The 72,089-nt window shown below is 40.5% G+C and overlaps 2 protein-coding genes across 3 annotated transcripts; both read left to right on the top strand.

The window, feature by feature from the left end:
• Positions 1–28,854: 28,854 nt before the first annotated feature.
• Positions 28,855–47,161, top strand: LOC133093240 (pancreatic triacylglycerol lipase). Of its 2 annotated transcripts, none has more exons than XM_061193006.1 (12): positions 28,855–28,900; positions 30,143–30,297; positions 30,904–31,026; positions 32,947–33,081; positions 35,134–35,245; positions 36,494–36,613; positions 36,730–36,849; positions 37,368–37,486; positions 39,629–39,758; positions 40,862–40,970; positions 42,107–42,271; positions 47,098–47,161. In XM_061193006.1, exons 1-12 carry the CDS (start codon positions 28,855–28,857, stop codon positions 47,159–47,161), a joined length of 1,398 nt encoding a protein of 465 aa, XP_061048989.1. The 2 variants fall into 2 exon arrangements, with proteins under 2 accessions (XP_061048989.1, XP_061048982.1); XM_061192999.1 differs by having other exon boundaries at positions 30,143–30,312.
• A 7,831-nt stretch (positions 47,162–54,992) lies between these two features.
• On the top strand, positions 54,993–69,174 carry PNLIPRP1 (pancreatic lipase related protein 1). The gene is given in 12 exon segments (XM_061193013.1): positions 54,993–55,041; positions 55,580–55,734; positions 56,213–56,338; positions 57,976–58,110; positions 58,940–59,048; positions 60,485–60,604; positions 60,712–60,831; positions 62,318–62,436; positions 63,357–63,486; positions 65,387–65,495; positions 66,216–66,383; positions 69,111–69,174. Coding segments are annotated over 12 exon segments (1,404 nt in total).
• The last annotated feature ends 2,915 nt before the right edge of the window (positions 69,175–72,089 follow it).

The following is a 72,089-nucleotide window of genomic DNA, read 5'->3' as shown; positions in this document are numbered from 1 at the left end:
AAATCAGATGTGACCTCAGAATCCTTCTCACTCCAATGCTCCAAGCAGTCACTACCAGTTAATTATTGTTGATACACAAATCAAAATCGATTTGTCATCCTGGGCTCAAGGTGTGACTCTTATCCCTTGTGCCCTTTGGGTAGGCAGAAAAGTATAATCTGTTTGCACTTACTTCTTAACATGCATAGGGTTCTGAGAGTAGAAGATGATAAAGTGGGAGAAATCAAGAACACTTCACCTATTGAGGCTGATGATGGTGGATGTACTAACTCCTTCAACAGGTATGTACAGAGTTGACCATGTCCAGGTACCCAGCTGGGCAAAATACAGACACAGTCCTATCCCTGTGGAGTTTTCTGTTCCACCCTTCACAGGGGGGGATCTGTCAAGGGGCGAGCATGTGGTTTGGCAGTTTCAGAGGAATAAAGAGATGAAACAACTTTGTTCACATGCCTTTGATAAATACGCAATGTAACACTTGCTATGATTTCCACGGAAATCTGGTTCCCTTCTTAACAACTGTAGCATGTACTGTAAACATCCAACAAGTCCTTTAGCCCTCAGCAGCCATTTTACTTAACAAGAGCAGTTCTCAGATTCCCACATCATTTGTGGGTTTATTCGTCAACTGAACTTGTTAATTTGCCTAAGTTGTTGTTACTCTTGTGTTTGATATATCCCCAATTTTACGAAAAAGGATCAATGGCTCAAAAGTTATTCATTGAGATGGAAAATCAGAGATGAAAATAGTAACAAATACCATAGTACAGAATAATATAACAAACGCAAAACCAGCTCTGAGTCAAATGAATCTGGAAGGATGAGAGGAACTAACTGAATAGCAAAACATCTTCCATTTTCCTTCAGGGCTCCAGTATATAAATATTTCTCCAAAAGTAGCATAAAGTTTTTGACACTCTCATTTCATTTTTAAGCAGAACATAGTGACCTCTTTGTTAAGTATATTGAGTATTTTTTAAAACAAGCAGAACATCATACCTTCCAGTATGAGGTTTATTAATAGCGGATGAGATCAAGAACACAAAGGCATTTTTCAAGCTCACGTTCCTTGTAGCAAAAACAGGTACAAGTCACAGAATCACAGAGGAGTTTACAAAACCCGGTTCAAGGTCAGAGACAGACACTTTTGAGAGAGCACAGAATAAATTGGTGAAATTCCTTTATCAGATGAAATTGTTGGACTTTCATAGCATTATAGGGGAGGAAAAATATATTTTTCCTCTACCCTTTACATTGTTGACTGGGACCCCTGTAATAAAAGACATTAACAAGAGAAAAGCATACAAATTTATTTAATATAAGGTTTATGTGACACAGGAGCCTTCCTAAGGAAATGAGGACTTGAAGAAACAGTTAAGCTTGAGTGGTTTTATGCTAGGTTTGATGAGGAGTGGAAAGTCATGGGAAGATGTGATGGGGCAAAGACTATGAGCTAGGGGGCTTCCCTGGTGGTGCAGTGGTTGAGAGTCTGCCTGCCAATGCAGGGGACACGGGTTCGAGCCCTGGTCTGGGAAGATCCCACATGCCACGGAGCAACTAGGCCCGTGAGCCACAACTACTGAGCCTGCGCGTCTGGAGCCTGTGCTCTGCAACAAGAGAGGCCGCGACAGTGAGAGGCCCGCACACTGCAATGAAGAGTGGCCCCCGCTTGCCACAACTAGAGAAAGCCCTCGCACAGAAACGGAGACCCAACACAGCCAAAAATAAATTAATTAATTAAAAAAAAAAAAGACTATGAGCTAAGTGTAATAAACTGGGGGAAATTATCAAGGCCTGTTCATTCACATTCCTCTCTGAGTCCCTTCCTCTGGGTAGAGGGAGGGCACCTCTCACATAGGGTGCTCCAGGGAAGGGCAGAAAGTCCTTCCTGTACATGCCATTTCTCAAATTCCTTCAGTTTAAAATGTTCAATATGCCAAGGTGTCATATTTTGGGGTAGCATGTCCTGAACCCCATCAGTACAAATAGCATACCACCCCATGGAATTGCTATCACTGTGTGTACCCTAGGCGTATAGCTGTAGAAAACCAGACATGTAAAGCCGTGCGAGGGGAGATGTTTGATGGCTTTTCCTCCTCCCGCTGAAAGTCCATGCTGCAGGGGGAAGGACTTCCATACAGTAAACGACAGGTTAGTGAGCCATAAGATAAATTGGAAAAGGTGTACTAGGATCAGTACAGACAGCAAAAAGGCTGTGACTACACAACTGAGAGGCACCAGAAGTCCAGTTAATGCATGCCTGGCTTCGCAAAGAACAGACGGTCAACAAAACGCCTTCTGATCCTGACACGGTGTTGAAAAAAGTGGTGACATTTTGGATATGATCGTGTTATGGCCGTGGAACGTGTGTTTAGCTTGCTGTGTGCAGAGAAATGAGCTTAAATTCCGAGGGGAAGTGTGTTCACATGAAGGAGATCAAAGCACTTTCAATACACATTTTCAATGCCCCAATGATATCTACTCCACAATTTCAAGTGAGGTACCTCAGTAATATATTCATTCATTTTTATTCAAGAAGTGAGAGCCTGAACCTCTCACTTCTTGAATAAAATACATGTTTTAATGCTGAGGATACAATTTTGGAATTTCTAAGAAGAGCAAACTGTGGTGAAAAACTAGTCGATCTCCAAGATTTTAATATTTACTGTCACTTGATAATTTTCCCCTCCACTTCCTGCACCTCTATTCCTGCAGCCAAATAGGCATAGTTTTAAGAAAAAAGAAGAAACCTCCTTAATATCCTCCTTTAAGGTGTTTAGAATGCTGGATTCTCAGATATTCTTCATTCTCTCTGTAAAACACACCGACTGGTATCTACAGCACAGTGACTCAATGTGTGCCTATACTTATGTGTGATCTCAAAGATATTTGCCAATTGTACTTGTTAGTATAGGTATCCGGTTTAATTAAGCATTGTGCCATCATCATTATAAATGATTATACCATATCATTCCATATCATTTTAACTGATGATATTAAAGCGCACACCAGAATCTCATGAGGAGCTTTAAAAATCCCAACATCTAGACCACTCTCTAGCCCAATTTACATCAGCATCCCTGGGGTGGGTCCCAGGCATCAGCATTTTCTTTAAAGATCTTCAAATGATTCCAATGTGCAGCCAAGGTTGAGAAACAAAGATTGATCACAAGGCTATCTTAATTAGGGAACAAAAGAAAAATTTCAGCACAAATTATTAGCTTGGTGGGTTTTTTCCCCCTCTTTTTTTATCACAGCTCACAACAACAAGGCTCTCTTCACTGGTTCTGAAGAATTTTAACTCTTTCCTTTTTTGATCCCTTTTACTGAGTAGTGGCATTTGACAAGTCTTGTGATTACCATTTGGGAGCTCTAGGATGTAACCAAGCTTTATATAACTGCCGATGAAGTTCGAGATATTGTGAAAGAAGGCCTCTTCCCTCTACCCACCCCCTGTCCCCAGTAAGTCCTACATGCATAGGCATATTCAGACACCTTAATAGCCTGCTAAGCAGACAGAGAATACTTTAAAAGAGGTTGAGAAAAAATAGCACAGTGGGGCTGGGCTGGAGAAGAGCACTGAAGGGCAAGATTTCATGCCCAGGAGGGAACTACTGTACAGATACCCACGTAATGCTAGTGTAGCAGTGAGGATCATTGGTGAGGGAGGCTCCCCAGTGTCGCCAGGTGTGGGGGAAGCAGGAGACGATGCCTCTTCCGGAGAAGAACGGAGGAGAGAGGAGAGGTTAAAGACTGTCAGCCCTGTATCCCCAGGCCCTTTGTGGAATTCCACTGCTCTGATGAGTATCATTCTCGAAATCCAGTCACTGCCACCTCTCTAGAATCCATGTGGGAAGCCATGGGAACAACTGTTGATCTTTCTGCAAGTCCTTGTTTCTCATACTTTCAAACTCATGCTCATGAATTTATTCGACAAATATTTGCCTCAGGTAAGAGCCTGTGTGTCTGAAAAACAGCACAGGATACAGTTTGGTCAGAGCCCAGAGCACAAGGGAGGAAGTGAGAGGACATAACGTCAGGGAGCAGAGAGACCAGCCTTATAAGACGTGGTAAGGAATTTGGAATTCATTCATTTCAAGAAAGTTGGGGAACGAGTGGAAGATTTTGAGCATTTCTGTAAGTTAAGTCCATAATAGAATCATTTTATCCTTAACTTTTGCAGAGCTGTTGGCTAAAGATGTGTCCAGTTTTTGTGAATAGGTTCGCTATTAACAGACTAATATCAGCCTGGTGACTTTGGTAATCTTATGTTTTTTTCTTAAATTCTTGCTGGGTGTTTTATTTAATGAGTTGATCTTCCTGAAGAATGACATCCTTGCAACTTCTCTGCAAGTAAATGTCTTCTTTCCTTTTCTAAATGCTTTGGTTTCTGAGTCATTCTTTCATCCACCCCACGGGCCTTAGTGACATCCCTGCGCTCAGAAAGGAGAGCAGAGTCACGAGAACTGCCTTTCCTCCTGCCAGCAGCTGTGACTGTTGGGGACCTGAGCTGAGCAAGGGTGCTCATGGTTGGGCTGTCTCAAGATGTGATGTGTGACTGGAGGACAGGTTTTGGTGGCAAATCCATGCAGCCCACCTGTGCTATCTGACGGCCCTCTGTTACTGGCCCACTGGGCAACTTCAGCCTCACGGAAATGGTGTCTGAGGACCCAGGCAGCACTGGGTATTTGGGTTTTTGGGTTTTTTTCTGCGCCGCGATTTTGGGTTTCACTTGACGTCAGGCTGCCTGGGAATCACAATTCCCACAGACATGATAAGAAACAAGGGTTGTATTCAAGTGCTCTACCAAATCATGAATTTTAATTTAGGGACAGCAAATGGAGAGGGATTTTTTTTTTTTTCTCTCATACAGAATAGCTCCTTTCAAGATACTAGGGATATGGACAAATATCATTTCTTCAGAAATACTCATAACTCTGGCCCAAACCATTAAGGATGTTTGCAGCCCCATAGGAGATTTTTTTTTTACTTGAATTTTAATGGATTTTAGGGGGAAATCATTGAATAATGAAGTACTGAAATATTCTAAACTATTTTTCTACTGGGAAATAAATGGCACTCTAGAGACCTGAATAAATCATTACAGCTAGTAAAATTTCCTGATATTGCCTCCAGTAAATTTGCACCAGAAAAAATGAATTTGCATAGATTTATGCAGTCAAATATGGTCAGTCCATATAAAAGAATGCTGTTACTCCAGCATTTGGGCCACGTAAATTTAGACTATTCATTATGTAACCATAACCGCAGTGGATGCCCTTTGTAGCTTTCCCAAGACTGGAGGATAGAAGGCTTACATTGCTAGTAATACTTATTACTGCCAGTAAGAGAGGGCTCTGCAGGATTCGTTCCAGGAGATTTGACTCAAAAGTCTGTGTCTTCAGTCATTGCGGGCTTTTGGTTTTTTGCTTGTCAAAATGATATCTCATTTTAATTTGCATCTCTCATTATTATACTTCATTATTACATTTTATATATTTTGTTTTTTATATGTAATTTTCACTTTTCATTATTATATTTATATGTATTTTTAATTTCTGAACATCCTGTTTATGTGCTTTGCCCATTTTATCTGTGTGGTTTGTCTTCTCCTTATCAGTTTATAAAAACTCTTTGTATATCAGGGATATTAATTTTTTGTCTGACCTATATATTGCACTTATTTTCCCCAGGTTGTGGTTTTTATTTTGTCTTTGTTTTTATTCTGTGGAGATGTTTTTAACTTTTAGGCACTGTCAGATTTGGTGTAAGGAATGAGGTTAGGATTGACTTTAATTTTTTTTTCAAATGGTTCATTAATTAATCATAATGTTCCACTGGTTTAATGACACCTTTAAATTAGATTATATATATTTTATATATATATATATTATATATATATATATTTCTATATATATTTCTATATATATAATATATATATTTTATATATATATATATATATATATATATATATATATATATATGTTTCTATAGATGCTAAGGTCTAATGCTACTTTCTCTACTCTGTTCTATTCATTTGTCTATTTTAGTTTCTCCGCCTTGGCACTATTGACATTTGGGGGCCAGATTATTCTTTACTTGGTGCCAAATTACTGGCCGGGGTGGGAGTGAGGGGCTGTCCTGGGCACTATAGGATTTTTAGCAGCGTCCCTGACCTCTATCCACCCAATGCCAGTAGCACCCCATCCCTGAGTTGTAACGATCAAAAATGTCACCAGATGTTGCCAAACGTCTTTGAGGGGCAAAGTTGCTCCAGCTTGAGGACCCTGGTCTATTTCTACCCCAGTACCTCATTATTCTAATAAATATGGCTTTATAGTATATTTTAGTATCAGCTTAGGCAAGTTACCCTCGTCTTGTCAGAATTTCCATGTTTAGACTTCTAGAACTTAGAATCATTTGGCAAATTAAGAAAAAAAATCCTGATATGAATAATTATAAATCAGTAAAGTTGTTACATTAAAAAAAATTCTGTCAGGATTTTATTGGGTTTGCATTAATTCAAATATAATCTGATAAGAACTGACATCCTTCATTACATGCAGCCATCCTCTTCACATGTGTCCACTGAATTGGGCATTTTTCTGATCCCTTAGTAGAGTCCTTTGATTTTCTTTGTAAAAGGTAGAGTGGCACTCTTGCCTAGTGGTTAAGATCATGAACTTTGGTTCAAATCCTGACTCTGCTGTGTTCTGTGAATGACCTTGGGAAGCTATTTAAACCCTTCCACAGCTCAGGTCTTTCAACTACAAAATGAGTATAGTAATAACACATAACCACAGTTTACTTTGAGGATTAAGTGACAGCATAAAAAATCCCTCACCCTCAATAGGTATTTGCTATTAGTTACTCTTGGGATTCCTAGATATTTAGTCTCTTATTGTTTTTGTGAGTAGACTCTCTTTTGTGATATGAATTGTTTCCGCAGAAAGGAATCTGTTGAATTTTGCATATAACGTTTATAACTGACCACTTTACAGAATTCTCTTATTGTTTTCAATGGTTTTTTCATAAATATAGTGATAGCATCTGGAAATAAGGGAATATTGCCCCCTCCTTCCCAGTTGGTGTATTACTTGTTACTGAATTGTTGCATTATTTAACACCTTCGGAACAACTTAAATTATAATAAATAACGAGCATCTGGTGTAAATGAAAATGCTTCTAGTCTTTCATCATTAAGCATTGGTTCCTGAGAAGTATTATTGTTATGTTAAGGAAGTAGCTTTCTATCCTTACTTTCTAAAGTGTTTTTTAAATGAGGTGTTGTTAATTAACAGGTATAAAGTTTCAGTTATGCAAGATGAATAAGTTCAAAAGATCTGTTGTATAACATTTTGCCTATAGAAAACCATCTGTATTATGCACTTAAAAAATATGTTAAGAGGGTAGATCTCATATAAAGTGTTCTTACCACAATAAAATAAAAATTTAATTAAAAGAATAAATGTTGAGTAAAAGGGTAGACAGATCAATGGAACAAAAGACAAAGACCCAAACAAATATGGAAATGATACATTATGAAACTGGCGTCTGCAGGCCAGTAGGAAGATTGGATTTTTCAACAAATAGTGCTTGGACAATTGGTTACACACATGAAGTTGGCCCCCCCTACCTCATACTATACATTCTAAAAAATCTATTCCAGGTGGATTAAGACTTAAATATAAAAGGAAGAACTATAAAACAAGTAGAAGACAGTATCAGATATCTAACTTCTGAGTTAAAAAGGATAACTGACAAAGAAAATAATATATATTTAATTACACTAAAATTAAGAACTTCTGTTCATGAAAAGAAAACATAAAGTAAAAATCCCACAATCAGAAGGATATAGTGCAACATTTGTAACGAACAAGATATTTTTATCCAGAATATGTAAGGAATGCTTACAAATACAACAGAAAAAAATAACCAAATAAAAAATGGTCAAGAGGCACTTACAGAGGAAAAAACCCAAATAGCCAAAGAAAAGACACTTAATAACATTGATAATCAAGGAAACACTGACTGAAACCACGAGGTGGTTTTACTGCCAACAGATTGGCAAAACTATGAAAGTCTGATAATACCCAGTTATTGTGAGATGTGGAGCAACCAGAACAGTGCTGATGGAAACGTAAATTGGAACAATCTCTTTGGAAATAATTTGACACTATCCAATAAAGACTAAGAACAAAAGACCCTACAACCTTTCAAGTCCAGCCCCAGATCTGAAAACACACAATCACAAGGTCGTGTATAAGAATGTTCACAGAGACAATTTTTGTAACACTAAAACCAAATACAATCCAAATATCAATAAACAGAAAAATGGATAAATTAATGGTGGTGTAATCATACAGTATAATACTATACAGTGGCAAAAACTGAACCAAAGCTACATGTAACGTGGATGAACTTCAAAGACACACTGTTGAATGAAAAAACCAATCACAGAAGAATGCATACATAATGATTGCATTTATAGAAAGTCAAAGATATGCAAAACTAAACAGTATATTTGTAGGCATATAAACACATATTGTGTTTCAAACACACACAGTATTTTTTTAAAAAGCAGGAGAGTGATAAACAAGTTTAGATTCATGGCCACTTCTGATCAAGGGGGAAAGGATGGAATGGAGGAGGGTCATGCAGGGGATTTGTCCTATTCCTTCAGTTGGGTGCTGGATACAAGGGTGTTTCCTCATATACGCGCTCAACAAATACTTATTCAGAGCTCTCAGTGTGTCAGGGGAAATGACAGTGAACAGAACAGACATTCTGTTCTTTGGAGCTAACTTCTGGTGCTTAAAGATAGACAACAAACATGATTAATAAACAGTATACGTTATTTAGTGATAGATGCTAAGAATTTTAAAAATGAAGTACAGAAGGAGATGAGGAAGTGTTGACTGGGGTGAGTTGAAATTGTATATAGAGTGGCCAGGGAAGGCTGGCTGTGGAGGTGGCATTGGGGTGAAGCCCTGAGGAAGTGCGGCTCAGCCGGAGAGCTGCAGGCAGAGGAAGGACTGAGGCCTGAGATGGGAGAAGTCAGCCCTCCAGGAACAGCAAGAAGTCAGGTGGCTGGAGCCAAGTGGGGGAGGGGTGAGTAGGAGGCAAGGTAGGAGGTGCCAGGTGGGAGTGGATCTCAAGGAAGATTTTGGTTTTACTCTGAGGGAGACGTGACACCATTGGGAGGTTTTGAGCAAAGGATTAACAGTCACTTTATCATGATTCTTTACGCCATACACATATTTTACAAGTATTCTTTTGTGACAATTCAATGTTAATTTTTAAAGCTATTTAAGAACTAAAGTAAGTCCCTCTCCCTCTCCCCCTCCCCTTCTCTCTGCTTCATTCCCATGGATTTATGGAATGGGAGATGGGTGAACGTGCAATTCAAACGCTGTAATTAGTAAATAATCTTTGAACACAGTTATAAATAGCAAAGGCTGTTGTTATTAGGGAGTCGATGGTATGTTTTCTAAGTAGCGAGCTGGAGAAGCTGTGCAGAACTCACCTTTGTGACAAGCCCAGTCTCTGGCTGTGACAGAAAGGTTAGCTTGATGTTCACATGACCAAATGCCTTGAAGAATTAGGACTCTGATTCTGAGAAGTTTCTGTTCTCTGATGTTTTAACCCAGTTCTGAGATAATGAGAGCTCATTAAAATCCCCGTGCAAGATTTTACAGGCAGCTGGTGTGACTAGGCCTATTGTACAAGATAATTCGCTCTTCCTCTATCCATAACTAATCTGATTTTATCAGAACTAGTTCTTTTCTCTGTGTGTGTCATTACAGGCAGGTCACTTACCAAACTTCTTGATCATTCATTATACACAAAGGTCTCTGCCCTTTTATTCGTCTTGCTTTCTTTTTTCTGTACCTGCTGTGTTATCTGGGCACGGAGTCATCTTTTTTAGGGACACATATTCAGGACGCAAAGGCACTGAGTATCAGGAAGCTCTGCTGCTGGCCTCACAGAGTGCATATGAGCCGGCAGGCCAGACAGATGCTGTACACGTACGTCTCCAGTTCTCCTCACCAGAAGATCTTTTCTGACTATTTTTTTCCCTGACGGAATTTTCCAAATCGAATCTCAGCTTACTCTCTCATAATTTTATCGGGTGGTCTATAACTCATTCTTCCTTTATGCTTTAACCACAGCTCCTTCATTTAGGTCACTTTTTCTTCTGCATTATTGTCGAGAGGTAAATTAGCCAGGCATACGTTATTCTAAGTCAAAATACACCCATTTTTCTAGAATGACGGAATTATTTGGTTGGGTTAGCAGTGAAGAATTATCTTTAATTTTCCGTTTCTGAATTTTCTGTGGGTTAGACAAGCTGTTCATAGAAAAAATACGAGGGCAGGTAATTTTTAGTGTTTGTTTGGCAGCCTTCCCTAACAGGCTCTGTGGTAACAAAGTTCTTTTCAACCATAAGTATATATATATATATATATATATATATATATATATATATATATATATATATTCAGAATTGTGGAATAAAAATGAACCGCATTGAAATAGTGACTCATTTAAACATTGATTACTCAGATGTAAAGATAAATTTAATGTATACACTTATGACCTTCCCTCAATTGTTAATGATATAAATTTTCAATGGTTAACATAGGAAACATATCTTTGGAAACTTTGCTCTTTTTTTGTTCTTTTTCCATGGAATTACAGGCAAAAGGAAACATTTATCCATAAAAGGGCATTTATATTCTAGCATGATATATGGAACCTCCTGAAACTGCCTGGTGAATTGGGAAAATTTGTCCTACTTAGTCAGATATTACAAATGCTTTTTTAAATATGTAAAACTTATTTCATACCTATCTATCTATATTTAAATTAAATTTAAATATATCGTGGCTCCGAGTTTTCTGTGCCATATCAGCTTAAAAATATCACTGTTAAATATCTTTGAGAGTTTTTTTAGGTATAATTTACATAAAGTAAAATGTATGATACGGCTTAAATGTATGGCTTGATGCATTCTTATGTATACTGTGTAACCTCTACCCAGATCAAGATGTAAAACATTTCCATCACCCTAGAGAGTTCTCTTCTGGCCCTGTCCAGTCAGCCTCCCCTGCTCAGAGGTAGCCACCTCTCTGACTTTATCACAATATGATAGTTTTTCCTGTTTGTGACCTTCATATAATAGGAATCATACAATATTACTACAAATGTTTTTAAGTTTTTAAAAATTGAATTATTAAATAGAATTACCATATGATCCAGCAATTCCACTTCTGGATATAGACCCAAAGAAATTGAAAGCAAGCCCTTGAACAGATATTTGTACACCCGTGTTCATAGCAGCAATATTCAGAATAGTCAAAAGGTGGAAACAACCCAAGTGACCATCCATGGATGAATGGATAAGCAAAATGTGGTACATACATATAATGGAATATTACTCGGCGCTAAAAAGGAAGGAAAGTCTAACACAAGTTACAACATGGATGAAACTTGAGAACATGGCTCTAAGTGAAATAAATCGGTTACCAAAGGACAAATACTGTATGATTCCACTTAAATGAGGTACCCAGCGTAGTCAAACTCATAGACACAGAAAGTAGAATGGCAGTTGCCAGGGACCGTGGGGAGGGGAGAGTATGGAGTTATTCTTTCATGGGCACGGAGTTTCAGTTTAGCAAAGTGAAAAGAGTTCGGGAGATGGATGGTGCTGATGACAGCACAGCAATGTGAATGTATTTAATGCCTGAACTATACACTTCAGAATGGTTAAGATGGTAAATTTTATGTGATGTGTGTTTTACCACAATTTTTAAATTAAATTATTTCAGTTATTTTTCCATTCTTGAAAGCTAGAGTCAACAATTATTTGGACTTTTTTGTAGATGCTGCTGTTGGGTGCAATGGCAAGTAAACACAAATACTGTGTTAAAGGAGATGTCTTATGAAAGCTTTTGTAAAGTGCTAAAACCTATGCTTTCAAATTACTAAATGGGTAAATGTTTGGATATGCTAAATATTTTTTCTTCAAAATCTGTATTTATAAAATACCTTTAGAATCTTGAAAGAAATCCGCACATTGTTTCGTTTATAAGTGCACATGAATCCAGGATACCCCCAGCTCCAGCCAGAGAAGGAAAAATTCACACATGAAAAGGAAAGACTTCTAACCAAGATGGGACCATTATGCTCTCAGTTTAAAGCCTAAACCAAGAAAAATCGAAAACCAGTATTACTTCTCCCTCTGAATTAATGGTCCTGGCTACCAGCAATGAGTGGGAAAAAAAGAGTCGGAAAGTATGCTGACCTGAGAAATGCCAGGGATAAGACACTTCCTTGCTTAGAAAAGAGCATTATTGCTGCTGATGTTGAAGTCAATTGTTGAAACATTTGTTTCGATGTTTGGATGTGAGCTTCTGGGAGGGAGGATAGAGGGAAAAGAAATACCTACTACAATGTGTGTGTGTGTGTGTGTGTGTGTGTGTGTGTGTTAAGAACACTTAACATGAGATCTACCCTCTTAACAAATTTTTAAGTGCACAATACCGTATTGTTGACTCTAGGTACAATGTTATACAGTAGATGTCTAGAGCTTATTCATTTTGCTTAACTGAAATTCTATGCCTTTTGATTAGTAACTCTCCATTTCCCTTTTCCAGCAACTGGCAACCACCATTCCACTCTCTGTTTCTATGAGTTTAACTATTTTCAATACCTCATATAAGTGGAATCATGCAGTATTTGTCCTTCTGCAACTTTATTTCATTTAGCTCAGTCCTCAAGGTTCATCCACATTGTCACGTATTACAGAATTTCCTTCTTTTTAGAGGCTAAATAATATTTCATTATGTGTATATGCTACATCTTCTTTATCCATTCTTCTGACAATAGATACAACTCAATATCATGAAAACTAATAACTCACTTTAAAAATGGGCTAAGGACTTGAATAGCCCTTTCTCCAAAGAAGACATAAAAATGGCCAACAAGTGCATGAAAAAATGCTCAGTGTCACTAATCATCAGGGAAATACAAATCAAAATCACAATAGGATATCACCTCACACCTATCAGATTGGCTATTATCAAAAGAACAAAAGACAACAAGTGTTACTGAGGATATGGAGAATTTGGAACCCTTGTACAATGTTAGTGGGAATGCAAAATGGTAAAGCTGCTACGGAAAACTATATGGAGGTTCCTCAAAAAATTCAAAATAGAACTACCATGCAATCCAGCGATTTCATTTCTGGTTAATTATCTGAAAGAATTGAAATCAAGAACTCAAAAAGATATTAACATTCTCATGTTCATTGCAACAATTCACAATAGCCAAGATGTGGAAACAAACTTAATTTTAACTCATCAAGTACCATTTGGCAGAGAGAGGTCCTCAAATAACATTCTGGATAAACTTGAAGCTCATTCTGGAATGCTCTCCACAGAATTCTCCATGAGGAGCCATTCTGGAATCCTCCTCTGGGGAAGATACTAACATCTGCTCCTCTAACGATAACAAAAGCAAACTTCAAGATTACTTATTATTTTCTTATTTAATGCCTATGTATTGTATCTAATTAAAATAAAGTTAAACTTACAATGCTTTTTTATTTATGATGCAGTAATTCTACTTTTCCACCAGAAAGTATGGTTTATTCTTGCCAAAGATATGTGTTCCCAAATATTCATAGCATACTGTAATAGCTGAAAACCAGAGACAACTCATTGTCTGCCAATAATAAAGTGGCTAAATAAATTGTGGTATGTTCATGCAATGAAATAACACACAATGTTAAGAAAGAAGGAACTACTGATACATTCAACAATATGAATTATTCTCACAGACATAATATTGAGTGAAAACTGTCAGACACAAAAGAATACATACCATATGATTCCACTTATACGAAGCTCAAAAACAGACAAAACTAATAAGCAAAGGTGATATAGGTCATGATAGGACCCTTGGGAGTAATTTCTGACTCGAAGGGGTCCTAAGGAAGTCTTCTGGGTGCTGGAATATTCCATATCTTGATCTGAGTGATGGTTACATGGGTGTATACAAGCATAAAAATTAATCAAGTGGTTCACTTAATGTATGTGTACTTTGTTCTACATAAGCTCTTAATTTTTAAAACGTTAGATTTTAAAGTCTAGATAGCTTCAAATAGTGAAATTGTATGTTTGGAGATCTTTAGAATCAGTAAGCCCAAGTCATTTATGTAATTTAATTTTAATTAATATATTACATTGGTATTATTTTTGTTCTTCCATGTAATAAATATATCCTTTTATATTTGCTTTTTTCTATGAAATGAGGATTTTAGTAGCATTTCCTCATAGGGCTATTTTTTAATCAACTTTGTTATAAATTTTGTTATTTAAAATAAACTGCACTCATTTAAAATGTACGATTTGATGAGTTCTGACAATTACATAAGCCGATAAACCACCACCAAAATCAAGATATACTCCCCGAAAGTTCCTTCTTGCCCCTTTACAGTCCATTCTTCCCTCTAACCTGGCTCCAAGCAACCACTAATTTTTTCGTGTGTGCAAAAATGATTCACTTATATTTTCTAGAATTTTAAATAAATGGAATCAGGCAGTACATATTCTTTTGTTTCTGGCTTCTTTCACTCAGTGTGATGATTTTGAGATTCATCCATGTTCTTGCATGTATCAGTAGGCCACTCCTTTATATTGATGAGTATTATTCCATTGTATGGACATGCCACATTTTGTTAATCCATTTGTCTGTTGATGGACATTGGGTTTTCCCTGGTTTGGCTATTGGGAAGAAAGATGCTATGAACTTTCATATATAAGTCTTCATGTGGACACGTTTTCATTTTTCTTGGGTAAATACCTAGGAATAGAATGACTGGGTCATTTGGTAAGTGTATGTTTAACTTTAAGAAACCCAGAAATATTTTTTCCTAAGTGGTTATATCTTATTACATACCTACTAGCATTGTATTTTCCAGTTTCTCCATATTCTTGTCAATGCTTAGTATTGTCAGTCTTTTAAATTTTAGCCAATCTGATAGGTATAGTGGTATCTTATTGTGATCTTAATTTGCATTTCCCTGGTTATGCTAATATGTTCAATGGTATAAAGGAAACTGTGTCATAAGGAATGAACACAGAGAAAATCTCAAAAGAGAAATAAAAACTATAAAAAAGAATCAATTGGAAATTCCAACATGAAAACATAAAATATATGAAATTAAAAATTCCACAGATGGGCTTCATAGAAGATTGATAATGATAGAAGAACTTGAATATAGATCAGTAGAAATTATACAATCTTAAGAACAGAGAAAAAGATTGAAAAAATAATAAAGAATAGAGCCTCAAGGGCCTGTGGAACAATATCAAAAAGTCTAACGTACTTTTATAATTTGAGCCCTAGAAGAAAAGAGACAGGTGGTACAGAACAAATATTAGAAAAAAAATTTTGAAATTTGTTGAAAGATGTAAATTTGCAGATTCAGCAAGCTTAGCAAACTCCAGGAAGGATAAATGCAAAGAAAACCACACCTGGGCACAATATAATCAAAATGCTGAAAACTGAAGATAAACTCTTGAGATCAGCCAGGGAAAAACAACATATTACACATGATTTAAATAGCTGCTCACTTCTCATCAGAAATCTAAAGGCCAGAAGAAAATAGAATGTCTTTAAAGTGCTAAAGGAAAAAACCCATCAAGCCATATATATACATCCAGCAAAATATCCTTCAACAATGAAGTGAGAAGAAAACAAAAACACTAACTCAAAAAGATACATGCATCCCTATGTTTATAGCAGCATTATTTACAATAACAAAGATATGGAAGCAACCTAAGTGTCCATTGATGGATGAGTGGATAAAGAAGATGTGATATATATATATATATATATATATATATATATATACATACACACACACACAAGGAGGCACGCACATACACAAACACACACACAAAATGGAACAAATGGAATACTACTCAGCCATAAAAAATAATGAAATCTCGCCATTTGCAATAACATAGATGGACCTTGAGGGCATTATGCTAAGTGAAATACATCAGACAGAGAAAGACAAATACTGTTTGATCTCACTTACATGTGGAATCTAAAAACAAAACAAAACAAAGCAACAGCAAAAAAAACCCCAAGCTCGTAGATACAGAGACCAGATTGGTGGTTGCCAGAGGTGAGGGTGGGGGTGGGGACAGGTGATATGGGTTAAGGAGGTCAAAAGGTACAAACTTCCAGCTATAAAATAAATAATTCATGGGATGTAATGTACAGCCTTGTGATTATAGTTATAGTCATATATTGCATATTTGAAAGTTGCTTAGAGAGTAGATCTTAAAAGTTTTCATCACAAGAAAAAAAATTGTTAACTATGTATGGGAATGGATGTTAACTGGACTTATTGTGGTGATCATTTTGCAATATACACAAATATTGAATCATTACGTTGTACATCTGAAACCAATAAGATGTTATATGTCAATTATACCTTAATTTTTAAAAAAGATTTTAAAAACAGCTCAAAGAACCCATGCACTTGAAGGGGGCCCTGAAATTTAAGCTCCATTGGTAAATCTGGCTTGGGATGATTCCTGCTGGTATTCTGATTGCAGAAAAGTTTGTTTCTCCTTTTTCAAAGACATAATACCAATCCTTAAAATATAAGCCTTCTGTCTCGTCTGTCTTGCCTAGGGCTTAATAACCATACTTCTGTTCCTCATTCTATTCCTATTTCTGTTCCTAATTGCTATTTCTCAATTTGGGTTAACTTGAGAGCTAACAGAAATAGAAGTTTCCTGGGAAAGTCCTTTACAATGTGAAAGTCCTCTGCTCTCAACAACCATTCTTTTGTAGCCTGACTCTTACTGTACGCCATAATTTTAGGCAAGAATAGTATCTTTACACTGAATTTTTTTTTAACCTAGAGGACTCTTCCATCTGCATCCAGAGTACTTTCCTCAGTAGTCTGAAGCCTCTCTTGTTAGGAGGTCTTTATTCCTCTTCCTGTCATCCCTAATCCACACATTAGCTACTTTTCTGAGTTATTGCAATTTCATCCCTTCATGTTCCTGCTTATAAATAACTGGCATAATAGGAAGATTGTGGAATTTCAAGTCAGAGGATCTGGATTTAAGTCCTGACTTTACCTCCTGGCTATGTTGTCTTGAGTAAGTCGCTTAGTACCCTGTCCTCAATAGCTTGTCATAAAATGGGGATAAAGTTATTGTGAGAGAAAATCATATGGGAAAGCAGTTGCAAAAGAAAACAATGTATTTTAAAAACAAGAATGAAGTGAAATGAAGCCATTTTCAGATCAAAGAAAACAAAGCGAATGCACGTCCACTGAACTACAAGCTATTCCAAAGACAGAAACTTGGAATGAAACACATTGGAAATGGTAAATATGTGGGCAAATGAAAAAGGTCATCTTTCCACCCATAATTTTTTTTAATCTGTTACTTGAGTTTAACATCGTCCTGTGGGATGTGTCATGTTATATACATGTAATAGATACGACAACTATAGCATAAAGGACAGTGAAGGGTGGAAAATGGACCTACACACTTGCAAAGTTGTTAACGTTTATGTGAAGTGGTACAATATTAACTCTAAGTAGACTGTGAAAAATTAGAGATATATGTCTCCCTAGAGCAACTACTAAAAACCAATAGAGAAATTAAAATAAGACAGTAGAAATTAAAATCGATGAATTTATATAATCAGAAATAACCACAGCAACACCTGAGGGGAAGCCTGGGACATAATTTAAGGCCATAGGTGTGTGGCAGGAGGAGCACAGTTCCACCTGTAGTGATGAAACCCGCAATATTACCTCATGCTAAGCCCCAGAGTCAGGGGGTTCAGGGACTTTTCCCAGTACTTGAGAATCAGAAGGATTTACTCCAGATAGATAGACAGACAGACAGATAGATAGACATACAGATAGATAGATAGATAGATAGATAGATAGATAGATAGATAGATAGATAGATAGATAGATAGGTAGATAGATAGGTAGACAGATAGATAGGGATGTTGATAGAGGTGGAGAATACTGTTACATTAGAGAATAGTGGGGAAAGCATGGAACTGACCGGGGCTTGGAGTCTGGTCCAAACTGTGCAGTAACTGATGCTGTGGCCCTGGGCAAATTATTTCCCCTCTTTGAGCCTTGGTGTCTCCAATTTTGGTGAAATTGAACATGTTAAAAATTATTTCTAAGATTTCTTCCTTTACTAAAAATAGTATTTGGAATGAGGTTAGGGTATTTCTAAAGTAATTATTTTTAAGTTTTTTTTTTTTTTTTTTAAGGTTTCCATCCAGCACTAACACAGTCGGATTTTATTTTTTATTTTGTTTATGACATTGTCCTCTAATCATAGACTTGCCACCTTATATAGCTCTGGTTGAATATCTGTATGTTTTCATTTGAAATAACTTTCCACTGATATACATTAATGGTAGAGATTAAAAAGTCTTTTGATTCTTTTTTAATCTCTTAATCATGAAAAAAACCCAAAAACCCTTTTTTCACTTCCCTTCAATATATATATTTAGTTGAGGGGCCCTCTAGTGGAAGAATCTTGCATATAGCACTACAATAGTTAGCCTGCTTACAGATTTAATAGCCCATGATACTATGTTTTATACATTAAAAAATAAAATATCTATGCCTATGTTACAGTAAAATTCTCAAAATTCAGTTTCTCACTCAGAGTAAACTTCTGGTGAATTCAATATTAAAATATATGAGACTACATATATAGGATTGTAATGTTTAAATTCTTTCTGTCCCATTGTTTGTTGTCATTAACCCTGTGCATGAGAATGTATAAGATAGAAGTGATATTATGTTATTCCCCAAAATGTGTTCAAAGAGAAGACACTTGTTTCCTGAATCATTTACTACTTTTCTAGAGAGTTCCTACTGCATTTTTCAGGTGAAAGAAATAAATACGACTGTGTTGACAGGAGAGAAAGTACACTAAAGACATAAACTTGGGTCCCACAGAGTGTTGGTGGGAGCTGACATGCATCTTTTGTGGGTGTTGGGCAGATAACTGTGGACCAGGTAACATTGCAAAGTAGTTTCCCAAGGCATTTCCTCTTTTTCTCACATGGTCAAAAGGAAAATCACAAACACTTCTAATTACAAAATGGGCCATGTCAAAAAAACAAACGAAGAAAACCTGACCTGTTACCAGGTTCCACAGGCTCCACTCTCAGGAGTTTGTTCCAAAGCAATTGTATAAGTGTGATCATCTATACACAGTCTCCCCTGAATTCAACAGAAAACTACTGTGAATGGCAATGATTTTTAAACTTCATTCAGAAGCCAGCCTGACCTCATTTGCAATCAATTCTGCTTAAAAGATATAAATATATCTAAAACAATTTAATTAATTAGTCTGGTCTCTAAGCTGAATTTCATCCGTTATTAGTTTCAGTTTTAACAAATTGATATAAATCATCCAAAATATCAAATTGGTTGTGTTATAGGGAACCTCAAGAAACAAATGAAAAGCTGAACTAACTTAGCAGAAAGAGGTATGAAAACCTACTTAGACTTGAATTTCATGGGATTAAGTAACTACTTCATTATTAGTTTTTAAAGCAATTTCCTGAATTAGTTTCTAATAGCCAGATCCTAAAATGACTCATCATTAAATTTAGCTTTCTTTTCACAGTAGAGGGGCAAGATAATGATCCATGACAACTATTGATACCTTAAGAATTAGATGTACTTTTATTTTCTTTATAAAAATAAAGAAAAAAATCATGGCTAAGGAATATTTGGAATGCTTTCATATCTTCCCTCGAGTGGACCTAAATCCCCTTGTTCCTCTGTAGATGTTACTGTCAGATTATCTTGGCAAATCAAGGTGCCAGAAGTTCCCACTGCATACACTATTTTATTATTGACTCATTTTGGCACATTCTGAAGCATTTTACTCTCCAAAAGTGGGCACTTGTCTTCTGAGGTTCCCATCACTGGAGACCCCTGGGCTCCCAGCCTCCTGGGGAAGCTGAAAGGAGAACAGATGTGGCCACCAGGCAAATCACAGCCTGTCCATCCTGCAGCTATGGGTAAGAACGCAACACATTTAAGAGGGAACTTCAAATAGTTACATGTTAGCCTGTGAGAGTGGTTTCCAAGTGTTTTCAGTCCTGGACCACATGATTAGAAATCCAGTGTCCAAGGGTAGGTGGTAAGCATGATCTTTTTTTATTGATGCTAACCTTGGAGTTGGCAGAGCATGTGTTTCCCATATAAATTTTACCCCAGGTCAGGTGCTTTAAAGACCTCATTCAGGGGGTTCATTTGCTATATTTGTATTGATAGATGCAGTTCCCAACATCTCCAAATGGATAAACTCCTTGACCCCAGTTTCCAAGGGTGATCAGCTCTTATTCTTTAGTTGGCAACTTAGTAACCTCACCTTCTCCCTTTTAGAGTATGTCAGGTTTTGGAATGAGCCAAATTGGGGCCATCCAGATTCGTGTTTCTCAAATTTGAATGTGCCACAAAATCTCCTGCAGACCCTGTTAAAATGCAGATTCCGACTCAGCAGATTCAGGTGGCTTTTGCATTCCTAACTAATTAGCTCCCAGGTGACGCTGACCCTGCTGGCCCATGGACCACACTTTGAGTAGCAGGAATCCAGATTTCTAACAAATAAAGGGAAAGAGATATCATATGTAAAAAGAATTCTCTCCTACACTCTGCAGATGGAGACCGAGTCTGGGGACTGTAAAACCATTATGTGTATAAAGAGATTTCCCTGGGAAAGTATTATGTTTTGTCAATCTTGCTAAATAGTTGATATTACGTAGTTCTTTATCTTTATACAAAAGAACTTCAAATATTATTCCGAAAACTTCCAGTATTCTGTGAGGATTCTACTAGGGTAGGGAAAGATAAGAAAACTGTTGGAGAAATTATATTTGTAATAAACATTGAGCTAATCCTGATTATCCATTAATGAGTTAGACTCATCTAAAGGAATCAATCTTTTTTCTAAATTTTTTCACACATTTATCTATGATCTAACTATTCAAAACAGCTCTTGGGAACTAAAAAATGAATTATAAGGTACAAATTTTCCTTCATGACTATAATTTGTCTCTCAATGTGATTCTGATCCAATTGACAGTAATCTATCCCATTGGTATATCCTGATCAGGATACTAACTAGGAAAAAAAATTGTCTTTAATGTGTAATCAAGTCTGATTTCATAAGAGAATTTATGGTGTGTAAACACTTAAGAAGTGGCTATTCTAGTAGCATTCTCAGCTCAGAGAGCTTTGCAAGATATCTTTGCCCTTCCTGCAATGTTTAATTGAGAAAAGTATTTGTCATGACATAGCAATGACTAGGGAATGATATCACCCATAAAAAATAGGATGTTATTTCTAGTAATTTTTATGACTTATACAATTTTCTCGTACATTTAAGAACTACTTTATATAACTGCTTATCCAGGAAAGGATATTTAAGAGAAAATGGAATTTAACTTTAAACTATATTTAATATAACTTCAGTTATCCAAATTACTGCCTCATCTGAAGTATTTGCTTTTCAGCTACATGTTCAGTACTCTCTAGACAAAGTTATAGTCATCATATAAACAAAAAAAATGTAATTGGCTTAATTATCTGTTATTGTGTTGACTGTGATTTTCCTTATGTACTATTAATTACTTGCCAATTATTTCTTATAATCAAGTTTAAAAAATACATATACTTATTAAACTCAGACTTGGTGAATATGTATCATTCCACAATTAAAATATCAAATTATGTGTTAAGCATGTGGTATTAATCGGAGGTAAGATCTATTGGCCTAGAGGAGGGAAAGATATTGAGTTTAATTAGAAAAATAAAAGAGATTGTTAGTAAATTCTGCAAAGTCTTATTTTTTTTTAATTTTTGAATTTTATTTTATTTATTTTTTTATACAGCAGGTTCTTATTAGTCCTCAATTTTATACACATCAGTGTATACATGTCAATCCCAATCGCCCAATTCATCACACCACCTGCAAAGCCTTATAGAAGCACAAATAAAATAGGAAAAGTTCATCAGAATAACAATAATAATAAGAGTATCAATTGTCTACTGTGTACGAGGCCCTATTCTATGTGCTTTCCCTCATTTATTCCTCACAGGAACCCAATGAGGTAAGTTCTATAGCATTCCTATTTTATAGATGAGGAAACTGAGATACAAAGAGCTTAGGCTAAGCTAAAATCATTGGATTTCAGCAGTTTTACTATGATGTGCCTCTGTGTGATTTTCATTGGATTTATCCTGCTTGGGGACTGTTGAGTTTCTTGTATGTATAGGTTCATTTATAAAAATCAATATTAGACATTTTCAGCCATTATTTCTTCAAATATTTTATTTAACATCTTCCCCAGGATTACAATTGTGTGTGTGTTAAACAGCTTGTTATTTTCCCACCAGTCACTGAGGTTATATTCAATTTTTCAACCTTTTCTTCTCTGTGTACTTAAGTGGGATAATTTCTATTGCCATGGCTCAGTTTACTGATTTTTTCTTCTGTAGTGTACAATCTTTTATCACATCCACTCTTAATAATTTCTATTCCTAACTCATATATCCATGTTTTCCTTTGGATCTTGAATATATTTATGATAGCTATTTTAAAATTCTTATTTGCTAATTTTATTATCTCTGTCAGTTCTGGATCTCTTTCTATTAACTGATAAGTCATATTTTCCCACTTCTTTGCATGCCTAGTAATTTATCATTAGATGCTGGGCATTTATAATTTTACAGTACTGAGTATATCATTGTGTTCTAATAAAGAGACATACAAGTTTAATTTTTCTTTTTTAGTTGGATGGGGCACTCAGTTAATTTACTTGTAGATCAGTTTAATCTTATTGAGGTTTGTTGTTATGTTTTTTTAAGCTAGATTGGGATTGACCTTTATTCTTGGGCTATGTTAGTGCTCCTCCTAAGGCATGGCCTTTTGAGGGGTATCTACTGAATGCCTTGGTCATTCAATGAAATCTCTTACTCTGTTAGGCTGGATGTTTCCCAATTGTGTGTGAGCTCCAGGATTTGTTCAGATTATAAATTCCCTCAAATAGTTGGTCTTTCCCTAACAGTTGTTTTTTTAATCAGCCTCATAGATCTTACTCTTTGCAAACACAGCTTAGTATTTATCCAAAGATTCAAGCGGACACCCATGCCAATTTCTGAAAACTCTCCATCTTCATAGCTTCCTGCTCTCCAGTACTTTGCTCTGCAAATTCTAACTACTTTAGCCTCTGCTATCTCCTCAGCAAAATGAGTCTGCCTTGCTCTAATAGGAATCTCCCTCCTTGTGCTGGGGTCCAGGAAATGCCAGAGTGATTGAAGGTCTCACCTCATTTGTTTTCCTTTTTTTTCCATTTATTACAGTCTTGTACTACCCATTGTTCAGTCTTTGCAAATCATTTATGTATATATATTTTCCAACCTTTTAATTATTTATGGTAAAAGGGCAAGTCTGATACCAGTTGCTCCATCCTGACTAGAAGTAGAAATCCTTCAGCTTATAATTTTTTAAGTGGACTTTGCTACTTGCCTTACAAGGTTGGTTATAAAATGCACATGGTGAGACAGGCTCTGGCTTTGCCTGCCCCTCTGTAAGGTTCTTCAGGTCATTTCTAATTGTCTGATCCCCAAAGCATCTTAGGTATAAAAAAAAATTGGTACAAATTATTAGTTTAATATTTTTCTTTCTTTCTTTTTTCTTTTTCCTTTGCTTGCTATCTCTCTTTTGTCCCTCTTTCACCATAGCTCTCAGTATCCAAGCTGTGATCTCTGGGTCTGTTGAATTTTGCATCTCTCTACCTATTTGCTGTCTCTTCCTGCTCAATGACTTCTGGAAAATCTTGTTATTCCATTCTTTAAGTACCCTGTAGTTGGATCCCATTAAACTCTCTTGAGAGCTCATGTCTTGAAAGGAGTTCAAAGTGGCTGGAAAATGGGCCAAATGGGTATGCAAGAAGGTTAAAAACCTCAGAGAAGGTAACCATATCTGTAAAGCTTTACTTGTGATAAGAAGAGTTAATTTGATCTAGAATTGTGCTATCCGATATGACAGGTGCTAGCCACATGTGGTCCCTTGAAATGTGCCACATGTTGAAATGATAATATTTTGGGTATTTTAGATTAAATAAATTATTAAAATATATTTCACCTATTTCTTTTTACTTTTTAAAATGTGACTTACAGTATATTCCTATTAGGCTGTGCTGATCTAGAAAGCACAGGGCTGGGGTTTTAAAAACAGTAGTGGCCAGTCTGCATTTTAAACCTGACTGTCAGGCAGTGTGTAGAGGATAGACACTGTCCTGAGGGCAAGAAAAGCAGTTAGAAGTCTACTGTGATGGCCCAGGAAAGAAATGATTATCATATTTAATATCACAAAAGTTGTATTTCCATTTGAAAAAAAACTGCCATTTGCTGCATTAGTAGTAAGGGAACAAAATACAAATAAAACAAGATATCTAAAAAATATGTGTGGCTTTGTTTTGGAAAGCAGATAACCAGTCATACATATATATATACATACACATTTAACATCTCCTACGGTACCCATTCTTGACCATTTTTAGATCAACTGTAACACAGCCTTGGAGAACATGGCCTTTTGTGGATTTACACAAGTCATCTGGAGCTGGAGGAAAGAATTTGTCCCCAAGGCTTAGCTCTCCTGCTTACCAACAGTGTGATCCTGGAAATGTTGCTTAAACTCTCTGAGTCTCACTATCCTCCTAAGAAAAATAGCTAAAGCTTCCACAGGTTCTGCAGGACATTAAGTGCATACTTTATAAGTATGTAAAACTGAATAATTAATGCTATAAAATTTTAAGTATGCTTGTCTTTTTCACAAAGTAAACCATCTTCATACATAACAGAGGAGGGTTGACTATAATTTCAGTCCCTGAGTCTGGGTGAACTGAAATCCCTCATGTTTGTTTTGTTTTGTTTTAATAAGCACACTCAGCTATAAAGTGGTTTTTCTTTTTTTTTTTTAATTAATTAATTAATTTATTTTTTGGCTGCATTGGGTCTTCACTGCTGCGTGCGGGCTTTCTCTAGTTGCGGCGAGCGGGGGCTACTCTTCGTTGCGGTGCGCAGGCTTCTCATTGCGGTGGCTTCTCTTGTTGCGGAGCACGGGCTCTAGGCACGTGGGCTTCAGTAGTTGTGGCTCGCGGGCTCAGTAGTTGTGGCGCACGGGCTTAGTTGCTCCGCGGCATGTGGGATCTTCCCGGACCAGGGCTCAAACCCGTGTCCCCTGCATTGGCAGGTGGATTCTTAACCACTGCGCCACCAGGGAAGCCCCAGAAACAGCTCACATTTGGCAGGACGGTTGCTCTGGAAGGTGTGAGGCCACGATAACCCTCAGATGAGTGCAGTCTCCTACTGCTCCGGGAAGTCCGGCATTCTCAGGCAGGCGGATTCTCCCTCCCATTGAAGGCCCTGGCTGTGGGCTGAGCAGGATGAGGGAGGACACGACAGGCTCTCTGAGGTTAAGTAAATGAGACCCCGTTTGGCTAACACGCCAGTTATCTGGCCACACAGGTGTCCCAGGGTCTTTCTTTCTCTCACATGGAGTTTGGTATCACAAGGTTGCCGGAATCAGAGCCTAGACATATGTCAATATTTAACTCCTCTGCAAACATGGCTACTGGATTAGAAATGTCTACGTTTATCTTTTTATTTTTAAATGTCCAAGGTTTCAGAGTCAAAACTGAATCAATGTTATGTAGTGCTCTGATGAATCCAGGAGACATAGAATTATTTTTCAATGAAAACCCACTTTCAATGCCATGCAATAGCTGGAGAAGGACTGCCATGGCTCTGTCAACCTTCACAGGGCCCACCCTCTAGCCCGCAATCCCGAGATGTGAGGAGTAACAAAAGCTAGTGGAGAGCAGAGTTTTGGTGGTAGCCCCAATCCACCTGCCTGTGGGGCTTGAGAGTTTCCTAGGTACCCAGCACACTGAACTGCTCTAACTACAAGTAAGTTGCATGTGGGGGCCCAGGCAACACTGGGTGAATTCTCACTAAACCTTGAAGTATCATATGGCCTCAGGTTATTTGTGAAACAATGGTCACTATCAGGGTCTGAACTGAAAAATACCCAGTAAAATTAAAATTCTACAAAAATAGAGTGAAGAATTGGGCAATTACTTTTTATAATTTGGGAAGTGGCAGGAAAGGGGATTTTTTAAGCCAAGAATTGGAAAATAACCTGGCAAAGTATTAATGTTTTGCATAATGTTTGCATCCAAATCTCATGGTAAAATTTGCAACCCAGGATTCAATGTTTGGTACCTGAACTGTTCTTGGAAGTAGGAGAAGTCATTGTACAATAAAATAATCTTTGTTGGTTGAGGTAATGCTAGTTGATGTAACCCTGAAATATCAGTGGCTTAACATAATAGGAATTTATTTCTTGCTTATGTAAAGTTCAGAATGGGTGTTTGTGATTGATGGGTGGCTTTCATCTAAGCAGGGAACCCAGGCTCCTTCCAGCTTGTGGTTCCACCAGCTTCAACACATGGCCTTCAAAGTCACTGTTCTTGTCTGCATCAAGCCACAGAAAGGAAGGCACATGGCAGATCATGTGCGAGTTTTTTATGAACAGGACTAGAACTGATGTGCATGTGTGCGCTCACATCTCATTGGCCAGTTGATCATGTGGCACATCATCCTGCAAGACAGATTGGGTAATAGAGTTTAGTTCTATTCCCTGTAGGAAGAGGTCAGCAATCTCTCCTATACACACTATAAACAGACATAGATAGCATGTTAGTGATCTAAATGAAACAATATAGTTCATAAAATTTTACAACCCAACTAAAGGGTTCAGCGAGATTGAATTTAGGGGAAGTCATTCATCTAGAATTGACATGATAGACTGCTGATTACATACAATTCCTTTCTTAGCTTTTATAACAGTTTGGGAAATTGACTCTTCCCAAAACACTATAAAATTTGAACTTATTTTAGTTTACTAAAAAAAAAAATTCCCCATGAACTCTAGTCTCTGTTTCAGAACTTAGTGACTTTTGGTCCTAATTCTACAACCTACATTGAACAAAGGTCTCCTTAACTATGGATTAAATTTTGTACTATCTAAAATGCCAACTTAGAAATTTTGTGTGAATTATTTGGTAATTCACACAGAATGTATTTTATTTTATAGTAAACTCCAGGGTGCACATTGGCTCCTTTTTTTTGGTTTGTTTATTTTGCTTGTTTTCAGTTAAAAATCACAGTTCTTTACTGTGAGATTGTGTAGGCAGTTGTTCCTATAGAAATTATTCAAACTATATTGCTTTTTATATTCATTTCCTCATTCGTTTGTTTGTTCATTCATGGGGGATGTGTTCAGGGCCTGCTTCATGCCAACATGGCTAGATGCTGAGGTAAGACAAGGCCTGGAGAATTCCAGCCTTCTCAGAGTTTATGATCCACACCTGATTGTGATGGGTGTCAAATGAGGCTAGATCTGAAGGGAGGTGTTTCTAGAGGAGAGAGGGAAACCAACCTAACCAGCTCTGGAGAAGAGTCCCTAAGGATAGGATTAAATGCTGAGACATGAAGGATTCAGTGGGACTTTGCCACTGCTCCCATCCATGGGATTCCTTCCTTGCAACTTCTGTCCTGATTTTAACATTTCCCTTGCCCAACATTCCTGAATTTTCTTCATACACAAATAATTTTCTTGCTTTTTTTCTGTACCTGTAAACTTTGTCAGGGAACTGAATTCTTTGACCATTTTTGACCTACAAACGTGACAATTTCATATGATTCGACCTATAGCTGTGATGCTGTCAGGCCAAATGCTCCAGTCTCTTAAAATTATAGTAGCCTATCCCAGTCTTTTTAAAATTAATTTTAAGCAATCGATCACCAACTGAAAACATCCCAGTTCTTTTCTATCAAATACTTCTCTTCCATATTATATTTCCCAGACCATTTTTTTCCAAGTTGAATTTTGTTTTTCTCTTATGCATAATTTCATTTGGTGATGGGGTCACTGATTTCACCTCTATGTTCTTAGAAGTACCCCCAGTTCCTTTCATCAGTTCATTTATTCTTTCCTCCATGTTATTGTTGATAAATAAATTAGACCTATGGACTATCAAAATAAACTATCAACAGCTTTCCTAAAAGAAATGAACTCTCTTGAAGAATTGCCTCTATTTCACTGTTTTGGAAGGTAAGGCAAGGTTGTACAAAAACTGCATGAGCTGGTAAGCTTTTAGTATTTGTGGTCAAGACTGCTGTTATCAAATCTATGAAAACAATTTAGTTTCACCCATACCCACAGACCTGCACAGAGAAATGTAAACTAAAAAATGGGCAGACTAGAACCTTCACTACAATGAAATTATGGTGATTCTAAGCATTGTATAATCACATTGAAAGAGAACTGTTCTTATCTACCCTTGTCTCATCTTTCCAAAAGTACTATGGAAAATTTTACCTACCCTATCAATCTTGGTTTATTTATGATTAAAATTAAAAACACATCCTTGGAACCTCCTCTTGTTTCATGCCACTTTTCCATGGAACTGCTCAAAAAGATAAGGTTTGCCTATAAAAGGACCTCTAGGTGCTACCTTGTGGGCAGAACTTGACTGAACTGCCATGGTGAGTCTGGAACATGTTTACTGAGTCTAATTTAGTCGAATTTACCCATTTTCCCTCAGAGATCTAACTGAACTTGAATTACGCCAATCTTTTAAAAACTTACTTAGCCAGACTTAATTATATTTTAAAATTTTATTTAGATGCTGCTCATCTGGACACTTTCGCTGTTGCTGGGAGCAGTAGTAGGTAAGAAAAAATATTTATGTCATGCTGGAAGAGACTTGCTGCTCAATACTTGGAAGAAGGACTACAACACCTGAATTCAAGCTACTATGAGGATGAGAAGTAGAGCAAGGGGGAGAGATCCATGAATAGGAGCTCTAGCACTGGGAGTAGGGCTGCCAGATAACAGCTAAGATGCCCAGTTAAAGTTGAATTTCAGGTAAAACAAAGAATATGTGACATAGTTATATAAATGGTAAGATTGATCATTATAATAAATAAAATTTAAAGTTAAGAAAATTTAAATTTATTGCTATTGTTATAATAAAACATTTATTGTTTATCAAACTCAAACTTAACTTGTATTTTCATTTGCTAAATTTAGCAACCCTAGCTCGGAGTTAAGCGTAAGGTTTGAACCCTGGTTCCATCAGCCACAACTGTATTTCCCTGGGTAAAATTCTTAACCTCTCTGTGCCTCACTGTCTTCATCTGTGAACTGGGCATATAATGCCACCCCTTTTGTAGGGTAATTGTGAGACTTAGGTGTGATAAGTCATGTAAATCATCTTGCCCAGCACGTGGCACATATGGAGAATGCAGCGCCTACAACAACTACTACTCCTATTCCTGCTCCCACTATTAATGGAGACTTTATCCCCCTGGAGAACCCTTCCCTTGTGTTGTTCTTTTATGGGTTAACATTCAAGCACAGAGTTGTGTCAAACCATGGGCTTTCTGTTTGATTATTTGTGAGCAGCTTCTTCGTCACAAGAATCCAGGATGCCCCTCAAATATAGGTCAGAGACCTAAATATTCAGCCAGGTAGAGACGTAAAGTTTTGGCATTTGCACGAAACTTAAGATCTCAACCCAAAGCCCAAAGCCCAATGCCAGAAGATGTTTACAAGGAGGTAAGCGCCTCACCCCCTACTACCAAGACCTGGGGACACAAGACTGCTCCCTTCTTGGGCACCAATGGCCCAGAGGAGACATCTGAGTTGAGAGGCTCAAATGAGTCCTAGCATGGGACTGGACAGAGACAGGAGGGGAGTGAGGCGGTCCTACATAGTGGAAATGAGAAGCAGCAGCCTGTCTTTAGCTGGGATGTTGTCTGTTGAAGCTGTTTTGTGAGTGTGTATATAGGAAGGTGTTTGAGGATGTGGAGGAAGAAAATATGCCACAAAATGTAGTTTAACTCATATATTGTCAGAGAGACCATCAAAAAGAGCATTCTGGTGAAACTAACACTTCTGGGTGATTGCAGGAAAAGAAATCTGCTATCAAAGACTTGGTTGCTTCAGTGATGATTCCCCTTGGGCAGGAATTGTAGAAAGACCCATCAAAATATTGCCCTGGGCTCCAAAAGATGTCAACACTCGTTTCCTCCTATACACTAACGAGAACCCAGACAGCTTTCAAGTAAGAACACTCATGGTTTTCAGAACTAAGTTTCATCTGTTTTATGTAATAAGGATACTGAATTTTGTCTTCTAAAGAGAACAAATCAGACAGTGGAATTTGCACCTCTGTAGACTTTTAGCACAGTGACCGTATTATTTTTTATAACTTGTTTATAAAAGGTTTGTTTGATAATTTGTTTAAAGTATCTATTAACTTGATATTATTTTTATTCTATCTCTATGGTACCATTTAATACAATATTCTAAATATGGATATTACATATATATAATCTCTAAGTGTTATGTATAACCTTCCAACATATTTTGTATCTATAAAAAACACACACACACACATACATAGTCTTCCATTGGGTGGAGACAAGACCCTACCACCAATATTATAGCAGACATATTACCCCAAGTAGAGCAAATGCAAAAATGTTATGACATCTGGAAAGTATCGACTTGGTGATGATTGGGAATAGCTTGGTTGTAATAAGAGAATCCTTACTCACAAGGATCCCAAGTCCTAGGAGTCTTCTCCCATCTGCCACTTCCCTCCTCGTAACAGTTCTATTTGATATTTTCAGAAACTTGACATTAAACATTTTTCTCCCCCAAATAGGAACTCGTTGCCGATCCATCTACTATCACAGACTCCAATTTCAAAACAAATAGAAAAACTCGCTTTATTATTCATGGATTCATAGACAAGGGAGAAGAAAACTGGCTGCACAGCATTTGCAAGGTGAGACTGTAAATCTCTTAAGGGAAGTTTGTTTCCAGAGTGATAATTAGCAACAGAGAAGGCAAGGCCCCACCCAGGCAGGACAGATGCCTGCCACCATGAGGCTGGAGGATCCTCTGACCTCACTGGGTCTGGGGTTCCCAGAGGAGGTCCAGGAGGTGACACGGGGTGGAGGGGACCTGGGACAGTCAGACCAGCAAGGCTGGCAGGCATTTGGTGGCTCTGGGTAGCGATTATTTAATAACTAATACAGAGATATTTCTAAATTTTAGCAACAGGTGTTGCAATACTGATGCAACATTTGTTGCATTTTCAATAGCTTTTAGTCTCTTCAATAGGCTTTGATTTCTGTGTGAAGAACTAAGATAACTCATTTTGCCCAAACTAATTATTTTCCCTTGCTACTCTTTTATCTCCTATGGTAACAATAGCTAGGAAGACTGTGTAGATTTTCATTTCCTGCTTCTGTTGTTTCAGCAGTAGTGATCCTATTTTCTTAAATTTGCCTTTGGCTATGTGCCCTGTGATAATGAAGAATTAAAAGACAGAAAATCAAACAGAATAAATTTTCCAATAACTGCTAGTGCTTAAGGAACATTATCATTGATTCATTTCTTCATCAAGATTTTGTGGCCAGCTGTGGCGCAAAGATGCAATCATTTCTTTAGAGGTCTTATTTCAGGCCTGCCTGTGACTCAAGCCAAAGGCTGATCTGAGTTAACTCCAGAGAGTTTCGACTGATCTTGAAGACAGTTAAAATGAAGGGGCTAATTAACTACACAAGTTTAAAAATAATCAGTAAAACCACAACTTGTCTTCAAAAATAATTTATAGCTGATGATTATTGGGCTGGGTGAGGAGGGAGGGTAGTAATAGATTTCTATACTACAGTGAAGAAAAAATAAATAAATGATTCTCAGCTCAAAAGGTATGTAGATTTTCAGATATGCGTATACAATTTATTTCTGAGATCCCAAAAGCAGATGTGTTTTTCTTGCATTTGATTTGGCTTTGGGCATTATAATGGAGGAATGAGTACATTAAATTAGAAGGTTAAATGCCATAGATTCAAGTTCCAATTCTATCCTTAACTAACCAAGACACTAGCAAATCGTTTCCCCTCTTTGGATTTTTCTATCTGTAAAATGAAACAATTGGAGATGGTTTCTAAGATTGCTGCATTCTCAAATTCTTCTTGGAAAAAAGGTGGGGATATGCATAAATAAATACTCAAATAAATAAAATTCCTGCCAGATCTAGCATTCACGAAACTATCATTGACCCCCATCCAAAAAGACTTCCAGTAGATATCTGAAAGTTTATACTTTTATGTGAAATAACTTGTCATGTACAATAAAACATGTTCATACAAAAATTTTGATTAGTATTTCCATCATGGAAAAGCTTATTCATTTGCCTTCAATGCCTATATTTAAAGGGTCCTAACATAGTCTTTCATTTATTCAATTACTTAGTAGATATTTACTGAGTACCTACTATGTGCCAGGAACTTTTCCAGGCACTGAGGATACAGAAGTGAACAAGACAGGCAATGCCCTGAGGTGCAATCTAGTAAGGGACAATGTCTTGTGAAGTTTATGATGCTTTAATGAGACAACCCATTGTACCACATTTTATACACTTTTCCCTGCAACAAATGTCTATGCATCTGTTGCTGTAGAAATCCCAAGAATCCAGTTCCCATTATGACCAAATCTCTAGTTTGGAGCCAATGTTAAGTTTTAAAAAGGATTCCATAACCATAACAGATTAAAAGTTTTGTTTATTGGTTTGGGGTTAAAAAGCGAGCATGATATTGTGTAGGTCAAGGAGGCAATTTATCCTAGTCTTCAAGAGTGTTAATTAGTAATTAGGAAAGATGTTGAATTATTTACTTATCTATTGTGTCTCTTCCACCAGAACCTGTTTAATGTGGAAAGTGTGAACTGCATCTGCGTGGACTGGAAAGGTGGCTCCCGAACCGGATACACACAAGCCTCACAGAACATCCGGATTGTGGGAGCAGAAGTGGCGTATTTCATTGACGTTCTTGAGGTAACTACCTCTGGGTTATAGAAAAGCCCATGCACGTTGCTCTCTGGATTCTCTTCCAGAAAAAATTGCTGTGTGTATGATAATTGGTAAAATATTTTTCTACTTGGAGTTGGCATTCTCCTTGATTGAAAAGAAAAATGCAAAAAAAAAAATCTAGATTTGGGCTTCATCAATATGCCTATTAAGGTGAATAAACTGATGTTTAAGTGCTATTATTCAAGCAACCAGGTAGATTGTTTCTACTGAATTCCATCATTAGTTCTTTTAATTTTACCAGTTATTAAGCCAAGTTGATATGATAATGTCAACCTGAAGATTAAAGTAGGGGTTTTGTTGTTTGTTTGTTTGTTTTTATTTTTTTAAGAGAAGCACAATGATAACAAGCTAACCTGATTTGGTAACTAAAAACTTAGAAAATGTTAAACTTGAAAGTGCTTAAGTAATTGCTTTCATTATTCTTTTCTTCTTTTCTTTTTCTTTTTTTTTTTAAATTGAAGTATAGTTGACACACAATATTCTATTAGTTTCAGGTGCCAAAATAGATATTGCAAGGTCTGGTTGGTGAAGCTGGCAGATCATTTATTGATTAAGTTCACCATCTTACATGAGTGCAGTTTGTGATGCCCCAAAACAATTACAATAGTAATATCAAAGGTCACTGATCACCATAAGAAATATTATAATAATGAAAAAGTTTAAAATATTGTGAGAATTACCAAAATGTAACACAGAGACCCAAAGTGAACAAATACTGTTGGAAAAATGGTGCCAATAGACTTGCTCAGTGCAGGGTTGCCACAAACCTTCAGTTTGCAAAAAACACAATATCTGTGAAGCACAGTAAAGCAAAGCATAATAAAACATGGTATGTCTGTACCACATCTTCTTTATCTACTCATCTATTGAGGGACACTTAGGTTTTTTCCATTGCTTGGCTATTGTAAACAATTCTGCAATAAACATAGGGGTGCATATATCTTTTGGAATTCATGTTTTCATTTTCTTCAGAAAAATAACCAGCAGTGGAATTGCTGGACCATATGGAAGTTCTATTTCTAATTTTTTGAAGAACCTCCATACTGTTTTCCACAGTAGCTCTACCAATTTACATTCCCACCAACAGTACATGAGGGTTCCCTTTTCTCCACATCCTCGCCAACGCTTATTATCTGCTGTCTTTTTGATAATAGCCATTCTGACAAGTGGGAGGTGGTACCTCATTGTGGTTTTGATTTGCGCTTCCCTGGTGATTAGTGATGTCGAGCATCTTTTCATATGTCTGTTGGCCATCTGTATGTCTGACTTGGAAAAATGTCTATTCAGGTTCTCTCCTCATTTTTTAAATCAGATTATGGTTTTTTATATTGAGTTACGTGAGTTCTTTGTCTACTTTGAATATTAACCTCTTACCGAATATATAATTTGCAAATATCTTCTTCCGTTTAGTAGGTTGCCTTTTCGTTTTGCTGATGGTTTCCCTCACTGTGCAAAAGCTTTTTGGTTTGAGGTAGTTCCATTTGTTTATTTTTGCTTTTGTTTCCTTTGCGTGAGGAGACAGATCCAAAAAATATTGCTAAGATGGATGTCAAAGTATATACTGCCTATGCTTCTTCCTGGAGTTTTATGGTTTCTGGTCTTACATTTAAGTCTTGAATCCATTTTGAGTTTATTTTTGTATATGGTTTAAGAAAGTGGTCCAGTTTTATTCTTTTGCATGTAGCTGTCAAGTTTTCAAAACACCATTTATTGAAGAATCATTATTACTTTCTAATCCAAATACTTGCTTCACCACCTCTGGGTAACAAGTCCTCATATCCATCAAGGGTCCCCTCTACATAGTAGAACAATAAAAGAGAACACTACTTCCAGCAGTTTAAACATTACACCATCGCCATTTCTCATGATAAATGAAAAGAAAAAATCCATGAAAATTGATTGCTTTAAAGGAGAAGCTTCTCTTCTTAAAAGTTGAGGTTTCAGAGCGTTCTCTTTTCTGCCCATCTTGAATTTTGCTAGTTTGAAAACATTCTGAAGAAGTTTTCTTTCCAACAGTCGTCATTTGGATACTCACCTTCCAAGGTCCACGTCATTGGCCACAGTCTGGGTGCCCACGCTGCTGGGGAGTCAGGAAGGAGGACAAATGGGACCATTGGACGAATCACAGGTTGGTCAAAGCTGCAAAGTTGGACTAAATGAAGCCTATATGGGGTCTAAAAGGACAGAAATTTGGCACAGACCTGCTTTTACCTGAGGAGACAAGTTTTCACATTTTCCGAATTAGATCACATGATCAGAGAAATCGGTGTGTTCTGAGACCTTATGAATTTGTTATTAATACCAATCTTTAGTCTACAGAGCCCTGTTTAACATATAAATACTGCATGTGACTAAAATGTGAATTAAGAACATCTGGAAGTCTTATTCATATCTATTTTCTCTTTGTCAGGTATTCACAAAGGATGAGTTTGGTGAATAGAAGAAATGGCATAAATAATAGAAGAAATAGAATTAAACCCAAAGAGCTCAAAAATGTATCATTAATTATATTCTGCTTCATAGCAATTGATAATTAGTCCAGTCCTCATGAACCACAACCCGAGAGTGGTGGGGACAGATGGTCTGGGTGCCCTGGGCTGCCCGGGCTACATGCTGCTAATTAGATTAAAAATATGATTTTACAAATCTCAGACTGGTTGCATTTAGCCAGTGGAGTCATATGTTGGGTACCCAGGTCCTACAACAACCTTGTAACTTTATAAGAAAGACTTTGCTATCCTGGATCTGAGAAATGACTATTTCAGGAAATGATTACTTTATTCTTGCATCTTCCCTTCTTTATTTTCTTCCCAAATCCCCTGTCTCCGACACCCCGATTCTCTTTTTTAATATTTTGGATAAGTTGGTTACATTTGCATTGGTGGGGCTATCTGGAATATCTCTTTAATTTGCTGGAAAGACATTCTTTCTCATAGCCCATAAATGCTTATGAGAGCCTGCTCAGTCAGGCACTTGCCAAGCTGTGGTCGCAGTGACTGTGAAAGCCAAGATCCTTGCCCTCACAGGAGTTTATAGTATAGGTGGAACTCTTTTAGCCTGAAAATCTGTTAGGAGTCCAGTGTTTCCCAGAGTCTGGCTCTTTTGTTGTAACTGTGCTATTGACGGGGATTGTCCCAATGACTAAGCATCCATAAGTAGGGCCAAATTCCATGGTTTTAGGAAAATTCACTTTAATGCAAATAGTAAATTAGACACAGATTTCCCTTAGAAATTGGTAAGATAGGGAAGAACCAGCTCATTTCTTTGCACGTATTACTCATGATTACCACCAATGCTGCACTCAGGTCTGTAAAGAGAAAGGTGAACATGCATGTCCACTGATAGACACTGACATGACGCATCCTATCTATTTTAGGGTTGGATCCAGCAGAACCGTGCTTTGAGGGCACACCTGAATTAGTCCGATTGGACCCCAGCGATGCCCAATTTGTGGATGTAATTCACACAGACGCTGCCCCCATAATCCCCAACCTGGGTGAGTTCTTCAATTTGTCCCCCTGGAGTGTTTTTTGAGTCTATACATAAGAGTGTTTTAGAGTGTTCTGAGTCTTTACATTAACGTCAACTTTCCCATATTTTAAAATTCCTCAGGTCTTGGAATGAGCCAAATTGTGGGCCACCTAGATTTCTTTCCAAATGGAGGAAAGGAAATGCCCGGATGTAAGAAGAATGCTCTCTCTCAGATCGTTGACATAGATGGGCTCTGGGAAGGTACAACTATTATGTATATGAAGAGATTTTCTTGGGGAGGGGGGCGGGAATCTGTGTTTCCTTTTGATAAACTTGCTAAATATTTTGGTATTGTACAGGTCTCACATTTTCTGTAACAAAGAACTTTTAGTTGTATCCCCAAGATACAGGTTTTCACCGGGGGAAGTGGACATGAGAAGACTATAGGAAAGAAAGTGTATTTGTAGTCAACTTTTCAAGGATCTAATTCAGGGAATACATTACTCAGTCATACCTATCTCTTACAGACCAATCTTTTCCTCCTAGAGTTATTTTTCCATTTCATTTAGCTATGGCATAATTATTATAATCTTAAACAGATTATATTAAATTCTGATTGCGTCTCAAATTATGACTACCCTTCATAAATGATTTTGTTCTGTGACTGCCATGAGTTCACACTAATTAGAAAAATCTATTCAACAACTGTATGCTGACCATGACATTAACTTGGAAAAATGAAATCTGTCACTGATGTGTAATCATGTCTGATTTTAAAGGAACTCGCAACTTTGTGGCCTGTAATCACTTAAGAAGCTACAAGTATTATGCTGATAGCATCCTCAACCCTGATGGCTTTGCTGGATTTCCTTGTGCCTCTTACAAGGTTTTCAGTGCAGTAAGTAGATTCTTTCTTGCACCTAAAGAATTTTGTGACCATCACTTCTCATGACCAGTGTGGTTCACTATACATGACATGCATTCAGTGAATGTTACTATATGACTGCCACATGATTTATACTTTCAATAATACATGTTTATGTTAATAGTGATAAAGCATTGGAGAACTTTAGAGAAATGCGCTTGTAAACTGAAATATCCCAAATCTACCTTGTTCTCTATCACTTCTGTATGTGTCAGCTAAATGTTCACACTTGGTTTGGAAATAATTCTAAGTGCAAAAATTGTCTATGGAAATCTGATCTATGGTTGCAGGATGCTGATGAACATGAAAAACTTGTTTTAAATGTTAACCTTATAAAGGTATATGATTATGGGCATGTGGACATTTCTGTGCAGTCTCATAATTGCCAAGATTTTTTTTTGAGTGTTCATCTTTTTTTTGGTATTCTCTAAATATCTAAGTTGGGATCCTTAAATCTGATCTTGAATATGACATATCAATTGCCCGGGTTTTTTTTTACTATTGCTTTTCCTTTCACAATAATTTTTTTCAAATAAAAATGTATGCCCTATGTTATTTAATATATAAATTTTCAAGTAACGTGCTAGGTGAAATTATAATTATCAAGTAGATATACTTTAGCAATGAAGAGAGAGGATCTGATTCCTGGTTCTACCATTAAATAGTTGAATGATTCTGGGCAAAATACTTAACTTCTCTAAGGCACTTTCTTCATTTCAAAATGTAAATAAAATGGTAGATTCCATAGATTTGGTGGGAGGATTTAATAAGATAACATGTTTTAATTACTTAGCCCAGAACCTAAAATATAATAATTAGCATTCAACAAATGTTAGCTATTATGTGTAGGGGAGAGGGGATGGGTGTATATTTTATTCACAATGTAGCTTGCATATGCAACGAGAACGCCTCCCCCTTCTTTGGTCTAACTTTATTTTTATTTTCTTCCCAAATCCCCATTTTCTAGGTAATGGGGAAAACAAACAAACACAGAAGCTTTAGGTTTCATCCAGTTAAAATTTAATCTGATTCAATAATATAAACAGTCCTTTTAAGTGATGCTCAGACACTTTTATAGGAAAAAATTCTCAGTTTTGCAGATTTCTCAGCCTTTGGATCACCTCTCTCCAAGCTGGTATTGGGCAAGGTGATCATGGTAGTGGTGGTCAGTGTGTGTGTGGAGGGCAGAGAGGAGGCTTGGGGGTCCACCTTCTTGAAGGGCTCATAGCTGCCATCTGCAGGTGATGTCGGGGCGTGTCCAAGCTACTGGCTTGGGCAATGCTCTCAGAGAGCTTTGGCCATTTCTTCCCGGCTGGCCCAGTTTCCCGGAGGTTTTGCTGAATGCGGATCCTGAGATTCAGCCCAGTCGCCATCTGGTCCACTGATTCAGGAGTTCACCACTTGCCTCTACTGTGGGGCAGCCTTGCCCTTTCATAGCAGGAATTTTTATGTCCATCTGCCTCCCGCTCTGTTCACCCCCCTCCCTCTCTTCTCCTCACAGTTTCTTGGCCCACAAAAGAAGGACGTTTTCCTATATGATATCCGTCTTCTCCAGACCTCATGGCTAAGCCTGACTGACCAACTAGAGCATTTTCCCTTCACATTGGGAGAATTCTGAGATCTGAATCTTCCAGACTTGATATGCTAAGTGGGAGCTAGAGAAAATTGAGAAAAACTTGACTTTTAAGCCTATTGTCCTCCCAGTGAGTCCCATTTTGTGTATCAGAAGCTGATGATCACCTCCTGCTCTTTCTTTCGCAATTTTTCTAAAATAAATTCTAACCACCTAAAGGCAGATGGGTGTCTTGGGGCCACTGGAACAACTTAGAGAGGCAAAAGAGAGAGGATTAAAATATAAATAAATAAATAAATTCTCTTAATTAATTTTTATAATATTTATGTTAGTATCATGTTATTTAATAGTGAAATTGCTGATTTATCATTGTAAATAATGAGACTAATTTTTAACCTTTGTTGAGACACTGTTAAAGTCTTCTTTGACTATCAGAAGAGGATTGGCTTTAGAATATTTGAAAATTCAACAACACGTGGAATAAGATGGTACACTATTAAAAAAAAGAGCATCCTCATTCATCATTTGTTTATTTTCCCTAGAACAAGTGCTTCCCCTGTCCAAGTGAAGGCTGCCCGCAGATGGGTCATTATGCTGATAGATTTCCTGGGAAAACCAAAGCAGAGGGCCAGGTATTTTATCTAAACACCGGTGATGCCAGCAATTTTGCCCGTAAGTCCCTATTTTATTTGTCTTAAATTCTCAATACTATGTATCTTATCACATCCAGTGGAAATGTGTGAAATTGCTTTTCTGTACAAAAGTTTTAAACACTCCTCCCCAAAATGGGAAAACACGTCAATACCATGCGCAATGTGAACATGCTAATTTGGGTGGCAGAACAGAGTTTAGGGCCTGAATTATCAATGATACAAAAATCAATTTCTTCACAGTTGATTCTGGTACCGAATTCAGGAGGCTTCATCTGCTCCAGCCTCTTCATACTCTGTTAAAAGTTTCACTGCGCAAAATTCTGAGGTTCTTTACAAGCAGAAAAGTAACCCAGGAGAGAGATGGCAGAGGTTGTGGGAGTGGAAAGGAGGTGACAGATTCAAGAGATATTAGGATTGTAGACTCCATGTGTGATGGGAATCAGAGAATGCAGGAAGGGTGAGACTTGGGGACAGACCCTGGGTTTCTTTTCTGGGTAATAGAGGAAGAAAACTATTTGGATGGGAGTCAATAGGGTTAGCTGCATTGTAAAAACTAAAGCTAAATTTTATTCCCTTCCCAATTTGGCCCAGGCTAGCTCTAAATGGCAAAAAATTGTAGTTCACTATTGACTAGTACCATAAAATGGTTACCATAAATTAATACAATCCAGTGGTGATGAAAAGTTGAATTATAGAATGTTAAAGATAAATATAGATTATTTAGACAAAAAGATGACAGTACTCTAAAATTTCATGATCTATAAAAATGAAATAAACTGATGAAAATACCACACTATTATTTTTCCATTATCTTTTAACATAAAGTTCTTATAATGGTCAAGAATAAATTGTTAGGTTAAAAAAATTGAAAACAAAATATATAACTTAGTCCCTTGGCTTGAAATCTTTTGACTTTGGAAAGAGTCTGTGTTCCTCCCCTCCCCCAATGTCTGCCCGCTGAACATTAAGTTAAAGGAATATCCATCACTATTTGATTAGAAGAACTACCAAAACCATACAAAAATTACTCAAAATTCAGCAGTAGTGGAATCCAAGTTAGCCTGTTTCCAGAATAATTTTTCTAATTTTAGCTGGTATTTTGTAAATATTTCCCCCTTGCAGGTTGGCGGTATAAGGTGGCTGTCACACTGTCTGGAAAGAAGGTTAGAGGACACATACTAGTTTCTTTGTTTGGAGATAGAGGAAACTCTAAGCAGTATGAAATTTTCAAGTGAGTAAACTACTACTCTAAGCTCCTTCAATGTTGGAATACTTCGCACATACAATGTATGTCGTGGACATAAGAGTTTATTCATTACTATATGGGAATATAGGGAAGGAAAGTTTTTTTCCTTTACCTTTCTTAGCTCTTTGGCTGGTCTGGTAATCAAATTAACATAGGGCAGATTAACAGGGGAAAAAACTAATTTAATTCTGTACATATGGGGGTCCCAGAAGAACATGAGACCCACAGGCAGTGAGACAATTGAGGCTTATATGCCATTCTGAGCTAAGGAGAAGGGAGCAGGGGTCTGGGACTTCAAAGGGGAGACAGACAATCCACAGTAAGATGGGAAGAACAAATGTTTGGTGCACAAAGGTTTGTCATGGCAGGCAGAGACAACAGGACACGGAGAGGAATTTGATCTCCAGGCCCAGCTGAGCTCCCCGCCAGCCTATCACACCTAGCCCATATTCCTTGCAGTTATCTCAGGTGATAGTTCCCTTCCTGAACCAGGCCTTCTATCTAAATTCTTTTAGGCAGTTAAAGGAGAGGTAAAAGTTATCCTTGAATCTGCTGGGTCTTGACTTCCTTCAGCTCAAAATAGTCCACCTGCCAAAGTGGCACATTCTGGGGACACTTGTTCTGAACCCCTTCAGAAGTACAGTACTGCCATGTGTCATTAAAAGGAAGAGTCTATTTCACCCTTGTACCTTAATACGTTTTAGAACGCTGTTTCTAAATTTTTTCTCTGCTATTTCCTGAGAAAACCACAGATGTTTATTTTGATGCATGGCATCTGATTTATAATCGCTAAATAATTATTCTACCCACAAAACAACTGGAAAAGGATGATATAACGATGTCATCATTTATTAAATTGTGGGAGGATTGTGACTATAACATGTTTGAAGTTTTATTAAAATAAGGATGACTTCAAAGTAATATGAGTTATTGATGGCAAATGAACTACCACTGAGTTGGCATACATGTCTACATTTATTTAACCATTAGATTCACAAATGTACTATCAATCATCTTACTAGAGATACATTGTTAACTGGTTTTAGAAACATATATGTGTATATTTATATGTATGTTTATGTATATTCATGTATGTTTTTATTAACTTCTCCATTCCCAAGGGGCAGTCTCCAACCAGCCCATACTCATTCCAATGAATTTGACTCAGATATGGATGTTGGAGATATGCAGAAGGTTAAATTTATTTGGTACAATAACGTGATCAACCCAACTCTACCCAGAGTGGGAGCATCCAAGATCCGTGTGGAACGCAACGATGGAAAAGTGTAAGTAATAAAAATCCAAAGAGATTTGAAGCATTGAGTCACGTTTATAATTCTACTCCCACTGAAAGGCAACTTTAAGTTAAATCACCTACAGTGGTTCTCCTATATCTCAGTCACCGCTGCTTCCTAATACCTTTTGTTTCTTTAGAAGAAAGTGTACATCTTTAGGAAAACAACTTTGATAGATTTGTAGATGACTGTTGTATGATCGGACACAAGTGTTAGAATGAGAATCTGGCTTCACAATCCTAAGGTGAAAAGAAAGATTTCATTTAGCAGCTGTGCCTTGTGCTATGTGTGTGCTTAATATGTGTATCTTCCCCAAGCTTCCTGGGTTCACCAAATTGCTACTTAAATTACCGAGAAAACACTTAACTTATCAAGGAATACAAATAGATTGTCCTGTGTCATTAGTCTTCTTAGTGAAGACAAAGGTCAACCCTTGGTTCTAATCAAAACTAAAGTGTGTGTGAACCAACGGATATTTACCATAGTGAACTACCAGAAGCAGTGAGGTGATGATGATGATGATAATCATAACAATGCCAATATCAGCCCAAGTGTTTTGAGTATAAAACTAAATTCTGAGGCACAGTGCTATGCTGCTTCTGCCATCATATCATTCAGTCCTCATATAAGTCCAGTGTGGAGACTTTTGCTTCTGGCAAAGATGGAGTAACAAGAGCCCAGATTTACCTTCCCAACTGAAACAAACAAAAATTCAGACAAAATATATCAAACCACAGTTTTCAAGACGCTGAACATTAGGCAACAAAGGAAAGTGATCTCTGAGAGATAAGAAACAAATAAGGTAGAGTCCTAAAATTGTCCCAGCTTACTGCCTTTAAAGAGTCTCCAGGATGTCACACAAAGAGGAAAAATTCAGGCAGAACCCAGTAGACTACCTGAGTTAAAGAAACAGAACTAAGAATCCAGAAAATCCAAGGCAACTGGATTTCACAGGACAGAGGACCAGAGAGGAGAGAGCTACAGAGAGGAAATCTCAGAGAGCTGGAATATTTCCTTAAACATTCAGCAGAGTGCTGATCAGCACATATATATGAGGAAACTAATCAAGGTCTGTGAAATATCCATCTGAAAGGATTATAGAGAATAGTACCCAGTACTCTTGCAGGGTTGGGAACAGTACTTGTTTCCGCTAACCAGACCAGAAAAGCTCATAATTCAGGAAATGTTAGGTAGAGTATTTAAGAAGGTCTTCCCTCAGTAGTGGGGCAAAAATTAGCCTAGAATGGGCAAGACCTGAAAGGATCAAACTGTTTCCAAATAACTGCACCCCAGAACAGAGCTCAAGAAAATGTATAGGAATACAAAATTATCCAGCAGTTAACAGGCTAAAATCCATAATATATGACATTAAACGAAAGTTTTCCATGTATATAAAGAAGCAGGAAAACACAACCTATAATGAGAATAATCAATCAATTGAAACCAAACCAGAACCGACACAACTGTTAGAATAGCAGACATAGACATTAAAACAGTTATTAAACCTGTATTCCATTGGTTTAAAAAGGTCAGTAGAGGAATGGCATATATAGAAAAAAGGCCCAAGTTGAATTTCTAGAGATGAGAACTACAATATCTGAAATGAAAGAGCAGATTAGACATTGTGAGAGAAAAGATTAGTGGAGTTGAAGAGGTAATAGAAAGTATCCAAAATGAAACACAGAAAGAAAAAAAAATTTTGATGGAAAGAATATCAGTGATCTGTGAAATAATTTCAAGAAGTCTAATATAGTTCTCATTGAAGACTCCAAAAGAGGAAGGAGAGAAATATATATTTGAAGAAATAATGGCTTCAAAAATTTCAAACATAGTGAATGAAAACTGTAAACATATAGATCCAAGTGACACCACAAAAAACATAAAGAAAACTACGCCAACACTCATGAAAATCAAACTGCTCAAAAACAGTTATAAAGAGGAAAACTTAAAAGCAGCCAGAGAAAAAACACACATTACCTACAGAGGAATAAAGATAACAATTACAGGAAGATTTCACATCAAAAACAATGCAAGTGAGAAAACAGTGGAACAACATCTTTAAAGTACTGAAAGGAAAAAACCGTTAACCTAGAATTCTATAACCACAAAAGTATCTTTCAAAGAAAAAGATGAAATAAAGACTTTTCAGACATATCAAAGCTGAAAGAATTCATCACCAACCGGCCAACACCATGAGAAATGTTAAAGGAAAGTCTTCAGAGAAAGGAAAGTTATACCGGTTGTAAAAGAATCTACAGAAAGGAATTAAGAACATAGGAGATAGTAACTACATTGGGAAACATATGAGATTTTTAAATATGGTTATTTAAGTCTTTAAAAATAATTGACAATTTAAAAAGTAATGGCAATATTTTGGGGAGGGGCTGTTATAACGTGTATAAGTAAAATATATGACAACAATGCCATTAGGCATTAGGTAGGAGGGGAGAAATGGAAACATACTCTTATAATGTTCTTATACCATATGTAAATTAAAATATTATCACTTGAAGGTAAAATGTGATGTTAAAAATATATGGTATAAATTCTAAAGCAACCACTAAAATAGTAAAACAAAGAACTATAGCTAATAAGCCAAAAAAAGGAGATTAAATGGAATTTTTTAAGGCATAAAAAGGGGGGGAAAACAGCATAGGGAACAAATTGCAAGATAATAACCATATCAATAAATGTATTAAATTAAAATACAATTAGAAGGCAGAGATTGTTTAACTGGATTTTAAAAACTCAATACACAACTGTATGCTACCTACATGAAATGTACTTTAAATATAAAGACACAAATAGATTAAAAGTGAAAGAACAGAAAAGGATATTCTATTAATTATTAGGGAAATGCAAATTAAAACCACAATGAGGTACCAACATAAACTTATTTAAACGGCTAAAATTTAAAAGATTGACAATATCAAGCACTGGTGAGGATGTGAAGAATCTTGAATTTTCATATACTGTTGATGGGAATGTAAAATGATGCAACCACTTTGGAGAACTCTTTGCTAGTTTCCTAAAAGGCCAAACATACACCTACCTACAATTCAGCCATTTCTCTTTTATGTATTTACCCAAGAGAAAAGAAAGCATATATTTATACAAAGATTTGTACATAAATATTCATAGTACCTTTTATTGCAATAGTCAAAATCTGGAAATAACCCAAAGTCCACCAATAAGGGAATGGATAAACAAATTGCGGTCTTCTGTACAATGGAATACTACTCAGCAGTGAAAAGGAACGAACTAGTGATACATGCAGCAACATAGATGAATCTCAAAATAATTATACTGAACAAAATTATACTGAATGAAAGAAGCTAAACAAGAGTGCATACACCTTTGATTCCATTCATATAAAATTTTACAGAATTCAAAGTAGTCTATAATGACAGTAGACCAGTGGTTGCCTGGGGGAAGGGAAGATGGAAAGGGATGGGAAGGAGAGATTACAAACGATAGGAGGAAAATTTTGGAATAATGGATATGTTTACTCTCTTGATTGTGGTGATGGGAAATAAGTACTGTTATTATCCCCATTTTACAGATAATTCAATGAAAGCTCAATGCCAGAATTCATGTGCAGGAAATCTGACTTCAGCAAATCCTTAACTACCACAATAGAAATTCAGATCACCTTTATTTATATATATTGTGTGCCCTTCATTTCTTGTGACCCTTTTCAATATTAGTGTTTGTTTTGATGGTATATCTTAATTTATTATATTCTAATGGGAAAAATGAAGAATAACATGAACTTATGAATTGCCATCAAATGAGAGGGAGCTTTTAGTCAAGTCCTTCACCAATTTGCACTGAGTTTCATCTTGTCCAATATTTTTCTTTTTTAAAATATTTATTTATTTTAACATCTTTATTGGAGTATAATTGCTTTACACTGTTGTTTTAGTTTCTGCTGCATAACAAAGTGAATCAGCTATACGTATACATATATCCTCATATCCTCTCCCTCTTGCATCTCCCTCCCACCCTCCCTATCCCACCCCTCTAGGTGGTCACAAAGCACCGAGCTGATCTCCCTGTGCTATGCAGCTGCTTCCCACTAGCTATCTATTTTACATTTGGTAGTGTATATATGTCCATGCCACTCTCTCACTTTGTCCCAGCTTACCCTTCCCCCTCCCCACGTCCTCAAGTCCGTTCTCTACGTCTGAATCTTTGTTCCTGTCCTGCCCCTAACCTTTAATTTGCTATTTGCACATCGGCTAGCCATTAGATTACAGAGAAGAAAATGAAGATGAAGAGAAAAGAGCATTTTCTGAGCATTTTTTATGTGCCAGACACTTTACATATGCCTCTGTATTTTGTTAAAGAAAATGAGCTCCAAAGCCTCCTAAGTATTGCTCAGTCTTAAAGAGTAAATTAGTCATTTCAATTCAATACTGAATTAAAATAAGAATGCCTAGCCAATGTAACACCAGGACCTCAGGATTTTTACTCTGGCTGATTTCTTGTCATGCTGCTGACCCTACTCTTCCTCAGTTGCATTCACTGACAGTGTGCCACGTTTAGTAGGTGCTTTGGGGATGTGACAAATGGACCCTCTGTGTCCTTTGGAGTGTCCAATGATACCTCTTCTTTCTGCTATTGCATAGCCATGGGATAAAATTAGAAAGGAAAATGCAGTTCTTTATACCCAAGAGGTATTCACTCGGCCAGTGTCTAGTTTTGGGCACAGGGTGTGCCACTCACTCAGACTGAGGGGAAGGAAGTGGCTGTCGTCAAACTCAACCCACCAACTGTGTGTCAGGAAGAGTTGACTTTTTGTTTTCTCTGCCCAGGTTCAACTTCTGTAGCGAAGAAACTGTGAGGGAAGATGTTCTGCTTACCCTCACCCCATGTTAGGAGCTGCTGACATGTGAACACTGAATCTTACTGCTAATAAAATCTAGTGGTGAAGCACTACATTCCTTTCTTTGCCATCATGTCCATTATTTCCAATGAAATTTTTGGATAATGTGATTAAGTTCCAATATTTGGAACTGGTCTGAAAAACCACAAATGACTGTTGAATTTTGCTACATGTTACTTGGCATTTGAACTTGGGAATATTGTTTACTTGATACTGACATCATGGCCATTACTATTACTGATGTCATTCTGATCACTTAAGGCAGACTTCCAGGTCCAAAGTGACCCTCCTGGTGGTGGTGGGCACACATGATAAGTACCCACCTTTGCCACTTTTTCCATCGTCTTTAATCAGACATCTCAGGAGGGATGACACATAGGGAGTCTCCAGTTCTAATCTGAACTTTTCTCTTTCAAATCCTTGGCCATGTCTATTTCTGTGTCTGTGTCAGTTGGGTCCTCTGAGAAGCAGACGCTAGGGAAATGTCTGTGACGGATGAAAGAGGAGATAGCAGAGTAGGCAGGAGAAACTTCAGACCTTAATGCAGGTCTAACACCCATGAGAGGGGAAAGGAAGGAAAGACTAGGTGGGAAGAGCCCCAGCCCTCAGCAAGTGTCTGAGAAAGTCTTGGCCAGGTCGATGGGGAGTCCCCAAGTGAAGGCGACCCTTGGCAGGAATCCTACTTCAGGCAGGAGTAGATGGGCTCTCGTACCCATGCCGTGCTCAGTCATGGGTTGAGGCAGCCAACAGAAGCGTGGCCTCTGTGTGAGTCCCCGCGGATCCAAGGGGCGGCAGCTGGGCTGCCAGGCATCTCTGGTCCTGCAGCAGTTTCTCCTGAAGGGATCTGAACGGTACACCTCTGTGGCCCCCACAGTGTCCCACCTTGTTCCTTTTTGGATTTCTTTGGAAATGACACCAGCTTGGTCATTTCCTCATTGGAACTGAATTAAATATATTACTTAATTCAACAAACTTTTATGGAGCCCCCATTACTATATTCCAGACACTGCTGTTGGCATGAAGGATGTAAAATAAATAAAATACATTTCTCACCCTCCAGGAGGTTGTAGTCTGATGAGGGAGCTGGACAAGGAAACAGTTATGAAACAGTGTCAGGAAGTACGAGTTACTAACCTGGGAGGAAAGAAGGGCTGGCATTTGATGTGGGGAGAGGGGTTGAGAGCAGGGGTAGGATGGAGAAAGGCTATATAAAGTAAGTAAAGGGAAAGCAAGGGGGGTTAAGCCTCCCAAAGGAGTGTAGGGGGCCAAGGGTAGGGTAGCCTGTGCCCCAGGTACCCATCCTATGAACAATTCTGACACTTTCTCTCTGTGGCTCAGATTGCGCAGCAGAGTCAATCCCCAGTAACACTTTTCCTCCTCCTCTCCACTCCCCTTACTCCTGCTTCCTAGAGTCACTTTCCAGATAAACTCTCTGCACCCAAGCCCTTATCTCAGATTCTGTATTCAGGGGTGCCTAAAATAAGACCAGGGGTGAGCATTCCAATAGAGGGGACAGCTTGTCCAAAAGTATAGTACCTGAGCATGGAGTGTTTGGCAAACTCCAGTGTGTTACATCTTGTAGACCATGTTCAGAGAGGGGAGTCATGGGAGATGGGACCAGATTGGGCTTGATTGACCATTTATTCCTCTAACAAGCACATGTTGAGCACCTAATGTGTGTAAGGCACTCTGCTAGGCACGAAGAACACACTGTGAGCAAAAGGGGGACCCAGTGCCTGCTCCTGAAGGTCCATGACCATCAGATGATGGAAGACTCCCTAAGTGATGAGCAGAGACCCCCAAAGGGCTTTGAGAAGGGCAGTGACTTGACCCATGTTTGGGGTTTAAATCAATCCCACTGGTACTTGCATGGAATGCAAGTTCTGATCCATTTCTTGATCTAAATCCTGCTCCACTTGGCCCAGAACTTTCAGGTACTCTGGGATTCTGAAAGCTGGGGCTGTTCTGGAAATTCCCAGGCCCCCTATAGAGGGTACAGACTTTGGGGCCTAATTCTCCCCAGCTGGCACTAGGGACTGTCTGCCCTGAGACTTTCACTTGTTAGCCAGCCCACAAGAATGGGTGGAATCTACCAATGGCCCTCAAGGGCTTTGCAAAGTCTGAGCTACACTCAGAACCTGAATTCACATCCCAGAGACAGGGCATCTCTGATGAAAGAAAAAGAAAGAAGTCAATAGTTGACTGATGATAAGGCAAAGTTTTGCACCCCACCTCTGTTACTACAAACACAGGGAGAAATTCAACCAGTTCAAGGGATATTTAGAGCTGTGGTTCAAACAAATGCAGGTGAGTGTCCAGGCTGTGAAAAAGACTTAGAAAACAGCTTTTTCAGGACAAACACTTCTTTGGAATTAAGGGGCTCCTAGAACCCAGCTTGAACCAACCTACTCTTCCCCTCAAATTTACAAGATCGTTCTCTTACAAGATGACAAGGTATCTGTACATTGTGAACTTGAAATTGAAGGAGAAAACAAGGACAGAGCTGATTGGCTAGAGGAAGGCAGCTATTTGGTTCCATCTGGATGTGTGGACATGGCAGATAATGGCTGGCAACCCCATTCTTTACCTTTGTGACTTTCAAGGAGTCATACATCTTGAAGACAGGAGAGCTGTCTGGTGGAAATGAAGTTACATTTTCAGAAGAGATCCACAGATTTGTATGCATGTGAGTCCTGCCTTAATTCCCTGAATCTGACCAGGATATAAGTTCATTCAACATATTTCAGTTGTTCTTCTTATTTAAAAGCCTCGCCCAGGAATCTTTCCATCTAGTGTGGAGTGAATTAACTGGTCTAAGAGGCTTTAAAGGAGAAGCAGCTTAGACCCCAGTCTTGCTAGGGGCTTTGTCCAATTAAATCCCTCAGGGCATTTAAACAAGGGCCAGTGCATTAGAGCACAGTGTATATTGACAGATGTGGGAGTTTTCTCACTGTCTTAGAAAAGAATAGACACTCAACTGATTCTGTGTACCCAAGAATGGTGACAGTGAGTGCCATGAGAGCTGCTCTCTCTGAATCCCAGGCCTGGCTGAGCTGAGTTTCTGTATTGGTTAGCTGCTGCATAACAAATCATCACTAAACTCAGTGGCTTTAGACAGATTTGCTCACAAATCTCCAGGTTAACTGGGTGTTTCTTCTGGTCTTGACTGGATTCACTCATGTGTCAGCAGTCAGAGTGGGTTGAGTCAGAAGTGCTGCTAATCCTCTCTGGGTCTCTCACACACTTAGGGGTCGGCTGGTTTTGAGCTGGTCCAAGACGTTGCTGCCATCACGTTTAATAGCCAAACCAAGTCACACAGCTAGCCCAGATTCAGGTGGTGGGGTAATAGACTCCAGTTATTGATGGAAGAAGCTGCAAGATCACATGGCAAAGGGCAGCTTCAGGAAGGGGAGGGGGTAAAGAACTGTGACCATTTTCATAATCCATCTATCATCGTCTAACCTGTTTCTCCACCTGGGGAAGCCTGGGGCTGGGGAAGGAACAGGTCAGGTGTCAGGAGGGTTTTCACAGCAATGGGTCAACCCAGGCTCCAGACTCTGGCCTTCTTACACGGCCTTTTCCTCACTGCTGTCATCAGAAGTGAGGGTGCCCTTTTGGTTCACTTGCTTTTGATGTTTGTAGAAAACAGAGTGCTTCAATACAGCACACTTATTCTTGAACAACGAATGCTGGTGAATACAGGGTTGCTTCTTCTTATCTAACACAATGCAACAGTCCTGAGCGGCTTTCCTGAGCAGCAAATCCACTCCCCGGTGTTGCCAATCACTCTTGATAACTCAAGAAGATCATCTCTTCATTATTTCAAATCCCTTACCCACTGGCACTGAGCCACTAACTGTGCACTTTGGTACAAATTAAGTAGAGTCCGTTGATTTAGGATTGCTAAATTTACTACTGCAGGACCATTTACTTCTTGCTGTAGGTGCCCAGCTCACAACTTCACCTCCATCTTTTGGTGTACATCCAGGCCTTCCCAGTAGGACCCATATCCCAGTGCTAATTAATTCAGGGACAGAGGGGCGGAGGGGATCTGAGGACGACCTGCCGAGGTCTCCAGAGTGGTCTCATTTCTTGGGTTTCCCTGGGTGTCACAGTTCAACAACTTCATGGATTCCATGAGATGCCCCAATATTCTCCCAACAAATCTCTCCTTTTAAAAACAATTTAACTATCCAGAATTGATTTCTGTTGCTTACAACAAAAGCCCCATAACTAACATATCTCTAAAAAGTTACTGTTTAAATAGCTAATGGTCTCTCCTTCACTGTTGTTTCACGGGTTGGGTGGAGAGAGTAGCCAACATACACAAGGAGCAGAAACCACTATCAACATGTTAAATGTACATATCTTTTGCTCCTTAAATTCCACTTGTAGGAATTTATCCTACAGACACACCATCCATCCAGAAGACAAATGTATAAGAATATTCAGTAAGGCATCCTTTTTTATAGTAAAAGATTGGAAACAACCAAATATTCATCAGTAGAGGACTGATAGTAAATATCCAAATATCAGAATACTGTGCAGCGGGTAAAAAGATTGGAACACATCTGTATGCACTGATAACAAATGGTTTTCAAGACATATAATTAATTTTCGAAATCAGTTTGCAAGGGCTTCCCTGGTGGCGCAGTGGTTAAGAATCCACCTGCCAATGCAGGGGACACGGGTTCAATCCCTGGCCTGGAAAGATCCCACATGCCGTGGAGCAATTAAGCCCATGCACCACAACTACTGAGCCTGTGCTCTAGAGCCCATGAGCCACAACTACTGAGACCACGTGCCACAACTACTGAAACCCCGTGCGCCTAGAGCCCCTGCTCCACAACAAGAGAAGCCACCGCAATGAGAAGCCCACGGACCGCAATGAAGAGTAGCCCCTGATTGTCGCAACTAGAGAAAGCCCGTGCACAGCAACGAAGACCCAACACAGCCAAAAATAAAATAATTAATTAATTAATTTTAAAAAATCAGTTTGCAAAATAATGTATAGGATTTGTTAATCATTTATATTTTTTATGTTTTTAAATAAAATATAATATATATACTCATAGTGGATAGAATGTCTTGGAAGGACACACAAGGAGCTGGTGAAGCATCATTTTTAACTTTGTATTGTATCAGATGTAGAGGGGCATATATTACCTATTTACGAACATGAGTGAAAAGAATTTTTTTTAAGAAAGGAAAACTAAGCCCTAAATGCCCGTGCCTCTACCCTTGAGTGTCTGGAGCCCACACTTGCTCTTACCACCCCACACGAGTGGCTGTTGGAGATTAAACCTTCCTTTCCTGCCCAGAGGACGTCACACGAGCTCTGATCACCTTAAGGCAGTTTCAACCATTGAACTGCTCTGCAGGGGTGAGCGTGGAACCCAGAGATGAACTTGGCAGTGAGGTGAGCTGAGGGGGAAGTAGGCATGGGCGCCTGACCTTTGGGGAACCCGTGACAGATCATGTGATGATTGTTTCTCCTAAATCTAATCAGATGTTTATATTCTTGCTTCTCTGAAGAACATCTTTTTTTCTCCTCCTTAGAACTGTGCCCTCTCACCATTCCCAGGCCTGAAATCCACTCGGAGAATAAGAATAAAATGTCTACAAACTCTATTCATATGTACATTCTTTCTTTCATTAATTTATAACTACTTCAGTGTCAGGTTCTAGAAGGTGGAGGGCACAGCAGTGGCCAAATTAAATGAGGTCTGTGTCCACATGGAATTGCATTCTAGGTGGGAAAAGGAAGATTGCAAATAAATAAACAGAAAAACAAGAGAGATAATTATAACTTGTGACAAAGTGATGAGAAGAAAACAAATAAGGTGCTAGGGATCAGGTGGGAGGCTGGCAGTGGAGGAGCTTCAAAGGTGGCCAGGGGTGGCCTCATTGAAGAGGTGACATTTAAGCTAATCATTGAATGACAAGAAGGAGCCAACCCAATGGAGGTCTAAGGAAGAGAGTTTCAGGCCACCGGAATGGTAAGTGCAAAGGCCCTGAGGTAGGAAAGAACTTGGCATGTTTGACGGAGGCCACTGTGGTAATGTGGGGAAGGTCAAGTGGACAGCAGGAAGAGAAGAGGTCCAGGAGGCAGACAGAGTCATCTGACATCTCCTATCAGCCAAATTACCTATTTTACCCACTGTTAGATTATCGCAAATCTTGTCCTGCGTCAGCACTGCAATGTCAAGGAAAAGCGTAAATGCCTTTGTCTTCTCCACAGTCTTTGTCAAGTGCTCTAGCACCTGCCTGGACCATATGCACAGACTTCCAAAGCTTGAATACCTCATCACTTAGGTCAACCAGATGCTCAAGTCTGGAGAAGGGGGGAAATTTATTTTCTATTTCAACTTATTCTATGTAAGTATTTCCCCTATTCTTTGTGGTGGATTGACACTCAACAAATCTTGTTGATAACTTGCTCAGAATAACTGATATTCAGCAACTCCTTATTTCGCTCTGGATAGTCTGGATTCAAATCCCATCTCAACACTCATTAGCTGTGTGACTTTATAGGCAATTAAAGACCTGTCCCTCTGTTTCCACATCTGTAAAGGGAGGCAAATAATGGTACCTACCTCATGGGGTTGTTGTAAGACTTAAATTATGTAATACACGGAAAGTACTCTGACTGCACATACTAAGCCTCACTAACTGTTGGCTGCTCTTCCTTATGACTCTAGGGCAAGTCTTTTCTGTTTTCTTCATAGAAGGGCCCTCCAGCCTGGACCCCAGTGTCCTGATTATTCAGGAGCAGTGTGAACTTTGACATAGAGGCATATTTAACTTGGGGGCGGGGTAGGGCACCAATGGCATTTGCCATGTGAAGGTTTATCTGCTTGTTGTGTGAACCAGTCAAGCTGCTCACAGATGCTTGGGTCAGTGGGTAATTCATGACAGCCTCAGAGGGTAGAGTCTTGTAGGACAGGTGTGCAAACTTTGGAGGGTTTGAGGAAACTCGACAGACATTATGTGGTCTGGTGACATGGGCTTTTATGGGCACCTGAACCCAGCTATTCCAAATTATAACAGGATAATATAATAATTGCTATTGTTTTAAACCCTTACATTTTGGGTTGGTTCATCCCATAGCAATAGGTAACTGGAACACTAGTTAGTGGGAGATTGCGGTCAGAGGCTATTATGGGGGCTGTTGACTCTGTCTCCAAAGCTCATGTGCTCAAGTATTACTAGACTGCCAGAGACAGAGGTAGACAGACAGACAGACGAAAAGAAAGAGGAGGTTTTCTTAGACACTTCCTTTCACTATCAGCGATTTGCAAGGGCATTTCCATCCATTCTAAGTGAGAAACCCAGCCCTCCATGATTAGAGTTTGCTGCGGTGTCCTCATTGGGACTTGCAAAGTACTAGGTGATAAAATAAAAAATTGGAAAGTGGGTCCCACTCAGCTCATAGTTACAGGCACATGTACATAGGCGCAAAGTTAGAGACCTTTCACCTCCTTTTAATCAAGCATTCTTTCATCTTCCCAGACTTGTGGGAAGATTTGACCTCTATTATTAATCTTGTTTTGTGTATTTGTGCAGTTTAAAATATTAAGTGCACACAGTATGCTCTGTAATCACCTGCTGTTTCCTCGAAGCAGCGTCCAATTGATAAGGCTCGAGTATAAGAAAACAGCCCGGGCACTTGATCCAGAGGGAAGGAAGGTCTGGAACATCCAACAGGGTAAGTCTCCCGCCAGCTGTGAAGGAGGGAGGTGGGGCAAAGAGCCTTGAATTCTTGAGTCTGCTCACTGCTCTGGTCATGCTTTTGGTGAGGCCAAATATCTGAATTTATTGTAGATGGTGAGCATCTGGACATTCACTCTTTTCCTGCTGGGAGCAGCCAAAGGTAAAACACATCCCACCTGCCCCTTGGGAGAGGCATAAACCCATCATCTCGGCACTGGCCAGAGAAAGCTTCAGCCATGGCAGGGCTTCCAGCGGCTGCAGACAGCTCCACGTTTCCACAGAGACGCGGGTGGGGCTGCAGTTTGTGCGGGCCTGTCTCAGAGCATCTCCCTGCCAGCCTGCCTTCATGTCCCGGAGGTCCGAGGCCAGACTCTTCCAGATAAAGCATTAGACACCTGCCCGGGTTAACATATTGACTTACCAGTGCCCATTATCACATTAGTCAAATAAACCTATCGGAAGATCTAGGCAGGGAACACAGGACTTTTAAGTTTTGATGGTGGTTCGAAGCAGAGAGGTCTCTGTGGGATTCAATGAGACTGTTCCCTGATCAGAAGGTGGGCACGGGGGCAGAGGGGGCAAGGAGAGAGTTGATGGGGCGGAGGCAAGTGTCTGCCTGGTCTTCAGCCTGTCCCCAAGCAGGGGAGCAACCAGGCCAGCCTTAGGACCCCTGAGCAGGGTCAGCTTTTCTCTTACAGGAAAGGAAGTTTGCTATGATTCCATTGGGTGCTTCTCTGACTCTGAGCCCTGGGCTGGGACCGCCATCAGGCCCCTGAAAGTTCTCCCCTGGAGCCCTGAGGACATCGGGACTCGCTTCCTGCTCTACACCAACGAGAACCCAAACAACTTTCAAGTGAGACCTCTGCCATTTTAACATTGTTGTAACTGGTGAGGGGCTGTGCCCACCGGGGGACCAGGAGTTCTTACCTCTGTACCCTCTGCTTCTACCCGATCCTGCCAGCTGCCCCCAGGCCTAGCCAGACCTGGACAGAGTAGGTCTCCGGTAAAAAAGCTGGCTTGAATGAATGAATGGTTCACATTTGTCAGAACCTCTAGCTAGTTATGTGATTCTGGTGTTGGGCAAAGAGCTTATGGAAGAACCTATGGAAGGTGTAAGACCATGAGCCACAATCCAGACCCAGTGGAGGTAGTGATTCCTGACTTGGGAAGGTAGGGCAGGGAAAGAGAGGTCAGGGTGGGCTTCCTGAAAGAGGTGGCTTTTTGCTAAACTTTGAAAGGTTGTGCATTGGAACAGGCAGAGATGGGGAAGAAAGAGACAGGCTAAAGTGGCTGGGCTGCAAAAACACGGAACCCTTCTGCGTTTGTCACAGATTCTCCTTCCCTCTGATCCATCAACGGTTGAGGCATCCAATTTCCAAACAAACAGGAAGACCCGGTTCATCATCCACGGCTTCATAGACAAGGGAGATGAGAGCTGGCTCGTGGATATGTGCAAGGTAGGGCCTGGTTCTAACCCCTGTGGCCTGCGCTGTGGGCAGCTGCCACTGCTTTCCACTAATGTCTCCACCTCCCTTTACGCAATCGCAATTAGTGAGCTCAAAACAGGAAATCCTGACATATTGATGTACCTTTATGCAATTAAAATGCCTCTTCACCAAAATAAAAATCCCCTTGCAAGTTTCTAGACTACATCTGTAGCCTGAAGCAATGGCGTCTGCTGCGTGAACAAACACTTCTGTCCTCTCACTTCTGGTTAAATCAAGCCTAAATATCGTCTGCTTCCATTTCAGTGAGGCTACTTTGTATTCCTATAAACGCAGGATTATGTTCTTTCTGTTCAAGTCTTTCCCACTTCCCTGAGAGTCAGAGACGTGTGCTATGACCATTTATTTGAGATACGGAGAGCTTCGACTGACTGGGTGCCCAAAATGGCAGAATAGAAAGTGCCAAACCCACTGTAATAGAGCATCTTTTGCTCAGAACGATAGACAACAGAATAATATACACATGTTCACATACACATACACACAAAAACACATGTGCAGAGGCACACACAAATACACACGATATACCATCATCCCTTCTATTCTTGTGTTCACTGATTCAATACATTTTTCTGACACCTAAGAATTTACCCTAGCAGCCTGTCTACCACCCTCCGACCTAAAATGTCAACAGGAAAAGTTACAAACTCTGAAAATTAAAATCATTCTGCATTTGACCTTGGTTGTACCAGCCATTTAACTCTTGGTATCGCTTCTGTCCCATCATTAATAAGTATCTTAATGTATAAACTGTAAGATATAGTTTATATCCCAAATTCTCCAGGTTTGTAAGAGATTCCTCAGGGCTGCTTTAAAAATAAAAGTCCTGAGAAAATGGCTGTTGGTATCTGTGTGTGTGTGATCACACATATTAGTATCATATATGTGAAAAGATTCTAGGTGGATTTTAAATTTATAGTACCACTTTAGACTCAAGCTGGTCATATGTCCTGCCCGGCAGAACTTCCAAGGATATATCAGTTCCTTTGACATCCAGGAAGAAGTTGCCCTTTCAGAATTCTTCAATATCTTTTAAATCAGTGCAGTTCTATTTTTTAAATATCTTTAGTGTGTTTCCTCCATGAAATATTGTGCTATCCTGACTGTAAAAATAGTGACACTTCCCTCCCACCTTAAAGCTTCGTAAATACCCAGCAGCCTGGGGTGAAGCAAGCCCAGGATTTGACCCCTAGCAGTCAAATCCACAAGGTCATTTAGACCCTGGCTGCCAGAGAATGCACTTGAGACCTTTTCTTTTTGAAACAGGACTCTTTGAATGATGCCCTGGCTTCAGCCACCTTATTGAATCAACCTAATTGAATCTGGTCGAAGAAAACCAGAGAGTGGTCAGCTTTTAATTAGTCTACGAACTAGAGAGGGAATCGATTTGCCTTTCTTGTAGCTTTTGCCCCGAGGGATAACTCCTATTGGCAATGGGATTCCTAACAAAATCGAGTTCATCCCAGTGCCCCAACTAGGAAGGGACAGAAGGACAGCCAGTGGTAACTCTCGGCGACCATTTCTGAGCTCTGGTTGGAAGTGGTTTCACGAGCTCCCGTGATAACCCCCTGGTGTCTCTCCAACACCAGAACACGTTCAAGGTGGAGAAGGTGAACTGCATCCGCGTGGACTGGAAAAGAGGCTCCCAGACCAGCTACACACAGGCTGCCAACAACGTGTGTGTGGTGGGCGCCCAGGTGGCCCAGATGCTGGCCATGCTCAAGGTGAGTGGTGGCTGGGCTGAGGAGGGGACACACAGCACCCACCGGTCTCTGTTGGGTAAAGACACAGCTGAGGGTTATATCTTCAAAGAGGAAATAGAAAGAATTGATATTTCTCTTGGAGTCTTACTTCTAAAACTCACCTCAAATCAAAACCTATGGTGTTGGTGCTCAAGGCGCTGTATGTAGACCTATAATAAACAAGTACTTCTGGGTGAACATCTCTGAGACCAACAGGTGTGAATACTTGGAGCTTGTGTCATTTGTTTGTTCATCCAATATTTGGGGGCACATGGTCAGGAGCTCTGCTAGGGAATAAAGAGAATAGTTGAGGTCCCAGGCCCTGGGGGAGCTTACAGCGACAACTGAGTGTGATCAGGGTTCTGATGTGGGGATGGGGAGGGGTGGCTACAGGCTTTATAGGAGCACATGCGCGGGGGGCAGGGGGGCAGCTAATCCAGTCTGGGGAGCGGGGGGCAGTGATTAAGGATGTCTCCCAGGAAGAGACATCTAAGTTGAGAGCTAATGGCTGAGCTGTGTCGATGTGAACTGGGGTCATGGTTGGGGAGACATGACAACAGGAAGAGGAGGCTAAACCAGACCCAGAGGTGAGAGACTACGACATATTTGAGGGCCTGAAAGTTCCACTAAGGGTCTAGCTAGAAAAGAGTCTAGAAAAACAGGTGTTGAGTCAGAAGAGCTCTGAGGCTTTCGTAAAGGACTGGGCTTGATCCTACGGGCTGTGGCAGGTTTTCAGCAGAGGAGTACCGGCATTAGGTTTGCAAAAACCACAGCACAGAAATGTCCTGAAAATACAATCTTCCCTCTCCAGTCGAACTACAGTTACTTACCTACCCAAGTCCACCTCATCGGCCACAGCCTGGGGGCCCACGTGGCGGGAGAGGCTGGGAGCAAGACTCCAGGCCTGGGCAGGATTACAGGTAAGACTTGAGGGCTGGGGCTCAAGGTTTTGTCCCCAGTAGCCCCAGAACGTGATGCAAGACTGCAGCCTAGCTTGGAGCTGGCCCCAAAGAGTCCATCCCCTTGGCTGTGGCAGAGCCGGTTAGAGTCTGCACAGAGCATTTTAGGAAGCCCCCCAGAAGCCTATCTTTGTGGCAGGGGAAGTGGTGTCTTTGCTCTCTTTAATTCCTCTGCCTCTGTCCCCATCCATTTTCTGGTGATGTGGGTCTCTCAGCAGGACTGAACAGCCAGGAAAATGCAGAGTAAGGCTAATATGAACGTGAGCAAACATAATTAAGACAAGTCCATATTGTCATTCCTTTCCCCCTTCTCTGAAATCAAGGGCAGAATAGAACACAAAAATTTTGCTTCCACTGCCTTCGTTGGTAGAAGAAACCCAGACACCACCACACCAAAAGCATCCTTTTAACCCAAGCAAAGCCTTTAAATTATAACCACAAAATATATCAATATAATATAATCATTATAATGCTAATATAATAATTATAGTAAGCATAGATTAAGTGCCTGCTTATCCCAAATACTGTGCAAAGTGCTTTACGTTTTCTCATTTAATCCTCAGAACTAAAGAAGAAGGCTGAGGGAAGCAAATGACTTGCCCAAGGTCACACAACTAATCAGTGGTAGAACTGACATTCAATCCCGGTTCTGCTGTCTTTTGGTTCAAGTCTCTACCTTTATAAGAACATTCCCTTTTATTTTCAACAGACAATTATGTTCGTGCCTTTTCAGCTACTCTGATCAAACCTTCAAAAACAATTGTTTAATCTAGGAGTCCTGTCAAGAAGGAAATATAGTCAGGGAGATATAATTCTAAATATTTACTTATACACCCATAATGATGTGCCAGGCACTATGCTAAATGCTACATATGTTATCTCATTTAATCTTATAGCTGTATTATTACCCCTTTTTATAAATGGGGAAACTGAGGCGTAGAAAAAGTCAAGTGATTCACCCAAGGTCATGCAACTTGCTCAAAAAATAGCCAAGTAGGGATTTGGAGCAAGGCACCCAAGTCCCAGAATTTGTGTTTTGAATTGTGATACCATACTACTTCTCCCCTTTTTCCTTCAAACTTGGGAAGAGAAAGAGAATGTTGAAGGAGAAAGATATACAAGTAAGTGGGAGAATCTGATGTGGAAAAAAACCCTTGCCTAAACAAAATCTAAATTTCTTTGCTCACCTGCCCTTCTCTATCCATGCCACTGGAATGTAATGAGCATCATTGAGACTCAATGTCTCCATATTCAATACCCCGGCCATGGCACTGCACAACTCCAGGGTATGGCATCCCTTGAGTTAGGTAGTGCACAGCCTGGGCAACTGTACAAGCTCAATCCTGCTGGCACCTATAGCCAGGCCTATTGTGTACAGCACTGGCCATCTCTTTTAGGGTTGGATCCTGTAGAAGCAAGTTTCGAGGGTACTCCTGAAGAGGTCTGACTTGATCCCTCCGACGCTGGTTTTGTTGATGTGATCCACACGGATGCAGCTCCCCTGATCCCATTCATGGGTGAGCCCCTCCATGTTCCAGCTGCAAGCACGTGCGATTGTGAGAGCACGTGCTTTTAATGAGAGCCCTGCATTATGAAAAGCTCATTGCTGTTCTAAACATTTCAGGCTTTGGAACGAAACAACAGGTGGGTCACCTTGATTTCTTCCCAAACGGAGGAGAGGAAATGCCCGGATGCAAGAAGAATGCCCTGTCGCAGATCGTGGACCTAGATGGCATCTGGGCAGGTAAAGCCAGAGCAGAGTGGGGACATCACTTCCCTGGGGGAGCAACGCCACTCCCACAGCAAATCTTAGCAACGAAAACACACTGCTCTTTGAAAATATACAATCCCCCCTTCTAGACCTTATTTCTTAAATATATAGCCACGTATCATTTGTTGTATCTCAGCTCTGCTGATTTATTTCCTTACACATTGTGTGGGTGTCCTGGAGTGAACAAGCAACAAAGAATTACAAAACCATTGCTTAAAGCTGTAACTCCAACAATCAATTGATAGCTACCTAATAAGGGAAGGAAATACCATAAAAGTAAATATCCTGAATCTAAGAGAATTTTTCTGCCAGTTGTCCCTTGGGAGTCAGTGATATGGTTCAAGCTTATGTAACTGGCTTCAACTCCATAGACAAAATGGGAATATTCCCAATCATGTCCATGGCAAATCCATTCACATGAGAGTCACCACTCCTCTATGTTGGGGAAAGAATAAGACGCAATCACGGATAAGGAAGGTTAGAGCAGAGACTGTGCTACTCAAGGTGGCTATTCTTTATCATTAATCAGCAGACCTGGGATAAAGGACATCTTTCAGATACAGCTCTGACTCTGTATCTAATAGGGTCAAAATGGCAATGAACAGGTGAGATTTTCAGCCAGACTCATCATTTGGCACCACACAGGTTAAAATCAAATGAGTAAAGACTTTTATTGAATGTGAGCATAATGGCTTGGCAAGTATGGACACCATCAAAGCAACTATTAAGGATGAGGACTTATGTGTTTGTCTTTTACAGCTTTATGAGGCTTTGCATGGATAGAGTAGCCTAGACTCTCCATCAGTATCGGCCAAGCAAGTTCAGGCCAGGTCTGGAATGTGTGCTGTGACATCTGCCACTTGGCAGGAATTTATAGGAGCCAAGGAAGGTTCTAAGAAGGAACAAGACATGAGAGTGAAAGGCATGCTCATATAAAGCCACCTAAAGCTACTTGACCTTCCTTTTTATTCGCCTAAACATGGCATGACAATGTCCTTGCCCGGGTTTGGTCGTGCCTAGGAGGTCAAGTCACATCCGGTTGTGTCTTCGAGGACCTCCAGCCTGGTGCCTGGGACACAGATTGGAACAGAGGTTAGAGGCCTGGGCTCAAGCACCAGATGGGCTTGGATTTAAATCCCAGCTCCACCACTTCCTAGCTGAAATCTGAAATCAGAGGCTGTAGCCTGTATGTCTTTCTGTAATTAGGGATGGTATGTTACCCACCTCTGAGGAAAGGTGAAGCTTACAGGGACAATACATGTAAAGTGCTCAGAACATTGCCCGGCACACAGAAAGCAGCCTTTATATGTTAACTGTCATTTTGTGGCTGGATTTTAGACCAATCTTATATTTCTGAAAATACGGTCCCACTTTGGAACCATCCCACTTGGAGAGAGAGGCAGAGAAGTTGTGATGGGGCCCTGACCACCTGTGCAGACTTCCCCCTTTGCTTACCCAGGAATCCGGGACTTTGTGGCTTGCAATCACCTGAGAAGCTACAAGTATTACTCGGAGAGCATCCTCAATCCCGATGGGTTCGCTGCGTACCCCTGCGCTTCCTACAAGAACTTTGAGTCTGTAAGCTATCATCCCGCTTTGAGTCCCAAGGTGGGGCTGTTGTCCTGCTGTGTTGGGATCTGTAGTACTCTCTCACCAGGGTCTGATTATCCCCTACTTGTTTTGCACTGCAAAAAACAAGCGTTCACGGTCCTGTAGAGTGGAGGGGGGAAAAAGCCTTAGGCAGGAGGTAGCTAAAATTCTAGAAGAGTCATGTGGGAGCAGAAGATTCTGGGAAATCGGAGAGTAGAGCAGTCAATTCAATGATCTAGGAAGGCTTCCTGCAGGGGCAAAGTATGAATCTGGCTTGGAAAATCATAGAGTTTAGAAGGAGGGGAAAGAGTGCACATTTCTGACAGGGGCAGAGCAAGTATAGAATGTGTGAGAGAAGAATCTACACGCCAGAGAGAAGGAAAGGTGGATGCTGGGGTTCTACATGCTGGGCTGGGGGTTTGTGCCTTGTGCAGCTGGCAACAAGGAGAGAGATGCACGAACGATACACCAGAGCCTGCCTATGCGGGCTCACTAGAGCCAGTGTGAACATCTATTCCCGACTCCACGTTCAATGACATCGTGCTGATAGCCTGAAGTTGGCCACAGGCACAGAGTATTTACACCACGGAAACTGGTAAACTCTACAGGACTTTTTGTCCCAGAGTTGCCTGTTAGTCATTCACCAGCATACCACTCGGTGGAAGGCATATTTGATCTAACCTGGGGCCCAGGCATCAATATTTTCTGAAGCTCCCCAAGTAGTTCTAATGTGATGTACATCAGGCTTGGGTACTACATCCTGGAAGAAGTTAGTTTAGAGACCATCTATTCCAATCTCTTTCCAGTTATGAAAGAGGAAACTGAGACTATAGGAAAATTGCTCCCCAGATGTGTGGGTCATAAAAACACCAATTCACACCTTACAGCTGATCCATCTTTCTCATTAGAACAAGTGCTTCCCCTGTCCAGAGGAAGGGTGCCCGCAGATGGGCCACTATGCTGATAGATTTGCTGGCAAGACACGTGAGGAGCAGCAGAAGTTCTTCCTGAACACAGGAGATTCCAGCAAATTTGCTCGTAAGTTGCACTGTGATTTCCCACCCAAGTAAAAGAGGTTTCGTTTCTGTTTTACATAAAGGGGTGGCCTCTAACCTGAAATATTTGTGGGTACGTTTCATCTTAGTAAAAGGACACATCCACCCAAACTACCCTATTTAAGACTCAACCGAGGATTTAGAAAGGGTCTGCTTTACTTTCATTTTATTTCTATGGCATGAAATGAGTGGACACAAACAGCATAATTAATGGGATAACAGAAATTTACCTGTCTCTGTGGCCATCTTCTCTGAATTTTCACCACCCCACAGTTCCTTGTCCTATGCATTTTAAAAATCATGTCATCCGCGCCTGTTCTATCCATTCAAAATTTATTTGGTACCAACCCTTTGCTTATCTAGCCCACTTAAGAAGCCCAACTCCAATCTCCTCAATTTCCAGCCTTCTGTCCATGTGTCCCTCATGCCCATGGATGGGGGGGTGCATCTCTGGTGGAGGGTTGGAGGGGATCAGAAAGGGGTAATTTCTCTCCAAATTCTGCTGAATGGACTAGGACATAGGGTAGAGTCAGGCATGTTTCAGCCGCTTTGTGCCAACCTGCCTTATGACAGTTCCCTAAGATATTGTACTGTAAAAAAGAGACTGTGTTTATATAAATACATAAATATAATACAAGTCTCATATAGTTTTTTAAGTCAGGTTTATTGAGGTATAATTTATATACAGCCAAAGTCACCCTTTGTAGTGTACAATTCTGAGTTTTGATAAATAAAAAGTCATGTAACCATCTCCAAAATCAAGATATAGAACATTTCCATCACTGTTTACATTTTTTTAAAAAGGCGTTGGTTAATCAATCCTTCCTCTGATGTAGTGATGCACAAAATACTTGCCAATATTTTAAAACAACAAATTAAACATTCAAAACCATATATTCGTTCCTCAACTAACATTTATTTATGGGCCACAGGCTATGCTAGATGTGGGGTGGTGCAGGGAAGAACAAGACACCCTAGCATGAAATTTATAACCCAGCAGAGAAAACTGAAACTGAGCAAGCAGCTACAAGTGTGTTGGGCTCGACGGCTTGCTGCTGTGACATGGTAGGACAGAGGACCTGGCCCTGATCAGAGGAAAGGGCAGGGAAAACACCTCTGAGGATGTAAAGGACAAGTAGGAGTTAGGCAAAGGATGTGTCTGTGTGTTTACATACATATGTGTGAATGTGTATGTGAGTATGTGGTGTGTATGTATGTGTGTGCACGTGTATATGTGTGTTTATGTGCGCATGAGTGTGTGGTCGTGTGTGTATAGGTTCCTGTGTATGTGTATGTGTGTGTGCTCCTGGGCGCCAAGACAGCCCTTCAGGCATAAATCTGGATGACCCCTGTGTTGGAGACTGCCCAGGGCCCTGGAGAGGCAGAGGGAAGACACAGACCTTGCCCTTGAGGCTCCCAGGACTGCACCCCTGAACTACCTTTCCAAATGTGGGGACCAGCCCTTGTTCCTTCTCTTTCCACCTTAACTCATAGTACTGTCCTTCGAGGACAGAGCTGTCCAACAGAACTTTCTGCCATGATGGAAATGCTCTGTGTTGTCAAATGCAGTAACCAGCAGCCACATGTGGCAATTCAGCACTTAAAGTGTGGCTAGGGAAAGCGAGGAATTGATTTTTGTTTTATTTAATTTGGGTTTAAATTTAAGCAGCCACATGTGGCTAGTGACCCCTTTACTGGGCGGGCAGGTCTACAGGGGTCCACTGCCAGATATGTGTTTCTCCTTAAGGCCTAGTTTGAGTCGTAGGTTAACATGTAGAACTTCTTCTACTTCGACGCCTCAGTGTAAGGGATGGGACAAGAATCTGAGATTTCTGTCAACTATTTTGTGCGTGAATAAAAACTCTTTTCTATGCCCTGTGCAGGCTGGAGATACGGAGTTTCTATAACACTGTCTGGAAGAACAGCCACTGGTCAAATCAAAGTTGCTTTGTTTGGAAATAAGGGAAACACTCACCAATACAATGTCTTCAAGTAAATTTCCTTTTTTTGGTACCACCTCTCACTTGATACACACGGCCTTCACATCCATGCACTGACATACTTGTCTCTTTATCAATGGATTCTAAATTATTTACTTTATGTATTGAAGTTAACTTCAGATTTCTGCTAACACATGTTCTTTTCTCTATTATAAATCCAGGCATTTCATTCTTTCTCTCTCAATAGATCAGATTTTTTAAGATAAATCTAATGTTTGCCCAGATATCATATTTTCTGATTAGCCTAGTCACACGTGTTTGTTGTGTTAAACTAGTGGATAACTTGTTATTGTACAAATAATTCTACCAGAAAAAAATAATATGAAGGACTTACATAGTTTTCTATAGGAAAGTTTTGAGGGTAAATTAACTTACGTTTGAGGAAATAATAGTTAAATAGTAGTTTAAGGGACTTCCCTGGTGGTCCAGTGGTTAGGACTCCGCACTTCTACTTCAGGGGGCCACGGGTTCGATCCCTGGTCCGGGAACCAAGATCCACATGCTGCATGATGTGGCCAAAAATAAAATAAAATAAATAGTAGTTTGAGGCTGCTGGCCTATAGCTGACTTTTTCATTTCTCTAAACTTTATTTGAGAATTAATTTGGAAAAAATCATCTTGTTAATCTAGAGTAGAAAAGAATGGCAGGGACTTATATGGTCATTAGAACTTGTTTCAGTGAATGGGAACGTTTCTGTTTCTCTGTTTCAAGGGGGATTATCAGACCAGGCTCCACCCACTCCAATGAGTTTGACGCGGATATTGATGTTGGAACAATTGAGAAAGTCAAGTTTCTTTGGAATAACAACGTGGTAAACCCAACCCTCCCCAAAGTGGGTGCAGCCAAGATCACCGCGCAGAAGGGAGAGGACAAGACGGAGTACGTGTCTTTGCTGGCTTGTGCCTAAGGACGTTTGTAGAGACTTGCATTTGTCATGGAAACTCACCCCAGAAAGTCAGCTGAGGTTCAGCCAGTGATCTCAGCACTCTGTGGCAGGCACAGATGATACAGCGCTGCCTTCAGTGAAAACTAAGGAGGAAAAATAAGAAAGAGAAATAAGAAATAATTTCTGAAGGGTATAAGGTTATAAGTATCAGTTAGAGAGTGGCAACAAGTTAAAGAGGGGAAAATCAGTGAAAGTTCAGGATAATAGAAGGAAAAGGAAATCAGTTTTAGCAAAAGATATAAAATTTGAGATGAGGCGAGAGAGCTAAGGTGGCAGTACTTGCAGAATCGTCATCCTGCCCCGTGGCATCCCTGGCTGTGGTAATGACCGAAGCTCAGACCCCAAGTCTGGCCAGCAGGACACCCCCGTGCGGCTTGGCGAGAAGGAGATCCTGGGCTCTTGGTCACTGATTGAGGTTTGGAGGTTAGGTGGGGTCACTAAACTCAGGCCCCAGGGAATGTCACACCCCCGGGCAGGGGGCGGGCAGGGGGCTGGGCTGGCAGACCTCACAGCAGTCTCATCAGCTGGATGACCCCTGTGGGGTCCTCCCTGTCCCTGTGAGGGGAGGACCGAGGAGCTGGCCCAGGCAGGGCGGCAGCGGAACAAGGAGGTCCTCTCACTGAAAACACAGTGTCGAGGAGGCCAGTAGGGAGCCCTGTGCAGGCTGGGGGTGCAGCCGAGGCCTCCTCTCCCCCATCGGAGGACACTGGGACTCTAAGGTCAGTGGCCCAGGTCCCATTAGGAAGTGGACCTGTTGCCTGGATCCTGGGATGTAGTTAAAATCATGTCAGAAGAAGGTGGTCTCATTGGAATCTTTAAAATGAGAGGCATTCCCAAGGAGGTGCCTTGCTCACAGGTGGATTCAAGAAAGGAAAAAAGGTATGAGACCAAATCACCCAGGGCGTTGCACCCTCTAGGTGCATCAGCTGCTACCTCAGCCCCCCGATGACCTGAGGGCAGCTTCCCCGCCTGCTGACTCTGGAGGGAATCTATCTAAGAGAAGCTAGATGGTGGACCTCAGAATTTTTAAATATAGGAAGATAGAGCCTCACAAACTATAATAGTTTGGGGAGTAAAAATACTGAATTCGTCAACTTATTCAAATATTTTGCTGTGAGGAAAACAGCCAATAAGTAACATTAAAAAATAATCATAATAATTGGGAGACTAAAGAAAATTAAGACTTTGGTCCAACCTCCTCTCATAACCCCCTCAAATGTTTTTAGTCACCTCATTGGGGTTTCAAGTCCTGCTAAGGAACCTGCTGGCAGGAATTCCCTCCAGTGACATGGTAGCAAAAGAAAAATGTAGTTTCCCCCCTTTATTTCTCTCTCCCCGCACACCATCCTCCTTCTTTCCTCTCTGACTTTAGTAAGTACCAGGTATGCCTGGCGTAGAGGAGGGGATGCAAAGACAGAGGCTGCTCTTGAGGAGTTTACAGTATAGCTGTTGAGAAAAATGGACTTATGGTTCATTGGAAAGGTCAAATGACAGACTAAGAACTCCCCGTGAGCGGCGCAAAGAGGGTGCTGGGGAGACGGGCAGAGGGACAGGGGAGGTATGTGAGGGGCACGGGGAGGCCAGGCTGCTGAGGGTGGGGCTCCGGTGCAGAGGACAGGAATTCAATTGGAGGTTAGGGTTAGGGCTTCCAGGAAAGACAAATGAGATACAAAGAGAAAGTGGGGAGGGGCCAGTGAAGGTGAGGAGAGAGGACGAAGCTTCAGAGCTCACAGGTGGTGAGAGAATCCCATGTTTCCTGGAAGAGCTGTAACCGTAACCACTTACATCTGCATTGTTTTTAAATTAATTATAAAGCTTTTTTATATTTATTGTCATGAGATGCTACATTGTTGACATGGGATTCTCACCAATCATGGGAGGGAGCTAAGCCCTCGTCTACAAATAAAGACTCCATCGCTGAGACTCGAGTAACCAGCCCCCTATCATGGCTGGAAGGCAGGAGGGGGCAGGCAGCCCAAGGGGAGAGCCAGGCCCCTGACTCCAGGTTTGGAAGGCAAGGTCAAGAGGGGTTTGAAGTTGACCACCACAGAAAGCGTAGGCCACGACATCAGCTTGACCTGTGTTTGCATCTTGGTTCTTCTATGTATTAACTGAGAGCCCTCCGTGCCTCCGTTTCCTCTCCTGTGATGTGGGACTCGTAACAATAGCTCCTCACACTCGTGTGGTGAGGATGAAGTGCGCACTGCGTGAGTGGATCAGTGAGTGTGGGTGCCGACGGCCAGCGAGAGCTCAGTCTGCTGTAGCTGCTGTGTTTTCTTGAGCTGCTGTAGGTGGAATGGGGTCCCCAGAATGGCTGAGGCAAGAGTGAGCCCATCTGCAAACCCCTCTGCTGGGTTTATGGGGGGCCCACATGTACTGTGGAGAAGGAGAGCCATGAGAGGTCCAGTCGCTGCCCCAAGGTGCCCACAGTCCTGGCTGCCAGAGGACCCAGAGACCAGGGATCACTTCTGAGCAACCCCTGACCTTGTCCTGGGGTCCAGCCAGCCCCTCCCCCTGGAAGCCCCCAGGCAATCAGCCCTCCAGGAACTTTGTGAAGCTACCACCCTAGTGCAGCCCTCATCGTTTTGAATTGTAAATCAGCAGTTACCTTTGCCAGGTAAGAACGCCCAGCACTTAAAAAGATTCCTTTCTCTCCACAGATACAGCTTCTGTAGCAAAGACACCGTGAGAGAAGACGTCCTGCTCAGTCTCATGCCCTGTTAAACTCCGGGTGCGATGCAGCCGCCGTGTAACACTAATAAAATCCATCTATCTGCTCACAGCATCTGTCGCTGGTGTCAGCTGCCCCCGGTGGGACATTTGGGAATTGACTGTTTTAAAATGCCCTGCCCATTTCCGTATATTTGGGTTCCCTGCCCTTGACGTCCAGTTACCACCCCCCTCTCCCCGCAGTTTCCCTGGTCCTCGTGCCCACTGTCTTCTCCTCACCCGAGGGGTGGCGACAGACAGCAGCACTAGAGAGTGGAGTTGGGGCCTCGGCAGAGCCTTTAGCCCTGCCCCGCATCCTGCAGGTGAGGAAACAGAGGCGTGCGGGCTCGCTGTTTCAGCACACAGAGAGGACGTGCCCCGTCGGGGCGGAGGGTCAGGTCCCTGACTCTGGTTCCAGGGCCCCTCCCTGACTCTGCCATCACCTTGAGATCATGGAAGGCCCTGCTAGGACGTGGCCCCTTTGTGATGGTAAATTGTGTGGTGATGGGACCACTTGGGGGCTCTGGCTCTTGGTGAGGTTAAGGGGCTCCAGCACCCAGAGACTGTGGTGGGCACATTTGCAGAGCACAGACAGACTTCCAGCGCCCCCTGGCCCTGGGCCGGGGCTGCCTCAGAGCCCTCTCTCTGCCTGCCGGGCAAGCACCATCCCAGGCAGGGCCGGGCACTGAGGAGGGGTCCAGGGGGTGCCCAGTGCAGGCCCGGCTGAGGGGGGACTTTTCTGTCTTTGCGGGGGCGGGGAGACTCAGCCAAGCAGACCTCACCGTGGCCCCGCCCACACAGGTGTTCCGTACCTGGGGGGAGTCTTCAAGGTGGCCCAGCCTGTCCCGTGATCATCCCCAGGGGGTTGTACGGGACCAGGAAGGGCACTGCCTCCCCTGAGTGTCTCCCCTCTTGGTCACCCACCCACCATGGCAGTTCCTAAGCCCCAGTGGCACGTCAAGCTGAGCTTCAAACCTGAGTGCGAGTGGGCTCCAGAGTGTTCCTTGAAAGCAGAGGGTGTGGCGAGGATTCCCCAAGCGACTGTAGTAAAGGCGTCACAGTCAAGGGCACGGGGTGGGCGCTCAGCGAACCGTGGTGATGAGGAGGGGGTGGGGCGCACCGAGCAGGAGAGACCCAGCGCTGGCCGTGAACCCGCGCCCCGGGCAAGGCAGCACATCCAATCGTCCACGGGATGGAGCTTCTGCAGACGCTCCCAAACACCACCTCTGCGCAGACACTGGAGTGAGAGGAAAGCAGACTTCCATTCGGTGCCCAGGGCGTGCACGGTGGTAGGGGGCCGGCACCTAAATAAACACCGCCATGCTGCCCACTAGGTGCAAAAAGCAAGCTATGTGCCAGGACAGGGGGGCCCAGAAGAGGGAGGAGTAAGATGCGGAAGGCTCCAAAGAGCCGTGGGAACTAGGCCCAGGCTTGCAGGAAGACGACCCATGAGACTGCAGGCTGGGAGGCCAACAAGGAGGAGGAGGCCCCCACAGACATCCAGGCAAGAAGTGATGAGATGTATGAGGGTGGCGAGTGGAACCAGGTATAATGGGGCGGGGGGGGGGGGGGGGGGGGCGGGACTGGTCGGCCATGTTGAGAGGGCCCTTCCTGCTCAAGGACGGCCTGTCTCACCTGCTCCCCAGACTAACAGACACGGCCAGTAACTTGGAGAAAAGGATTTTAAAACAAGAAGGAAGCTGAAAAAAGACTGCAGACAGAAGAAGCCAGTTGCCGAGGCTCCCCTAATCTGCTGGCCACACCATAAGCACACAGCGGAGGCTCTGCCCTGAGCCTCAGGTGACCTGGGTGACCTTGGGTTTGACAGCAGGTGCACCGGTAACCGTATGCTCCAGGGACACGGAAGGCAGCTGATGGAGACCCGAGCCGGAGCAGGGCCAGCCTCCTGCTCGCTCCTCCCGAGTCCCTTTCCTAGAATGGGCGTAGGTCCTTTTATCAGATATACATCCTGAGAAAATTCCCAGGAAGGCAGAGAACAGCAGGCTCCACGATCACCACCACTGACCTCGTGTGTGTCGCAGGGCCCAGCGGTAAAGCCAGGTAAGAATCACGGGGCTAGAGATACACGAAACGTAGCCAATATTCAATTCATGAATCACTTGGTTTATTGCACACAAACAGCACACAACACAGCTTAGTCAGAGTAGGGAAAATAGGAAAGGTGGTAAAGGAACCACCCCAAGACGAAGTGGGGAAGGAGGCATCTCGGCACGAGCGGAGGTCCTGGTCCTGCCACAGGTCTCCAGACAAGCGTGAGTGGGAAGTCGCCCTCTGCTCTGACAGGGCCTCACTCAGCGACCACCTGCAAGAGCTCAGCACCTTGGGATCGGGTCCTCCAGCACAGAGCCTTCTAGTCGCTGGGCTCAGGGTCTCTTTTCAAGGAGTGGGTCAGTAGGTGTAACAGTTACACCCAGGGTACCTTGTCTCTATCAGTTGCTCCTTCAGTTCCAGTGACATACGTTGCCCATCAAATTTCTTATCTAAGGTACCACTCACTCTAAGACACTCGCAGTTCTACAGCGGACGTTCCAAGACAACTAATATGGAAGTTCACACTGGCCACTGTGACTCTATTTTGAACTATTTAAATAGCTTAAATCCTATACGTTTCACACAAGGTAAGTAGGAATCGTAGCACAGAAGAAATCACATCATAACACCTTGGCTACTTATCAGTGTGGCTATGGAGCCTCCACTTCCTGTCCCCACTGGGGAGACCAAGCTCAACCCCACACATCCTTGACCTCAATGCACCGCCTGGGAGATGGATGGGGAGTTTAGGGCTCTCCGTGGTTACTCTGGGGGACACTTGCAGTGTCTATGTGGCCCTGGCAGATCTGAAATCCAGATTTCAGCAGCTGCATGGGGCCAGCTTGATTAGACTTTGTTCTTTTTTGTTTTTTAAATAA

This window comes from Eubalaena glacialis, chromosome 1 (assembly GCF_028564815.1).
Source record: "Eubalaena glacialis isolate mEubGla1 chromosome 1, mEubGla1.1.hap2.+ XY, whole genome shotgun sequence".
NCBI lineage: Eukaryota > Metazoa > Chordata > Mammalia > Artiodactyla > Balaenidae > Eubalaena > Eubalaena glacialis.
The sequence above is the reverse complement of the archived record's forward strand: the minus strand, read 5'-3'. Positions and strand labels throughout refer to the sequence as shown.

Coding starts and splice junctions, on each gene's coding strand:
- LOC133093240 (XM_061192999.1), top strand. CDS start 28,855: ATGCTGCTCATCTGGACACTTTCGCTGTTGCTGGGAGCAGTAGTAG. Junction 31,027..32,946: donor GGCTGCACAGCATTTGCAAG/GTGAGACTGTAA, acceptor CTCTTCCACCAG/AACCTGTTTAATGTGGAAAG. Junction 33,082..35,133: donor ATTTCATTGACGTTCTTGAG/GTAACTACCTCT, acceptor TCTTTCCAACAG/TCGTCATTTGGATACTCACC.